The 72,089-nt window shown below is 31.3% G+C and overlaps 4 protein-coding genes and 1 pseudogene across 5 annotated transcripts; 4 read left to right on the top strand and 1 right to left on the bottom strand.

Moving 5' to 3' along the window:
* The first annotated feature begins 28,578 nt into the window (after positions 1 to 28,578).
* On the top strand, positions 28,579 to 30,922 carry LOC133702769 (uncharacterized). Its single transcript, XM_062127089.1, has 4 exons — positions 28,579 to 30,103; positions 30,192 to 30,296; positions 30,565 to 30,657; positions 30,753 to 30,922. Exons 1-4 carry the CDS (start codon positions 28,579 to 28,581, stop codon positions 30,920 to 30,922), a joined length of 1,893 nt encoding a protein of 630 aa, XP_061983073.1.
* Positions 30,923 to 43,933: 13,011 nt separating this feature from the next.
* Positions 43,934 to 48,337, top strand: LOC133702672 (probable aminotransferase TAT2). The gene is made up of 7 exons (XM_062126994.1): positions 43,934 to 44,459; positions 45,351 to 45,690; positions 45,802 to 46,020; positions 46,428 to 46,487; positions 47,122 to 47,277; positions 47,371 to 47,464; positions 48,016 to 48,337. Exons 1-7 carry the CDS (start codon positions 44,203 to 44,205, stop codon positions 48,141 to 48,143), a joined length of 1,254 nt encoding a protein of 417 aa, XP_061982978.1. The 5' UTR covers positions 43,934 to 44,202; the 3' UTR covers positions 48,144 to 48,337.
* A 4,468-nt stretch (positions 48,338 to 52,805) lies between these two features.
* On the top strand, positions 52,806 to 56,237 carry LOC133702637 (D-amino-acid transaminase, chloroplastic-like). 2 transcript variants are annotated; one of them, XM_062126943.1, is made up of 5 exons: positions 52,808 to 53,001; positions 53,140 to 53,210; positions 54,546 to 54,721; positions 54,881 to 55,554; positions 55,896 to 56,237. In XM_062126943.1, the coding sequence occupies exons 2-5, from the start codon at positions 53,145 to 53,147 to the stop codon at positions 55,994 to 55,996; spliced, it is 1,017 nt and encodes a 338-aa protein (XP_061982927.1). In that variant the 5' UTR covers positions 52,808 to 53,001; positions 53,140 to 53,144; the 3' UTR covers positions 55,997 to 56,237. The 2 variants fall into 2 exon arrangements, with proteins under 2 accessions (XP_061982928.1, XP_061982927.1); XM_062126944.1 differs by lacking the exon at positions 54,546 to 54,721 and having other exon boundaries at positions 52,806 to 53,001.
* Positions 56,238 to 61,619: 5,382 nt separating this feature from the next.
* Positions 61,620 to 63,281, bottom strand: LOC133702768 (uncharacterized; annotated as a pseudogene).
* A 5,754-nt stretch (positions 63,282 to 69,035) lies between these two features.
* On the top strand, positions 69,036 to 71,308 carry LOC133702960 (uncharacterized protein At4g28440-like). Its single transcript, XM_062127312.1, has 2 exons — positions 69,036 to 69,475; positions 70,835 to 71,308. Exons 1-2 carry the CDS (start codon positions 69,199 to 69,201, stop codon positions 71,023 to 71,025), a joined length of 468 nt encoding a protein of 155 aa, XP_061983296.1. The 5' UTR covers positions 69,036 to 69,198; the 3' UTR covers positions 71,026 to 71,308.
* Positions 71,309 to 72,089: the final 781 nt, after the last annotated feature.

The following is a 72,089-nucleotide window of genomic DNA, read 5'->3' as shown; positions in this document are numbered from 1 at the left end:
ATTCGAGGTCAAATCTTTTTAAAGAAGGGGAGGATGATACGAACCAAGTCAGGTCTAAATTTGACCTTAAAATGTCTGCTAACTAGTTTTGCGTGATCAGGCATACCTCTCAAATTATACATTGGAATTAGCTAAAATTTTACAGGGAGATACTAGATACATGGAACTATATTTGGTAAATGTTTAGGTCAAATAGAGTTTGGAAATATATTATTTTAGAGGGTCAAAGTTATTAGACAAATCTTGTCAAATATGTCAAACTAGGTATTTGTGTACTGTTTAGGATATATTTGGAGCTACAGGTGAAATTTTTCTAATCTTCACGTTGTTATGGAAACTAGACATCACGAGATTTTCAACCATATTTGGTAGGCTTATTAATTCATCCAGACGAGAGAGAATGATGTGGTTGCATTCAGGATTGAAAATTTGTTAAGAATATGCAGAAATTAGAGATTTGGGTTACATAGAGAAATTTTACCAAGAAAACTCTGTTTTTATTATCCTATTTATTTATTTAATTTTTAATAATTATTTTTAATTTGGATTTTTTCTGGCCTATTAGATATTATTTAGAAGTTTATTTTATTATTGGACTTGTGTTAGTTGATTATTAGTTTAAGCCCATTAACTTGTAACCCAAAAGGGGTCTATTAGGGTTAGTTAGAGAAGATTATATTATGTTTTTTAGCTAGAAATTTCAGCTGCAAGTTAGAGAATAAACGAGTTGTTCTTTTGTTTATTTGTGGCAAAACAACATTTCTTTGTAGAGACAAAGAACATAAACTAACTTATCAAAGATTAACTGGCTTTGTGACGCCATTCACATACTTAGGGTTCTTAGATACAAGGTTATCTATAAGTTTAAGGTACATGGTTTCCTATGGGTCAAAGTTCTATCAAATTTGATTTTTGACTTTCTAGGTTGTTATCTACTTTATTAAGGGTTACTTGACCATGTGATCAAAAGGTTCACATCAGCCAGAGACCAGATCCAATAGCTTATCTAATAATGGTATGGGTAATGAATCCATAAACACATTGGAGACTAAAAGCCCGAGGTGCTTGAAGTAGTCTCTATATAGTGTTTACAAAATGTTGGAAAAAGCTGGATACAAATAGGGTAGTTGTGAAGACGGGTTGACAAATAGGGATTTCTGGAAGTATCACTAAGAAAAAAACCATAGGATCAACCAATACAGAGATTTCCACAATAAGGCGATACAAATATTGACTTGAGGAACTCTTAAAATTGAGAGGGAAACGGGCAGAGAGGTGTCTGTAGCAGATGAACCTAGCATGAATAAGGAAGTCTGTAGGGTCTAATTTACTATTAATGGGTTTCTTAAATTGATTATGTTTAAACCTACAATGGCAAAAAAGGGAAACTATAATTCCTTGTCATATAACTACGAGTATTCCTTCCAAAGCAGGCAACCAGAGCTTATTTTTCAAACAAAAGTCAGAGGCTTAACATCTAGCAGGGGGGAGCTTCACCTCAAAAGAACTTGAGAAACAAAGGAAAGCTAAGAGGAAAGAGGTAGTTGATCCTGTCAGAGGAAGTCAATAAGCCCTTCACTAAGGCAAAAACCAATGAGTACCTGAAGCTAACGAAACATAGTGAATACAATGTCATTGAGTAGCTTAAGAAAACTCTTGCTAAAATATCATTTCTATCATTGATTTTGAGTTCTGAACGACATAGGAAAGCTCTGTAGAAGGTGTTAAACGAGGTGTATATGCCTCAAGATATCAACCAAGAAACTATTGAACACTTGATAGGTAGAATCCAAGCCTCGAATTATATGTACTTCACTAAAGATGAATTAAAATATGATGATATCAGGTATAGTAAACCATTGTACATTATAGTGCGATGCAAAAACATCCTGATATGCAAAATATTGATTGATAATGGCTCGATATTAAATGTGCTGCCAAGACATGTGCTGAGTGAAATTACTGTCGATGAATCACATATGAGGCCAAGTACTATAAAGGTGATGACATATAATGGCTTATAAAGATAAATAATCAGGACCCTGAAAGTAGAGCTATATATGGGGATATAAGTGTTTTTGGTTACATTATATGTGATGTATATTCATCCTTCCTATAATATGTTGTTGGGAAGACCTTAGATCCCCGCGGTGGATGTGATAGCTTCCTTATTACATCATTACTTGAAATACATCATTAATAGGATGCTGGTAACTGTCAAGAGTGAAGAAACAATTTCCATAATAAGGAATATGGTTGTACCATTCATCAAGGTAGAATATTGCAAAGATGAGAATATTCATGCTTTTAAAATCTTAAACATTTAATAGGTTCCTAAGAACACAGTGTTGAGAAGGCCAATGATTTTGGAAGTAGTAAGAATAACAGCTAATTACTTTTTAAAACATGAGATTCCCTTTCAATTTGATCCTAACACTGGAATGTTTGAACAAGTCAATTTGATAAAATTAAAATGTGCTACCTAGAGATTTGGGCTTGGATATAAACCGAACAAGGAGGACTATATGCGATTTTTCCGAGATCAAGACGGAAGCAAGAATGACAAGAATTAAGGGAAAGGAGCTAGAAAAAAAGGAGTTGACAATTCTACCATTGTGAATCACTTTCCTAAGACTTACTCAAATGGAGGATGAGATACTGCCCAATTGTTTGTTCACACTATTAATGAGATAAATGCGAAAGCCTTTATAAGAAAGCTAGCTGATGAGGTGATATGTTAGAATTAGAAAATTGAACATGTTATTGTTATGTTCTTATTTGACCAGGCTTGCTAAGATGTTTTGTTTTGTTGTGTTTTGTTTTATCATTTATGGTTTTGTTGGTAATCTAGCTCATGATGCCACAAGATTTTCCTTTATTAATGAGCCTTATTTTAATAAGATCATACATTTCTTGTGTTCAAAATGTGTCTTATTTCCTTTTTATCTTTCCATGCAAATAAACACTTACACAAACACATCTTATGCTTTTAGAAATTTTGAAAGTGAATCTTTCACTAATTTATAAACCCACTACACTAATAATAATTGATCAAACTTTGATAACATAATTATAATGAGTGATGAAGAATGGAAGGAAAAGGACCTACAAGAGCTTACCAGGTTGGTTGAAAAATTTAAGAAATTCTAGAAACCTGCCAAGAAAGAGTTAGAAGTAATAAATTTGGGTACCAAATAAGAAAAGAAAGAATTAAAGATTAGTACTCTTATTACAACTAAGGAAAAGGATGGTCTGATCTCTTTATTGCAAGAGTATATGGACATTTTTTCCTGGACTTATACATACATGCCTAGTTTGGATACTGACATTGTGGTGCACGAGATTCCCTTGATGGAATAAAGTAAGTTAGTTAAATAGAAAACAAAACAAATGCGCCTGAACATACTACTCAAGATGAAGGCAGAAATTCAAAAGTAGTGGGATGCAAGATTCTTGGATGTAGTCCATTATCCCTAATAGGTGGATAATATAGTTGTAGTTCCCAAGAAATATGGTAGGATTAGGGTATGCATGTATTATAGATATTTGAACAAGATAAGCCCAAATGATGACTTTTCTTTGCCCTATATAGATGTCTTAGTTGACAGCGCTATAAAAAATACAACTTATTTATTCATTGATGAGTTTTTAGGATATAATCATATTACAATGGCTGAGGAAGACTGATAAAACTATCTTTGTCAAATCTTGAGGAACGTTTTGCCACAAGATAATACCATTTGGATTAAAAAATGCTAGGCCATTTGTCAAAGAACAACGGTCACCTTGTTTTATGATATGATACATCGGGAAGTGGATATACTAGCCAAATAAAAGAAATAAATAGGTCATGTGCAAGTATTGAGGAAGTTATTCAAAAGTTTGCAGAAGTTTCAAAGACCAAATCCCATAAAGTGTTCATTTGGGGTAAGAACATGAAAAATATTGGGCTTTTATGGTAAATGATCAAGGAATAAAAGTTGATATAGATAAAATAAATGCAATCTAGTATATGTCGGCATTTAAAACAAAGAAGGAAGTAAGAAGTTTTTTTAGGCGTTTGAATTATATAGCCCGATTCATATCCTAACTTACAATGACCAGCGAGCCAATATTCTTATTACTTAGAAAGAAAAATCTAGGGGTGTGGGATAGTGGTTGCCAATAATCTTTTGATAAAAACAAAAGGTATTTACAGAACCCGCCTCTAAATAGTACCCTCTATGCTTGAAAGACCTTTGATCTTACATTTTTTGGTGACAAAAACAATTATAAGATACGTGTTGGGCCACAATGCGATAGAAAGACTATGTTGTGCTCTGGTGTGGGGTGCAAAACAGCTCAGACAATACATATTGTATGACACAATTTGGTTGATATCAAAAATAGATTCGCTCAAATATATATGTGAAAAGACCTACTTTTCTAGTCGAATAGTAAGGTGGAAAGTGTTATTAGCAAAATATGATATTGTTTACATGACAAGAAAGGTCATAAAAGAAAGCACAATTACTGATAACTTAGTAGATAATGTTGTAGAAGACTATGAGCCATTGAATTTTGATCTTCCTGCTGAGGATGTATTAGAAGTTGATGATGATGGTGAAATGAATGATTGATGAACCATGTATTTTGATGAAGTGGTGCACGTATCAGGAAATAGGGCTGGAACAGTAATAATTCACTAGAAAAGAAATAGTATCATGTTTTTAGTAAGGTTATAGGTTGAATGCACTAATAACACGGTCGAATATAAATCTTACATCATCGGTCTAAAAGCTGCTTTGAAGTTGAAAGTTGAAAAACTTGATGTTTACAAAGACTCAATACTAATTATATGCCAAGTGAAAGAGTAATGACAAACTAAAGATAACAAATTGAGGTCATACTAAGATTACCTCTCAAAGTTGGAAAGTGAGTTCGATGAGATAAAATTCACTTATATAAACAGAGATAAGAATCAGTTTATTGATGCCTTGGCCATCTTATCCTCAATGATACAAATCAATATTGGGGGGTAGGATTCAACCAATAAACATCAAATTCAAAAATTTCCAAGCCCATTGTTGCTCACTTGAAGAGACAACAAATGAAAACCATGATACAATGATATAAAATTATTTATCCAGCACTGAAAATATCCTCATAAAGCCTCCAAGAAGGATGAAAAGACTTTGAGAGGGATAACGATAAATTATTCTTTGGATGGTGAAATCCTATATAAAAGGTCATTCGACATGACTTCACTTAGGTGTTTGAATGAGGAAGAGGTTGAGTAAGCTTTTCATGAGGTCCATAAGAGAATTTATGTCACTCATACTAATAAGCGTACAATGGCAAGACATATATAATGATCTTGATACTTTTAGCTAAATATAGAAAAGGACCGTGTTGAACATGTTAGAAAATGCTACAAATATAAGATATATAGTGATAAAATAAATGCATCTCTGACACCCCTGTTTAATATGACCTCGCCTTGACTTTTTGATATATAGGGATTTGATGCTATAGGACTAATCAACCTAAAAGCCATCAACGAGCATAGATTTATCTTGATGGCATCGACTATTTCACTAAATAGGTATAAGCCAACTTTTAGGCATATGTGACACAAAAGGTGGTCAAGAGTTTCAATGAGAAGAATGTAATTTGTCATTATAGCTTTCATAAAAATTGATAACTGATAATACTTAAAATTTTAATAAAAAGCTGATTGCTGAACTTTGCACCAAGTGAAAGATTAAGAACTTTAATTCTTCTTCTTACTAACATAATATGAATAGTGTCATTAAGGCAACCAATAAAAATCTCAAGAATATTATCTAGAAAATGATAATCACCTACAAAGAGTGGCACGAGATGCTTTTATATAGACTTCACGCGTATTACACCACAGTTAGAACTTCTATGTGTGTAACCCTGTACTCTTTAGTACATGAGATAAAAGTTGTGATGCCTTTAGAAGTAAAGATTCCATCATCAAAGGTTCTAATTAATGGAAAATTGGACTATTCAGAATTGGTAAAACTAAAATTTGAGTAGTTAAATTTGATTAGCGAGAAGAGACTAATAATAAATTGTCATCATCAGTTTTATCGGAGCAAAATGGTTAAAGCATATAATAAAAAATTCAGACTAAGGGTATTCAAAGAAGGAGACCTGACATTGAACAAAATCTTGCTAATATGGGGAGAAGATCAGAGTAAAAGGGCACCAAACTATGAGGGACCATATATGATCAAGAAAGCCTTCTCTGGAGGTGCTTTAATTTTGACCAGGATGGACAAAGATGATGTATCAAAACCTGTAAACTCTGATGTTGTAAAGAAGTACTATGCATAATGTACTTTGTCAATAAATTAATAAAGATCAAAGTTTAGCCATGAATTCTTTGGTGTACGTTTTCTTTTTTATAAGCTCTAAAAAAACTTTGCATAATCTTATAGGCTCAAAAAACATTGTTTTTATGTTTTCACAAAATATTAAAAAGTTTTTGAAAAATCAAAGTTATTAGTACAAATTCAAATGTGAAATTGGTGTTTGAATTTTAACAAACGAGTTTTGAGAATTAAAGTGATCTCCTAGTAAGGTGACCAAACATTTAGAAACTTGAAAAATAAACAAAAAATCAGTCCAATAACTTTGAAGTTGAGCTTCAGTTGGCTAAATAATGATTCATAATTTGATTTTGCATATTAAACTAATCACAATGAAAGAAACAAAAGCTTATTAATCCTAAAAGTATGAGTTTGAAATGAGAAAAATACCATATGATAATCCTTTCACAATACTTAAAAAATATCCTTTACAAGTCCTCATTGAGCCTAGTAAGTTTTTCTTGCAAGTAAACCCTGACTAGGATCACACCCTGCACTAGGAAAAATACGAGGATTTAAAAAGCAATTTGACCACAAGATTATATGAAATGATCTTCAATAATCAATGTAAAGTCCAAGGGTTGCCAATTAAAGATGGGGGTATAAAAAAATTCAAAGATTTAAAAAAATAAGCATGTTGTACAAAAATAAAAGCAATGAGTGTGATTATGATGCTCAAATCAAATAGTCCAAACCCAACACTGGTAGGCATGTCAAAATAATTTTACAAAGTGAACCCTTGAGTCGAAGAGGCCATTGACTAAAAACAAGGCTTAAGAATGAGCATTAGTGATCTTTAGTCTTGATATTTCTTAAACAAGTTCTAAGCTTATAAATATCTTTTTTTTTTCACAACCAAGAGTCAAAGCTCACATTATATGCCTAATAAATTCTTTTATAATCAAAAGCAAGTAATCTGGGTTGGTAAATGATGCTCTCATGCAAAATGAGATCTCTAAAAGACTACAATTATGCTTTATTATTTATACAAATATAATGAATGCTTCAAAGATTTTTTTATTTGAAACTCTCGAGTTAAAATACGAGCCTTTTGACAAAAAAATCATGAAAATAGAAGGTCACTTCATATTTTCACCAATAGAAAAACTCGTAAAAATTCAACCTTTATGAAACCCTACCCGTAAGAATCGCTTGAATTTCTTACAACAAATTTGTTTTAAACTTGCATCAAAATAATTTTTGCATTCGGTAATAGCTTTGAAATTCCCAAGATTTTCTTGTGAAAGCAATATTTTATAATGAATTAAACACTCTTCTGCATAACATCATCCTTGAGAAAACCCAAGCAAGTAAAATGAGATAAAGTACTTTAGGGCATGGTCAAGTTAAGGGCAATTCAAGAAACCTAATAGGGTTGGCTATATAATTTCTTTTTCTACAAGAATATAAAACAAGAAGCAAATTGTTTAAGTCCTCCAATATCTTTTGAAGAAAACCATTGTGAAGCATGTATGGTGAATACTAAGTTGTGGTTATAACATACTCATATAGTTATAGTGATAAGCATGTGAGCTTTGAAAGGTTAAGAGTCCACAGATAATAGGGTATGATAAGATCATTTGACCTATCAAATGAGCATCTCTTTCCCAAAGGATAAGTTTACGAGTTGTGGCTTGAGTAAATAAAATTGAAGGAGCTATAAAAACTTGTTACGAGGATTGAAGTTTTGAGAGATAGAGTCCACGAAGAAAAAGGATCTGTATTTTAAGGTAAAAATATATGCATATTAACCCCAAAGCATTTGAGCCCTATGCATTTTACATAATGCTTTTGGCACTATTTCTTTCTAAGTATGCTTTTGAGCCCTCATCTTTCAAATAGATCTCAATTGTGCCCTATCTTTTTTTACATAGTGTTTTTGGCACTATTTCTTTTTTACTGCACATTGAGCCCTCACCTTCAAGATAACGCACCTTTAAGCCCTATCTCTTTTACATGGTGTTTTACCACTATTTTCTTCTAAAATGCATCTTTGAGCCCTCTACTTCTAGATAACAAGCATTTAAGACCTATCTCTTTTCAAAGTGCTTACGATATCTTTTTCCTTCTAAGTGCACATTTGAGCCCTCATCTTTTAGATAACACGTCTTTTAGTCCTATCCTTTCCCTTCTAAGAGTGCCTTTGAGCCTTCGCCTCCTAAATAACACGTCTTTGAGCCCTATCTTTTTTAAAAAGTTATTCAATAAGTATTGTCTTCTAAGTGCGTCTTTAAGCCCTTATTTTTCAGATAACACACCTTTGAGCCCTATCTATTCCATTTTTAGTACGCATTTGAGCCCTCGCCTTTTAGATAGCATGCCTTTAAGCTCTATCTCTTTTACATAGTGCTTTCATCACTATTTTCTTCTAAGCGCATCTTTGAACTCTTACATTTAAAATAGTACACCTTTGAGCCTTATCTCTTCCTTTATAAGTATGTCTTTGAGTCTTCGTCTTTCAAATAGTGCACCTTTGAACCCTATTTCTTTTACATAGTTTTGGCATTGTTTCCTTTTGAGTACACTTTTAAGCCTTTGTTTCTAACATTTTTGTTAGATCTGTCATTCTCGAAGATATCTTTGAATATCCTATCATTTTGAAAAGAATTAACCACTTCTTGATTTGGTAAATCCACATCGTTCTTTTCTTTTCTTTTATACAAGCTTACTATCTAAAGTCTCTAACGAGACTTTCTGTCATAAGCATTGTAAAGAGAGGGTAATTGTTATAACCTAATATTGAGTTTTCTCAAAAATTATCCTTTTCATTTTAAAAATAAAAATAAAAATAAAAGAAAAATAAAAGAAGACTAATAACTTGATTGACAAACACAAGCTAAAGAGGGATTTAAGTGAAAATTTTAAAACTCAATTGCACCCTTGAAGGACTTGAATGTGAAGAATAATGTGGATTCAAGGTTAACTTGAGTGAATATCAGATGAATTTGCATAAAATTAAGTATGAGGACTTAATTAGACTTTTAATAAGCCAATTTGATTTAATCATAAGCCTAATTAAAGATCTAATTAAGTTTAAGAATTAATTAAGTGCAAGTACTTAATTAGACTTTTGATAGGTAAAATTAATTTTATTAAGGACTTAATTGGTGAAAATTTAAGTTTGGAAGCATGATTAAGAACATTGAAATTTTAAAGACCAAATTCAATTTTTACAAACTCAATCAGAAAAAATTAGAGGCAAAATTGCAAGAAAATCAAAGTTTAAGGGGTCAATTAAGGGCTAAATTGAAGAAATTCAAGACCAAAGATCTCTTTGAAAAAAGCACGTGTATTCTAGGACCAAATTCAATTAAAAATAGAGGTGAAATTGAAGAAATTATAAATTTAAAAGTCAATTGAGGACGGGATTAAACATATTCAGGGCTAAGGACTGAGTTGAAAAAAAAAACTAAAATCATAAGGTCTTTTTAAAATTTTATAGGGGTAAGATTGAGGGTCTAAATGAATAAATTCAAAGATTGAGAATGAAATCAAAATAGAGGGTTTATGTCCTAATTAAATCTAAAGTGACCAAAACGACACTGTTTTATTTAAATGAAACGGTGCGTTCTAAAAACAATGTCGTTTTGGTTAATGCGAGGTCAAAAAAATAAAAGCCAAACGATGCATCGTCTAGCAGTGTTTATTGTCTTTTTTTTTTGGCCCCATAAAAAGCTAGCAAAATACCCTTTCTTGGAGATCCATTTAATGCTCTCTCATTCCTCAAGTAAGACAAAGGTGATGCTCCCCTGGTAGTCCTTACATTGTACCATACCCCATTATAGTTCCCATTGAGTGATCTCTTTATAGTCGTTACAACGCTGATCCAACATCACTGCCTCGACCAACCTTTGACATCCTGGTTTGACAGTACCAGGTTGTTGGGTTGTTATTAGTGGTTGGTATCATGTCCAAGCAGATCACTGGCTAGGATTAAATTTTGGAAGAGATCCCAAACACCTCTTTTACCCCTAAAAATAACGATGACATTCAGGTGAAGAAAAGAGGAAGAAAAAATGAAAGGAAAGGAAAGGAAAGGAAAAAACAAAAAGAAAAAATGGAACATAAAAAACAAGAGAAAACCAACCACAAAACCAGCTTGAAACACGTCTTTCATCCCATATTCTAGCAATAAAATACCTTGATAACACCCTACACTACACCCATAACTCATTCTAGCCAAAAACATCCCTCAAAGACCAACCCACGAGCCATCCTCACCACTATTTCTATCTTCTCCATCAGCCACCGTGGACCACCATCAACCTCCACTAACATCCATTATCCTTATGATGGAAGCACCATCAGCCAACGAATAACACTTCCCTAGGCTAGGTAACATTTTCTCCCTTCCCTTCCCTTCCTTTGAGTGTTGAGCATGAAGATAGAATGTGTATGAAATAATTACCCATTGCTGGAAAGCTTTTTTGCTAGAGAAAATAGTCATTCGATCAGGCTAGTGGTAAAAAATAAAGTTGGGCCTTTTGCCTCAGCCCAGCCCGCGTGGCTTGATGGGTTCCATATAAAAACAAATGGAGCTTTTGGGTTGTTTATCGGCTAAAAAAGATCGATTTGGGTTGAGTCTAAGTTCAACCCTTATGCGTGGGCTTCGACCTAGTAAGCCCAACCTATATGGCTAGGCGAAGCCCAACACAGCCTTAAAGGCGTGTTTGGCACGCTCAATTTTTAGCATAGGAAAATTCGTCTTTTTAGTCCTTAAGACGTGTATGCCAAACACGGCTTTAAGGGATTTTCCATGCCTCTAACTTTTAGATCAGGGCGTGTTTGGCAAACACGCCCTACTGCCATCTTTTTAGGTTTAACTTGTTTTTTTGTTTTAGTGTCTAGCCTAACAAGCCCTAAATAATTTTAAAAAGTTCTGAAAAAATTTAGGGACCATTTTAAAATTGTTTGTGGGTTACTTGCATGTTTTTCCAACAATTTCACTTAATATCGGACTGTAGACTTACACTGTAAAAAAATAATCTAATATTAAAATACTTGTTTTCTCTAAAATTCCAAAAAAATCAAGAAAGTGAGAGGAAAAGGCAGAAAAAATATCAAGAGAAAGAGAAAAGTGGATTGTTCTTTGGATAGGCTGGGAGACTAGTCGATCTGGTTGCATGGGCGACCATGCTGATCCCAATGTTTTTTATATTAATGATTTTTTTTTCATTTATTTTTTTACCATCACAAACAATCTTTCAGTGGGTTGACATAAGCTCCCAGTGTGTTTTATACCTTTCACGCATTATATAATAGTTAAGTTGTTTATATTTTTTCACATACATATTTATATTTCTTCTCTATAAGAATTTTATGATATGTGTTTGCTAAAGAGAACGTAAGAACTAGGACTTACTTTCTGTTAAACGCTACTATAAGATTTTATCTTGTAAAGTAAGATGAATTCAATAAGAACTCACGCAAATATGAAATTAAAACTGGTTTTAGATATTGCATAACATGAGAAAAAACTCAAGTTCTTGAAAGGTAATGAAAACAAGAAGAAAGGTACGCCCATTCCTCCAATACACCAACCCGATGAACTCCACTTGAATATGTTCCAGACAACACATCAGCATGCTATGTAAACATTTGAAACATGTAAGAATATTTGAACTTGTCTAAATAAGATACAAAATTCATTCTACAACTGCAAGTTTGTATTATTCGAATCAAACTGTCGAGTTACATCTTCCACTGAATTTTTGACTTGGCAAGTTAAGACATGGTGTGCAATTTCACAGTTGCCATCATGCAGTGTAATTGCCCTTTCATAGAGCATGTTATTTATTATCCTATTCCATTTATCATCTCCAAAACCAGGAGTTTGATGCCCTAATTTATGCTGACATCGCAAAAATCAATCTGTAACCCACAAATAATTGGTATATTTCTCGCTCTTCTTCCATTTCTAATAGCTTAGCTAATATTTACTCATTGAGATTAGCCATTACCAATTGAGTCCTCTGCTCTTAAACCCACAAATTAAAATGCAAAACCATAATTAACAAATTACAAACTAATATCAAGTCATATGCACACATACCAATGATAATCATGTAAGCAACGAGGACCCCAATATTGTTAAGCATCACAAAAATCTGAAGCACCCTCCTCCCAACGTTATCAGATGCATCGCCCATGACCCAACATAAGACTCCAACTCTCTAGCCTTGTATACCTCAAATGCATCTCAGCAGAAAAGTCAGGGAGCGCAGCGACAAACACTATCAGACCAAGAACAAGGCCGAGTCCTTGACTTTCATGGTTGCTGGCAATGCCATGATCCCAGTACCGATAATGCATGTGCAGTATTTTGTGGAAAGAATGAGTTACAAGGTAATTTTATTTTTACATTAGAGTACATGGGGCTGGCCTGGCTATTGATCAATTTATTGCTTGATTTTTATCAGCACAGTTTCAAATCTAGCTTTTTGGTAGTGATTCATTCTACAGCAAACAGTGAAGTTGGGTATTCTAATCTGGTTTTTGTTCTGATTTCAGTCTTTTTTAAACAGGTTTATTTAGTATATGTCTATAAGACACTTGATTTTTAGTCAAGAAAATAAGTTGCTCACCATCCGGTGCATGGAAATTGCCCTTCGGCATCATGGCTTCAAGTTTGTCAAATGCAGCCAAGAACACTTTATCAGCATCATAAGCAGCTTTCTGAACCAAAACAAATCAAAAGATTCAGCACTTGATGCTACCTTGTTTAGAAGTAAGCTGCTTCTTGAAAGGTTATTCCTGCAGTCCATAATTCTAACTGAACTCATTAAATAGACACTCACACAAGCAGGACCAAAACAAACAGCTCTGAGCATCACATCAGTTAGCATTGTACCAATACACAGAATCAGCAATAAAATTATAACAATTTCAAAGTGCTAGTGCAAACATACCGATCCAATATCTGCAATCGACCATGCACTACGAGTTTTTCAGAGAGACTTCACAAGGACTGATGCAATTTTATTTTTATCATATAAACCTTTGAGTATTCTACCTTGATTATTTACATAAAATGAATCCCTTCTTGGTAGGAGACTTTAATTTTTGTTCTCCGTGAAGAAGTTATTCGTTGTCCAATTGACCGACTACCAAAAGACGCAAGGGCTTCATGGCTATGAAGTTTCTGTTTCCATTTGTTACAAACTGACACCACAATCCACATAATCACATACATTATCCTTGTATTTCCATGCTTCAGTTTCATAATTTTGACCTTGATTCCAAATGCTTAATTCTAAGCTGGAATCATGATGATCGCTGGTACATAAAGACTTGCTTTGCTCTAATAACGCTTCCAAATTACCAAAGTGCTAAGATCCATAGGAGAAGATTCAAGAAATATCTACCAAAATAAAAATCAATATAAAAATGTTTTATAAATATTAAGATAACAACATATTGGATCGATCCGTGTAAACTCGGGTTAACCTATCAATCGCATCTCGGGTCATGAAACCATGATAACTTTATAGAAAGTAAATCAAAACAAATTATAAAACTTAAATTTTAATAAATCCAATGTTAAATGATAAAATTGAAAAAAAAATCAATTTAAAAAAAGACCTAAAAAAATAACTTGAATCAACTTGGTTTAACATGTCAAACCCAAGAAGACCCGGGTCATGAGACGAGGATAACCACAAAGAGAGAATAAAAAAAAGTCTAATTCTCAATCAACCCAGCATTGAATGATAAAATTAAAAAAAAAAGTCAATTAGGAAAAGGAAAAAAAAACTCAAGTTAATCGAGTTAACTCACAAAATCCATAGTCTGAGTCATGAGACTAGAATAAACTCATAAAAAGTAAATTGAAAAAAAATATAAAGTTGAATCCCTAATAAGTTTAATATTAAAGGATGAAATTGAAATTGAAAAAAAAATATTATTCTACTAAATAGTGTTTTGTGATGAGGGTTACAGTAAAAACTCCCCTTTTTTTAGTTTTTTTTTTTTTGTTAATGCTCAATAATTTAATATCTTATTTAAATAGTAATTGTTGATATAATAAAACATTACAAATTGATAATCCAATAAACACTATGATTATTCATAAATTGCAATGTGTTATTTTGTTATCGATACTCTTCCCAAGCAACAAGTATTTTTCTATCCCCACTTGCATCCCTTTGTTATGGTCTTAGCCTTAATTATTAAGAAACTAAAAAGAATTGAGAGTAAAGAAGGAAAGAAAGAATGAATGAAGCCGAAGAAAAAGAAAAAGACTTGTTACAAAAATTTATCATTCATTACTTGCCTCACATGTTTCTAACCTGATCCTATATACAAGGAAATCAACTACCTGTAACTAACAAACTAGGAGGTGTTTGAGAGTGTAGTAGTGGTTGCGGTTCAAAGTTTTTTTTGCTTGGATATGTATCAAAATAATATTTTTTTAAAAAAATAGAATCTATAGAAACATCACACTAACCGATAAGCTACTTAATTGGCCAATAGCAAGATTCCTCCTCCTTAAAGAAATTACAATACTATAGTAGGTGTATTAATACACCTAGACTCACCAAGTAGAGGAAGATGAAATCTTAACCAGCCACAGAGTTGTACACAACAAAGCTACAACAGAGTTACAACCACGTCACATCTACAAACATGCATAACATACCTTCAATTTTCTTTTACATTGTCTTCTTCTCCCTTGTACACATACTGACTAAAGCATTAGAATGCCTTTGTTACACAAGGGATTATTTTACAGGAACAACTCACGTCAGGCCTAGAATGCAACCAAGCCAATTTTTATGTGAAGTTTTTTTTCTCTTAACTTCATCAATGGAGCCATTTATGGGGATTTGAACAAAAAAACCAATTCATTTCCCTTCACCTCTCACCAAAAATGTTTTTCATGGATGATGATGCTAGTGATTGATCTTCTCAAATGGACTACAGCTCCACTAGGTGTCCAACATCTCTCTCATTAGCTGCATGTGCTTAATGATGTTGTCATAGCTATACAACTATGTCTTTGCATTCTTACTCCTTTATAACAACAAGGTCTTATATGTGCATCAAGTTTACAAAGACAACACTAGTTCTTTAAAGAGGTAGGGAAAAATGACATGCTGACGAGTAATTTTGGCACTCCTATACTTAAAAGCTACACACAATGCTCCAAACGATCTAGTCATCATCGATCTCTATCTAAGTCTTCCTCACATACCAAAAAAAAGACTTATACATGAGATGAGATCCATAAATCTATGAGATCTTGAACAGGACCCAATCGAAGAATCTCTATTTTATTATAAAATCATGCATACTTGACTCTTCAAAGACTATCTTTATGTAAAAAGCAATTTAGACAACTACAAGGGACTTACAAACTCTTGGAAGCATATACAAAAATATGAGAAGCATCATTGAGCTTGTCACATAAGACATTAATGCTATGTGCAAATTTCTTCCAATAAAGCTTCATTGATTTGCATGTGCATGGTATAACAGCCTAGAGCTTGTCTCTATTTTCATAATCTCAGCTTCAAACTAATCTCTCTTTTTAGAACAAACGTTTCTACCAAAAAAAGTACCACAAAGCTCTTCATAATCAGACAACGAGAAGATGAAAGCACTATGACTTATCTCCAATGTTTTAATGGAGAGATCCTTAATATGAAAAGAATCCTTGAACCTATAGCCATAACATCTCTAATTAGTGGAGTGTTCAACTATTTCTTATAAGAAATTTTATACACCCTCCTTGACAGAAATCTCCTCAGTGTTAAACATATTTGTGATCATCTAACATTCCTCTAGCTTATGACCACACCTCTTACCATCATACAGACTAGGTGTTAGTTATAATCCAAAGGAAAGAATTTGTATGACATCCTTTTCCCATGAAAAGCAACCCAAACACGAGGAAACCCTAATAAGTTTTGTCTCTTTCACTTTGATAACAAGTATGACACTAAGTGCCACACATAAAAAAAAAAAAAAAGATAGAATGATTGATCATTAGAGGTTACCACCACTAGTTTATATATATATAAAAAAGTAGCTAAAGCTGAGTAACAAAGCTTGTGTACTTGCACTTGACGCGTTACCTGAGATAAAATAATCCCCTAATTATCTCAAAAAAATTATATCTCCATCTTTTGAGTTTTTTCAATAAAATAGTATTATTTCTCCAAGAAAAATCTTTGTGTAGTCTTCATGTCTCCCCTGAAAATCTTTATGAACGAAAGTCTCCTTGACTAATGTCTCCATGAAAAATCTTTATGGTCCATATCTTTAAATCTCCGAGACTCTATATAATATTTTTATATCTCCATGAAGATGACATTCACGGCCACAAAAAGTAACACAAATTCATAAAAAGTAATCTATACAATAAAGTATTTTCTCCCACATTTCAATCTAAAGTTTTCCAAACATGTTTGTTTAGAAAACTTGGGGAGGGGGGGTGTTGGTACAAAAACTAAACAAAAAAATTATAAAAAAGGTTGGGACTAGCATGGTTCTAAGGCTTTGATGGCTAGCACAGTCGCCTAAAGTATTAAACGGCTAGGCCGACTAGTCGCCTGACCTAGCCCAGCGACCAATCAACTTTTCTCTTTCTCTTTTCATATTTTCTCTCTTTTATTTGCCTTTTCCTCACATGTTTTTTCTTAGTATTGACAATTTTACATGTAGCACACACAATTGTTTTGTCCATAAAAGAACGACATGCATCACTAATAGTTTTGTTTATGCCACGTCTACTAACCCATAAAAAAACCAATGAAAATAAATATACCCTGTCACACATCTATGGCAAACTAGCTTCTTTTCTAATCACGTACTAGGCATAGAACCTCTAGAAGTATCACACCAATTGATGAGCTGCTTGATTGGCAAATGACGTACTTCCTCGTCCATAAAGAGATTACAATACTATACTAGGTGTATAAATACACCTAGCCTCACCAAGTAGAGGGAGATGAGATATTGGTCACTCACAAAGCCACACACAACAAAGTTACAACCAAGTTACACTCAGATGCGCACACAACATATTTTTATTGTTCTTTTTACATTATCTTTTTTCTTATGCACATTAGAAAATCTCTTATTTTATAAATGATTATTTTACAAAAACAACTTAAGCCAGTCTAAACAAGGTTAAGCCAGAACATAACTAATCCTATTTTTATTTGAATTTTTTCACGACTTCATCAGTTTGAATACCTCTTCATATAGTACTCTTCATATAGTAGAAGACCAAAATGCTAACATACTTCTTGCAAACATAAAGGCGGGGTTAAGATATAACCTCCTTTCCTAATATGGTAATGACAGTTTGGCAGCCTTCTTAAGCAATCTTTTCAAGTTTTCTATCTTTTTTTTTTTTTAATTTACTCGAGGTTACTTTATGGAAACTAAATCCAAGCCTTTTTTTCTATGTTCTTGTTGTCCAAGTTCCAATCCAAAAGCAGGAGGAGGTTAATTGGACTCATATACAACATTTTAATAAAAACAAAATACTCAAATAAAAGATCAAGTACTGCAAGGAGAAAAAAATAGATAGGCGATGGATGATGATTAGTACAGCACATAAAAAAGACAATGAATTTAACGTGAAATTTACTCTTATAAGAAATAATTAAAGAATGTAAAGTAAATGGAGAGTTGGTCCTCAAGAGAAGCTAGCATAAAAATTTAGGACCAACATTAAAAGATAATATATATATATACACACACCTAGTACTAGCAAACATTTTGCATTCTGATTTAAGATTTTGGCTTTAATAAGCGTCAATAACTAAGTAAAAAAATGTTTAAAAATGTGTTAGCAATAGTTTTTTAAATTATATTTTATAAAAAAACATCAAAATAATATTTTTTACTTTAAAAGAATTATTTTTGATATTATCACATTAAAATAATAAAAAATATAAAAAAATTAATTGAAAACAAAATATATATACATATATATTCCAAATGTGTTCCAATCAGCTCTAAATTATATTTATTTTTGCTGTTGAGTTTGCGGGTCATACTATTAAAAAACAAAAAACAAAAACGACAGCAAAAACATGAAATTTACACTGAAGCAAACACAAAAACAGAAATCAAACACGCCCTCCCGATGTGTGTCAATGTCCCATGAAAGAGGTGACGAGTTGACTTTTCTCAGCATCTTATCTTATGTATAACCATCTCTCTCTTAGTGATTTTGGCCTTGTTTTGTTATAATTACATTAATTTTGTAGTATATTAAATAACAAGTTTTTTAAAAATGAAATATAGTAAAAAAAGAAGAGAGAAATAAAAAACAATTATCTTAATTTAATATTAATATATAATAAAGGGGAAAAAAAGACAGAGTGCTGAAATATCAAGAGATTACGACCTCAAGGATCTGCATGACGACGATATGATGTCAGCCTCTCTCTCTCGCCCGCCGCCCGCCACCTACGGCGCATCGTAGTTCGAGTCACTTTGGCTTTAGCTTTTGGGGCCACAACTTCTGCTCTCTGTATAATAACGTGAGCACTTGGTTAACCCTCTCCCGTGGGCGCAGTACGCCCTCACCCACTCCTTTAATTAATAGAAGTCAGATGCTTACTGCGGTAACTATATGCTGCCAGTCCAATAATTTAATGGTCATATGTTTATCATTCTGTACAGATATGATCTTGCCACGTCTGGCTTGTTCTCATTTATTTGCTTAAGAAGTTACACTGTATTTTCAAAAGCAGATTCATTGCTGATCAATTATTGCCATTAATGATTATAAAAAAAAGCCTCGTTCAGTGGTAAAAATAATTATTAAAAAAGAAGAGAGGGTTTTAGTATAGCACTTCTCATCTGACACTATTAACTAAAATAATATTTTTTCCTTTCTTTAGTTTTTTAATATATATATATATATATATATTAATTTTATTTTTTAATATTAGATATATTAAAGATTAAACTTTATAATATTTTTCAATTAATTTTTTTATCAGGTTATTTTAGACTCATAATCCAAACTAAAAGTTTAACGGATTAACTCGAGCTTTTTTTTTATAATTGAATTTTTCTCTCTCTCAATTTTATACTTCAATATTAAGTTGTTTGTAAATTAGGCTTCATGATTTATTTTAATATGTTTTTTATAAGGTTATTCTCATCTCATAATTAAATCTAGTTGACTCGAGTTGTTTTTTTTGTTTTTTTTTAATCGATTTTTTTTCAATTTCATCTTTCAACACCAGATTGATTAAGAATTAAGCTTCATAATTTATTTTAATCTATTGGGTTATTCTAGTTTCATAACTTGGGTTTCAGATTTAGTAAGTTAACTTAAGTTGACTTGGATTATTTTTTAGTTTTTTTTAAAATAATTTTTTTTAATTTCATTCTTCAACATTTAGTTCTTAAAAATTGAGCTTCGTAGTTTGTTTTGATTTATTTTTTATAGGGTTATTATGATCTCATGACTTATTATGTAGATTGACAGGTTAATTTAGGTTGACTAGAGTTATTTTTTTAGTCTTTTTTCAAATGATTTTTTTATTTTCATCCTTCAACATTGAGTTTCTTAGAAATTGAGCTTCGTAGTTTGTTTTAATTTGTTTTTTATGGGGTTATTATGATCTCATGACTTGGTATATAAATTGATAGATTAATATAAATTGACTCGAATCAATCTAATATGTTATCATCTCAATGTTTATTAAAGAAATCTCATCTTAAATATTTATTTTGAGTCAAACTATATTTCTACTGGTTATTTGGGTTGTCTTTAGACCCTCCAAGGTAATCGAGATACATCAAATTAATTTCCACATAGTTTAAATTTTATTTTTTATTAGGAAAAACATTAGCAATGTCAAGATATTTTTTATATTAAAAAAATTTGATATGACCTACAACGTTTCATAGATGAATTATCTAGTACTAAAAGCTAAAACATAATGGTGCTTGGTATTATAGATACTATAACAATTTTTTTTTGTCTTCATTTTCATTTTTTACAATTGCATCCTTATACGCCCAATTTGATGCTCGATTTATCCAATTTTGATAAGGAATGAAAAATTCAATGATAAAGGATCAAAGTGAAAAATACAGAGAAACATTATGGCCAACCTAAACTTTAGGGGAAAATATCATTTTCGTCCTTCTACATTACATTTTTCTAGAACTTAATTTTAGTTCAAAATTTTATTTTTCTCATTTTTTAGACCATGAATTTCAAAGAAGAGAGAGAAAGTCGTTGGATGCCATTTGAGGAGAGAAAATAATTGGTTAACACTAATTTCGGCCATAAAAAGATTAATTTTGGTGTCAATGGATTTCACTCAATGAAAGGAGTTTGAAGGTGTTTGTTTTTGTCTCTAAACACCCATAAAAAAAAAAGAGATCGACGGGTTGATTTTGGTTTTTTCAAGTGATGTTTAGGTTTTTTAGAGTTTACAATGAGTTTTGTGGATTTTTTTAGTGTTTTGGGGTAAAAATGGTAGGAAAGTGGATGTTTTGGTAAGAAAATCACCTCCCTCAATTTTTCAGCAACCTTTGTGATGGTTGAATTCTAAACAACACAACAACTCATTTGTCTTCTTTTTTTTCTGAAAAATATGGGCTTAATGACAGGTCGTCTGCCCCTTACAAAATTAAAACAAATATAAATCATGTCTAAGGGTGCATGCATGGGCTGAAAGGCATATGTTCTCGGGCTCTTTTCTTATGTGTCTGACCTCTTTTTTAAAAAAAAATCTTTCAATTTTTTTCCAATTTTATCCTTTATTTTTATATATTTAGGTAAAAAAAATTTAAAAATAAAATTATTAAACTCAGTAGAATACATGATCAAAGTCACAAATTTGACGGGCTAGGCCACCAAGCACAGGTCGATCCAATATATTTTTCTCTCCATATTTTTTCAAAAGAAGATTCCATTTTGAAAACATTTTTGAAGCATTTTGTTATTTTGAATTAGTCTTCATGATATGTTTCGTTATAATCTCTGTAGGATTAATTTGTTCTAAGTTGCGTTTTATAAAATTATCATGGTTTCATAATCTGTGATACATGTTTAGTAAGTTAACATAGGTTAACTCAATATCTAGTCATATCAATTTTTAAAAAAATATCATCTTTGTTTTTTATTCTCTTTATTATTTTTTCCAAATTCATTATTTTACTTTTTTTAAAAAAATTATTTTCTAATTTTTTTATCATATATATAGGTAAGAAAATTCTAAAAAAAAAATATTGAAACCGGTGAAGTCCATGATCCTTATTAAGGATTTGCGAGTTAGGCTATAAAATCTAGATCAATTCGATATATTATTGTCTTAATATTATTTTTAAAGCAATTGTTTTTTGCTTTTTTAATTAGTGTTCATGATATCTTAAATTATTTTAAAAAAAAATCTAAAATTTATTATTATTGCACGCCCAAGTTTTATTTGAATCCATTTACTTGTATTTTTTCCTTTAATTTTATTTGCTATGTTCAAAATTAATATTCTAAAAACTTAAAAATTTAAATTAATTAGGAAAATGTATTTCTTTAACAAAAACTCTCTTTGTGAAAATCCAAAAATACACCTTCACACTATTTTAATTTTCTTTTGTATCCAATAGTATTATAGTCATTTTCTGATAGAAAAATAATTATTTATTCCTATTTTATTTGAAAATAACAAATGTTTTTGGTGAAAAGATTTCAATACCTTTAAAAGCTAGCATTAGATATTTTGAATGGCGGGAAAAAAGTCGTTATACTATTTGTTTGAAAAAAAAATATTATTTTTTATATTTTTATATTGTTATGATGTATTTATGCTAAAAATAAATTTTTTAAAATAAAACGTATTATTTTAATGCAATTCCAAGAGAAAAACACTTTGAAAAGTAATTGCTACCACAATATCAAACATCATCTTAAGCCTCCTTTGTTTTTATGGTTAGAAAGAGCTTTTACAAATATTTAAATTTTTTTTACTTTAAATTATTTTGTTTGGTATTTTTAATTTTTTTAATATATTAATATTAAAAATAAATTTTAAAAATAAAAATAATATTATTTCAATATATTTTTAAATGAATATTTAAAAAAACAATCTGTTAAGCCACGACATTTTGAACGAAGTCCTAAGCCAAATTCCAAATATTTGGAGTAGGCAGTGAACATGGGAACATGCATGTGTGCATACAAGACGTGCAAGACGTGGAATGCATATGTGTTGCAGGACGTGGAAGGGGAACATACATGGTACATGCAACGTGGAAAAATGATGAGACTACGTTATTTTAGTGTTATGTTTTATTTTATTAACTTCTGTATTACGTGGGCAGAGTATATTTGCTTACGGTTAGCTTTCTTTGTAATTCAGTTTGTTTGTTATTGGGGCTTGCTTATTTAAGCAGCTAAACCTTTTATTAATGGATATGAAAAAAAATTGCATTCAATTTGTGGTACTTTCTCACCCGAAGAGAAAACAAATTTCATTAGCCCATTACACTTTGTAATTGGGATTTATTATTGGTATCAGAGCCAGGTTTTCAATAGGGACAAACAAGGAACGAATTGAGCATTTGGAGTCTGAACTTGGTTTAGTTCAGGAAGGACTGCTGCGAATGGAGGAGACACTCAATCGACTATCGACTCTGCTAATTCCCAATCACGAAACTAACAACCACGACAATCATCCAAGCAACGAAGGGGGTCGCCAGATCATTTTCGCTAAAACAGCGAAGCTAGAATTTCCATGATTCGCAGGGGATGACCCAACTGAATGGTTCAACCATGTGCATCAGTTTTTCGAGTATCAAGGCACAACAAACGTCCAGAAGGTTTCCATGGCAGCATATCATTTAGAAGAGGAGGCTAACCAATGGTGGCAATGGATTCGAAGGACATTTAAGGACGATGGACACGTGCTTTCATGGGATAAATTTAAGGAAGAGCTCTGAGCTCGTTTTGGACCCTCGGAGAGTGAAGATTTTGACGAGGCTCTTTCGTGTGTCAAATAGCAAGGTAATTTGAGTGATTACCAGCGAGAGTTTGAAAAACTGGGTAACAGGGTCCAAAGATGGACTCAGAAGGCGTTGGTGGGCACATTCATGGGCGGTTTGAAGACAGAAATAGCAGATGGCATCAGAATGTTCAAACCACAATCACTCAAAGAGGCCATTAACTTAGCACGAATGAGAGACGACCAACTCACCAGGCAAAGAAGGGTCATACGACCACCTCCTCCACAAATCACTCGTGTAGCTCCTGCTACACCTACGGGTTCTTTCAAACATTTGTCTTGGGAAGAAATGCAGAGGAAAAGAGCACAAGGCCTCTGTTTCAATTGCAATGAGCGATTTACAGCAGGCCACAGGTGTCAAAAGCCACAGCTGTTATTATTGGAAGGCTACACAGGTAACATGTTGTATGATAACAATATGGAACCACAAATGTTGGAAGATGGACATAGGGGAGATACAGTAGTGGTGCAGGAACCTGAACTTGATCCAGAACCAGAAAAAACATTACATGCGATAACAGGCTATACAACCCCTAAAATTATGCGTGTATCGGCAAAAATGGGGTCACATGAAGTAATGGTCTTAATTGACAGCGGATCGACACACAATTTCATCAGCAATCATTTAGCAAGTACGCTCAGGTTGCCAGTCATACCAACAGAGTCATTTCATGTCTGAGTGGCAAATGGGGAAGGGTTAACATGCCAAGGGCGTTACGACAAGGTGCGGGTGGAGTTACAAGGAACAACATTTTACCTCACTCTTTTTTCTTTGCCCTTAACAGGTCTTGATCTTGTATTGGGAGTTCAATGACTAGAAATGCTAGGATCTGTGGTCTGTAACTGGAAACAATTGACCATGGATTTTGTCTGGGAAAATCAAGACTATAGACTGCAAGGGGTGGATGTGCAAACCATTCAGGCGGCTTCACCAACAGAAATAGCAAAGGAATTTTGTCGAGAACATGCACTCTTCGCTGTGTGTTTCCAGTTAATAGAGGAAACCGCACTACCTGTAATAGCAATTAACAATGATAATCAGAATATGCACTGTTTGTTATAGGAATATGCAGACGTGTTTTAATAACCTTCAAGATTACCACCTACACGTGAGGTAGATCACTGTATTACGTTGAAAGAAGGTACTGAGCCTATTAATGTGTGTCCGTACAGGTATGCTCACTTCTAAAAAACTGAAATTGAGAAACAGGTTCAGGAAATGCTAGATTCGGGCCTCATCCGTCCTAGAACTAGTCCATTCTCGTCACCGGTGTTACTGGTAAAGAAGAAAGATGGCAGTTGGAGATTTTGTACAGATTACCGTTCACTCAATGTTGCTACTATTAAGGATTGTTTTCCTATACCGACAGTGGATGATATATTGGAAGAATTATATGGTGCAGCTTACTTCACCAAATTAGATCTGCGAGCTGGTTATCATCAAGTAAGAGTCAATCCTTCTGATGTTAACAAAACTGCTTTTCGCACTCATAACGGCCATTACGAATATCTCGTAATGCCTTTTGGCCTTTGTAACGCACCCTCAACATTTCAAGCCATCATGAACTCAATATTTCGACCTTACCTTTGCAAGTTTATTTTGGTCTTTTTTGATGATATTTTAGTCTATAGTCCTACTTGGAATGAACATCAGTTGCATGTTAAACAAACATTGGACACTTTGCGCCAACATCAATTCTTTGCCAAAGCTAGCAAATGCGTGTTTGGTCAGCATGAACTAGAATACTTGGGGCATATTGTTACACATCGAGGAGTGAAAGTTGACAGCAATAAGATTGCAGCAATGGTTGCATGGCCACCGCCCACTACTATTTCTGAGCTACGTGGGTTTTTAGGTCTCACCGGATATTACAGAGTTGCCACCCATTACAGATGATGGGGTGGTTGTCCTCGAGCCTCATCAGATTTTGGATACTCGTTGGGTCAAACAAGGCAATAAATTTGAAGTGGACTATTTAGTACAGTGGAAACATCTTCCGGTTGAAGATGCCACCTGAGAGTCATCTCACTCTTTGCAGGAACGATTTCCTTCCATGGACCTTGCGGACAAGAGTCCACTTAATGAGGCGGGTAATGTAAGCCACGACATTCTGAACGAAGTTCTAAGCCAAATTCCAAATATTTGGAGTAGGCGATGAATGTGGGAACATGCATGTGTGCATACAAGACGTGGAATGCATATATGCTGCAGGACGTGGAAGGGGAACATGCATGGTAACAGGCAACGTGAAAAAATGATGAGACTATGTTATTTTAGTATTATGTTTTATTTTATTAACTTCTGTATTACATGGACAGAGTATATTTACTTACAGTTAGCTTTTTTTGTAATTCAGTTTATTTGTTGTTGAGGCTTGCTTATTTCAACAGCTAAACCTTCCATTAATAAAAAAAAAAAAAATTACATTCAACTTGTGATACTTTCACACATGAAAAGAAAACAAATTTTATTAGCACATTACACTTTGTAATTGGATTTATCACAATCACTATTATTTTATTACAGAACAAAATCACACATGTCTTCTGATCATTACAAAGTAATATTTTTTTCACGATATATACATCAATTGATTCCATGCCATATTTTCTGGACAATGGATCACGACGTGATTAGACTTTGATGTGATTGAGCGGTCACAGTTGGATAGACGTGTGAGGTTTGTGCTTCTCTACAAGCCACCCTCGATGAGCATTGAAATGCAATAAAAAGAGCAGTTAATGATTCATCAGACTCATCCTCCAGAGATAGAAGAGAAAGCGACGCCATAAATAATATGAACGATCGGCTTTAGGCTTGTATTTTGGAGAGAATGACAAGCATTAATTTCCAGTAAAATGTGATCCAAAGAAGGATCTCAATAATTTGTTAAAATAAATAAATTCAAAAATTCTTAAAATAATTTTTTATCAGCAAAAACAAAAGCGCTCATGGGACAATATGTCTTCCACCCTTTGCCCCGCCCCTCACACAGTGAAGAAAACTACATTAAAACAATTTGTTTTCTGAAAATGAGAGTGGCCGGACATCAACAGGCACAAAATGAGAGTGACATTCAAGAATATGATGTAATAATAGTGAAATCATTGCTTCCAATACATGTCATCGAAGTCTTGGGAGTAGCTTTCACACGCCGCTCCAAAATAGTTCTCCACCTTCATTAAAAGCGGTCGGTGATCATCGTTCCCCCGACTCTATTTCTTCGTATGACTAGTCTGGCATGGTAATTTGCCATATTCTGCGATTGGCTCAAACGTGTATGGTCTTATCTAGTCCTATCACCATCAATGCAATCTTTCTTCGGCCAATCTACAATATCCCGTGACTCGCACGTTCATTTCCATTATTATAATTTTTTTTAAGTCATCGTTGTTATTTTTTTAAGTATTTTTTATTTAGAAATAAATTAAAATAATATTTTTATATTTTAAAAGAATTATTTTTGATATCAGTGCATAAAATAATCTAAAAATACCAAAAAATATTAATTTGAAGCAAAGAAAAAATTAAAAAAAATTCAATTTTTTTCAAAAACGCTTTTGAAACACAAAAACAAACAGGGTTATATATCCCAGTGTTTTAAGACCCGGACCGGCCCGGCGGGTCGACCCGGGACCCGGGACCCGGGCGACCCGGGTCTGTGGCTGGGCCGGGTCCAAGCAAAAAACAGGCTGGGAATTGGCCCGGCCAGACCCGGTCGACCCGGAGGGTCGACCCGGGAACCGGCCGGCCCGGCCACACCCGGCTGAGACCCGGGTATATTTTTTTTTATATCCTCATGCCCGAAACGACGTCGTTTTGGCCTTTACAATTAAAAAGCCAAAACGACAACAGCAGAGGGACGAAAGCATTGCAATTTACAGAGCACCGAACTGCAGAAGTGAGAAGAAGACCTAATTAATTTCAAGAAATTTTCAAACCCATTTCACTCTCAGTCGCGAAGAAGAGCAGATGAGCAGAAGACTCTTGAATCTTTGATCGCCGTTTCAATTCTGAGCATAAGGTTAGATGAGCTTTTACTGGTTTCTTTCTTCTTTCGCCTTTCGCTATCCTCTATTTCATCTTCTTCCCTCTCGGTTGAACTTGTAGGAGAGTATAACAGTGGCATCGGTTCTTCCCTCTATTGACCCATCAATTCTTCCCATCGATTGACCCAACGATTCTTCCCACAGGTATGTATCTCGTTTTCTCTGTTCTTTTATTTTTCTGCGATTTCAAAGCCTCGGTCGGAGACCTTTACAGTCACCTCCTTTATCTTTATAGTTAGTGGTTCTATCTTAGTTTCTTTCCATTTTCGTTTTAGATTATTATTTTGTGTTTTCGACACTACTGGATTGTGAAAACTGAAATGTGAATATTTCGTTTTTAAATTTTTGTAGCTGTGAATATTCTGCAAGTAGCTGTGAATATTGTTGTTAATTTTTGGCCGTCCCTGTTCGTTTACTTCTGCTTAAGTTGATATTGGTTGATTGTTCGTTTGCTTCAGCTTCAGCTTCTGCTTCTGCTTCTGCTTCCGTGATGTTGATATATTGATTTTATGAATGGTGTTGGCCATTTCAGTTTTCTGTGATGTTGATATAATGGTTGGCCGTTTAACTGAATTTGTGAGAATTAGTTATTAGTTATTGTTGAATTGAACTTGTTGAGTTCTAAGATAAGACAGGATGAAGTATTGTGTGCAGTAGCATGAAATCAGAATTTTGTTATAGAAATGAATTGAAACTTTAATTATGGTAGTAATTAGTAATCTTGTTGAAAGAATTTTCCACTGATATCTTATAAATTATGCCAGGTCCTTAAAATGTCTTCACATGATAGTAGTACTCCAAGTAGTGATCCTTCAACGGCCTAATCATCTCAACCTTCAATTTTCATGTCAAGTGGTAGTAGAGGAAGAACAGATTTGGCATGGGGTCATTGTAGAGAAGCTCCTGAACTTAGTGTTGGATGTAAAAAAACTAAATTAGTATGTTTATATTGTGCTAAAGTATTTACGGGTGGTGGCATTAATCGATTTAAGCAACACTTAGCTGGAGCTAAAGGAGAAGTTGAACAATGTCGCAAATGTCCTCCTGATGTTCGACATCAAATGCTTTTGAACCTTAAAGGAAATGTTGAAACAAAAAAAAGAGTTAGAGAAATGCAAGCAGATTTCAATCCATTTAATGCACAACAAAGAGAGCATGAAGAGATGATGATTAGGCAATTAGAAGATGATGGTGATGATGATGATGAGGAGGAGGATGATGAGGATGTCAATACTAAAAAACATATGTTACCACCGAAGGTTGCAAAAAAGAAAAAGATTCAAAGCACCAGCACTGTAAAACAATCAACTACAAGTTATGGAAAGCAGAAGAAATCTGCAACATTAGGGACATATTTCATGCCGAGAACAACTCCTGGTGCTCAAAAGTCTCTTCAGAATTGTTGGCAAAGGAAAGAAGCAGTTGAACGGTGTGATCTTGCTTTAGCGAAATGGATGTTTGATGCATGTGTGCCATTTAATGCTGTTAACTCTGTGTATTATCAGCATGCCATAGATGCTGTAACAACCATGGGTCCTGGTTATAAAGGATCAAATTTGCATGCTATCCGTGGTTATTACTTGGCAAAAGCGGTTGATGAAGTGAAGATTTATGTTGAGAGTTATCGAGAGATTTGGAAGAAGACTGGTTACACATTAATGGCTGATGGATGGACTGATCAGAAGAGGAGGACTTTAATTAACTTCTTAGTATATTGTCCTAAAGGAACAGTTTTTTTGAAAACCGTGGATGTATCAGATGTCTCAAAGACTGCTAGATTGTTGTATCAGTTGTTTAGAGAGGTTGTTTTATATGTTGGGGTAGAAAACATTGTGCATATGGTGACTGATAATGCTGCAAATTATGTTGCTGCTGGCAGGTTATTGATGGAAGAATTTCCTTCAATATTGTGGTCTCCTTGTGCTGCTCATTGCATCAACCTCATACTCCAGGACATTGGTAAATTGCAGTCAGTTTGTTGTGTTGTTGAGCATGCTTCTGGTATCACAAAGTACATTTATAATCATTATTATCCATTGTATTTGATGAGGAAGTTCACTAGAGGAAAAGAAATACTTCGTCCAGCTCCTACTCGTTTTACCACCAATTTCATTGCATTGCAAAGCATTTTAGCTCATAAAGATGAGTTGAGAGCTATGGTGACATCTAGGGAATGGGTCTCATCTGCTTATGCTAAAGATATCAAAGGAAAAAATTTTGTTGACAGTGTGCTAGACTCTTTATTTTGGGAAGAATGTGTAATAATTGTGCGAATGAGTGAACCTTTAGTTCGAGTTCTACGATTGGTTGATGGTGATGATAGACCTTCGATGGGATATTTGTATGATGCTATTCATCATGCAAAAGAAGAAATGATGAGGAGATTTCAAAAGAGAAAGCCTAGAGTGAAACCTTTCATAGACATTATCAATAATCGGTGGGATGGACAATTTTATAGAAATCTTTTTGCAGCGGCATTTTGGTTGAATCCTCGATTTCAATATGATGCAAATATAATGGATAAACATATGAGAACCATTTCTGGACTTCTAGATGTTCTTGAGAAGTATGCACATGGAAATCTACCATTGCAAAGTAAGATTACAAGTGAGATGAAGTTTTTTAGGAATGCTGAACATGACTTTGGCCGAGCGTCTGCAATAAATAATCGCACCCTTATGCCTCCAGGTATATAATTTTTATATTTAAAAATATTATTTGACATAGTCTTTCACAATTGACATAGTTTTACATTACTTATTATTTTTTTGTATAGATGAATGGTGGATGACATATGGAACCAGCGCTCCAAATCTACAACAATTGGCTATACGAGTGTTAAGTCAAACTTGTAGTTCTTCGGGATGTGAGAGAAATTGGAGTATGTTTGAACATATTCATTCCAAGAAGAGAAATAGATTGGAGCACCAAAGGCTTAATGACCTTGTTTACGTCCACTGCAATCTAAGATTGAAGCAAAAGTATTTTTCTTTTCTCTAATTCCTTAAATATTATTTTATCTTGTTTAGTAGCATTATTAATACTTATATTGTGTTTACCTTCACTTTTAATATATAGGAATTATTGGAAAGGAAGAAATTATGATCCAATTAATGTTGAGACAATTTTTGACATTGAAAATTGGGTAGTCGAAGATGACCCATCAATCTTAACAACGGAAGAAGTAGAGAGTTTTCACCAAGCTCTATCAACTATGACCATACAAGATACTTTAGATGATGGTAATTAATGATTGATTATTTAGTGATAAATATTATTTAAAATAAAGTATTGTTTAACACATAATATTTATTTGTTAATTATGTTTGAAATGTAGATGTCATAAATGTTAATGAGATTGAAGATGATTGTGATGATGAAGTTTCAAAGGAGCATGTTGATGATTTATTAGGTGTTGACAAGATTGGCTCATTTCCATCGACATTTGATCCAAATTTTGCTGCCATAGACACAGAAGAACTTAATGTGTTCATTCAACAAAAGTGAATGTGTTGTTGATTTAGAATTTATATTGTTGGATGTTTTGTTTAAAATATTTTAGAATTTAATTTATGTTGTTGGATGTTTTGTTTAAAATATTTTAGAATTTTATATTTGGTTTGTGTTTTGGATATTGAATTAAATTTATGTTGTTGGTTTAAAATTTAAATTTGGTTTATGTAAGTGTTGTATTGTAAATTTGTAACTAGTTAGGTGTTTTATATATGTGGTTTTTTTTTTGGGTTGACCCGGGTCAACCCGGGTGACCCATCTGACCCGTGACCCGATCATTGGACCGGGTCGATGACCGGGTCGGGTTTTAAAACTATGATATATCCTGTTTGACATCCATTGTTTTTCACTGTTATGTTGTGTCGTGTTGGGTCGAGTTTATTGTGTTGTTCCATGTTTTGAAACTCATCAATATGACTAGCAAAACTTTGAAGGCTAAAGTTAGCAAAACTTTGGGATTGTGATAACGGTTAGTTTTCAAAGTGTTTTTTACTCGGAAATAAATTAAAATAATATATATTTTTTATTTTTAAATTTTTATTTTTTAATATTAGTACATTAAAATGATTTGAAAATATAAAAAAATATTAATTTGAAAAAAATAAAAAAAATAATTTTTTAAAAGCATTTTTAAAACATAAAAACAAAAAGGCTCAAAGAATAGTGGTTATAGTGTCTTGATATAGCATGTGCCTTAAGAAATTATAGACTAGTTTGATTGGCGAAAAGTCTAGAACGATAGTTCGAAGGGCAAACATAAATTTTGCTTTGATAAATTATAACTTTTTTATTTGAGCATTTAATTAGCGTAATTCTTATCAATTCAAAAAATTTAGCCTGTCAAAGGCTAAATGAGCCTGTTTTAAAGATCAAGATCTATTTTGAATACCTATTTTTAGGTTTTTTTATGATCTGGATCTTTAAACCACCTTTGATTGTTTAGATTTTATGTTTTTTTTATTTAAACCATGATTATCTAGAGCAGAGTATTTAAACTCTTGCTTTGGGATTTGAAATTTAGTTATCAATTCCAAGAATACTCAAACTTTTCAGTTTTCCTGATAGTCTATTACCATGTTTTATTTTTAGTTTTATTTTTATGTGAATAAACCTTGCTCCTTCACTATATGATGCATCAAGTGGCATTAGAGCAAGATTAACATGACTAATGGATCGTAGTGATAAAACCTATCCTAATGATATTGATCAAGGGATACAAGCCATTAGGGACACTGAGAAGGATCTTCAAAAGTCTTAAAAGATATAGACAATAACACCTAGAGGTCTAAAATAAAGGTTTGGTCAAGTAGAGAGGACATTCAAGGATATAACAAATTGATTTAATTGGATGTTTGCAAATCATGTTAACATAGATGAGACCAATGTTGGGGTAATAGAAGGATATTTGTCTCGCAATGCACCTGGCATTAGATATGTACCTACATAATCGATCCCTCTTGTGGAGAATTTTAGTAGATAAGCAATTAGAGGTGAATATGTTATGGATAAGGTGGCGAAGATGGAGAGAGACGTGATATATTTAACTATTATTATAATAATTTTTATTTAAAAATTGACATAGTCCCTTTTAATAATGATTTGGGAATAAAAGATTTCATAAAGTAGCTTGTTAATTGCAATATGGTGATGAAGTATGTAAGGATTTTAGAAGAAGAGATGGTATAAATGGATGCAATTAGACTAAAAATAGAGGCTTTTCTTGGTGAATTAGGGTTTAAGATGATTTGGTCATACAAAGTAGACCACATCTCGCATCCTAGTTTTGAATAAGACAATTGTTGAGGGACCAGTTTTTACCCTTGACTTTTAATTATTACATGTTTTATAAATATCAAAAGCGTACTCAGGATCAAATACATTGTTTACTTTATGCATGTCATAGAGAATAACTATTTACTAGAGGCTAATGTCTAGATAATTATTAAGTATTTGGATGGTTTGACACCTTTTATTAGAGATAAAAATAAGCATATAGATACATTGCAAACTTTTGATGCGCAAAACATAACATTGAAAGTAGAGATATTGATATAGTGATAGTTGGTATTGCTGCTGAGATGTTAAATAACTATATGCTAAAAGTATTATATACCAAGTGAGCTATTAGTAATAGATTATTTTATTTAATTATTGATAATGATAGTTGTAAGAATATAATTCAGATAATATATATATATAAATTAATCTTAACCATTAAATCTCATTGAAAACCATTAAAATTGGGTGGACTAAGGTTGTTGAACTAGGGTGACTGAGAGATGTAAAGTTTTATTTTTTATTAGGAAATATAAGGATGAAACCAATTATGATGTATTAGATATAGATGTATATAATGTATAATTTTAGTTGGAATTGAAAGTATGATATAGTTGCTAAGCATATAGATAGATAGAATTTGTATATTTTTTATATAAAAAAATATGTTAATTATATGTTAATGCCATTGAAGGGAAAATTCAAATCAAAGCTTTTAAAGTAGAGGGGGATACTTTCTTGACTATAACCTATTTAAATAAGGAATTAGTTGTTGATGTAAAGGAGACAAAAAAAAACTCATATATTAATTGTAATGTAACTGATGGTCGAAAAAAAAAAGCAAGTATTTAATATTTTTGAGATAGTAAAACCTCTATTAATAGAATTCAAAGAAATCATGCTAGATCAGTTAACTAATGAGACATACAATATCATATTGATTTGGTGCTTAGAGGTAGTTTATCATACTTTCCATATGATATAATGAGCCCTTAAAACAGGAAAACAATTAGGGAGAAGGTGAAAGAGTTATTGAAAAAAGGAGATTTTTAAAAAAATGACAGAATTTGGTAAAAACTTTAGGAGAATGACATGTGTTTGAAAAGTATTTGGAAAATAGCACAGTTTAAACACAACCGTGTTTTTCAATATTGAATTTGTAGACAATTGTTATTAGAAATAACAATTGAGCACAACTGCATTTTCTAATACCAATTCTATACACAACCACTATTGAGAATAACGGTTATGTAATGATGTTTTCTTTTTTGTAAAATAATTAATATTATCAAAAGTCAACTCAAAATTTTAAAAGATCGAATGGCCAAAGAGATAAGATGATATGGCAGGAGAGAGAAATGATGAAAGATAAAAAAAGAAAAAGAAAAAATGGGTCACCGGGGGCATTGAGGATCCATTTTTGACACACGCGGTATTGTTAGAAAGATCTTAACGAAACAATTCTAACTACATCTTGAAAGACCACTAAACGAGGTCGTAATTAACTTTAAATTAACCCCGAACAAAACACTTAAAAAAATCCATGTTTGGTGGTCTTTCAAGGTGTGATTAGAGTCTTCTCGTTGAGATTTTTTTAATTACCAAGTGTGTTGAAAACAGAGCTATGGTGTGTCCCCGGTGACCTATTTTTTCTTGGCTATTAGATCTTAATTTTCATTTCTTGGCCATTGGATCTTCATAAAAATCTAGATTTACTTCTATAGTTGTTAATTACTGTGATTGAGAAATGACTTTTGAAATAACCGTTATTTTTAATAGCAGTTGTGTTCAAACTGTGCTATTTTTCAAATATTTTTTTAGCATGTGTTATTTTTTCAAAACTTTTATTACACTGTGTTAGAATTATAAAATACCAAAAAAAGAGCAAATTTGAAAAAGTATAATTTCATGTACAATTTCAACATTGCTAACACCCAAGAAAAATGGAAATTGGTGAATATATGTCGATATTCATGCTATACATAAGATCATGATAGACTAATGATTTTTTTTTAATCATTATTTAAATGATATGTTGGATTAAATGCATAGGTCTTAGTTATTTTTCAAGATTTAACTATGTAGTTAGCACCATCATATTTGTATTCGATCAAGGGATGAATATAAATCAATTGTCAAGAAGAAATATAGGTTATTTGAGTGATTACTGATGTTGTTTGGCTTTTCTAACACATCCAACACATTCTTATAACTAATGGACTAGGTTTGATGTTCTTTCATTAATGATGTTATTTAGCCTTTCTAATGCTCCCAGCACATTCTTATAACTAATGACCTTGGTTTGATGTTCTTTCATTAATAAGTTGGTGATTGTATACTTTAATGATATTTTGATTTATAATCAAACAAAAAAAGAACACATCATTCATTTGAGACATGTGTTGGATGTGCTAATATAGAATAAGTTGTATATGAATTTAAATAAGCTTATTTTTATGATTGATATATTGTATTTTCTAGGATATATTGTTAGTGTGGAGGGCATCAATGTTGATAAGGAGAAGGTTAGAGTAATTTATGATTGGTCAATCTCTAAAAATATAAGTGAAACACTAGGTTTTGATGGTAGATAACTTTTTATAAGAGGTTTATTAATATTTTTAGTAGCATAATTGACTAAATTACTAAGTGTATGAAGAAAGCAAATCTTAACTAGGGTGAGAGGCTAAAAAGAGTTGTGCTTTATTTAAAAATAATTTTAGCACTACTCAAGTGCTAGTTATTCTTGACTTTGACAAGTTGTTTGAAGTGGAATGTGATGTGTGTAAAGTTAGCATTGAAGTTATTTTATATTGAGAGAAAAACGCTAATTGCATATTTACTATGAGTGATACAAAATTGAAATGGTCAACTTATGATAAGGATTTTTTTATTTGTTTATTCAAACTATTAGATATTGAAAGCCATACCTTATCAACAAAAATTTCATATGATTAATGGTAGAGTATGCCTTTAATTGATGTAGATGCATGTATTTATTTAGATCATGAGTCATGAAAGTTCTTGAATAGTCATAGACAAAATGATAAAAACATGTATAGTAGATGAATATCTTCTTGCAAAGATTTCCAATAAAGATTCCCAATAAAGATGGTGTAAAAACTAAAGGTTTAGAATGATGTTACTAATTCTTTAAATAAAATAGTTGTATTATCAGTGACTTTGTAGGGTAATATCATTTTCTTTGACTATTTAAGGGAATTGCATGTGTAAGATGAAAAGCTTCAAGATATTTGAAGTAGTGTTAAAAAAAACAGTCTGCTGATGAATGTCATATACATGAGAGATTTCTAATACGTGAAAATTAGATGTGTATCATACACTCTTCATTATAAGAGAAAGTGATTAAATATTTGTATATTGGTGGTTTGGTAGGACATTAAGGTTGATTAAAGATCCTTGATGTTGTTATTAACATGTATTTTTAGCCATCTTTGAAAAGGGATATGGGTAAATGTACAACATTGTTACATTTGTCAGACTTTCATAGGATAAACTCATAATATAGGTATATAAATACCCTTAGCTATTCTTAAAAATATTTAGGAAGACTTGCCTATAGATTTTGTTTTAAGACTATCCTATACCTAACAAGGACTCAATTATACTTTTATTATTGTTGATTGATTTTTTAAGATGGATTATTTTATTCTATGCAAGAAAACTTTGGATGCTATAAATATTGTCATACTATTGTTATAGAAGTTGTGAGATTGCTTGGAGTATCAAAGTGTGTCACTTCTGACATGGATAATAAATTCTTTAGCTTCTTTTAGGGGATTTTATAGAGGATTTATGATTCTTCTCTAAACTTTAGCAATACAATGCATTTGTAGACAGATAAGCAAACTAAGTCTACCTAAAAATTTAAGCAATATGAATAAAAGTATATGTGAGACAAAGTCTACTAACAAAAATTTAAGCAAAATGATTAGAAGTATATGTGAAAACAAAAACAAACTACGATATATTCTTGGCACAAGATGAGTTCACTTATAATAGTGGCAACATAGTGCACATATAAGTCTCTATTTGAGTTTGTGTGCATGCAAAGTCCAAGACACGTTTTAGATTTAACTTTTATTGTAAGGTTCTAGGTTACAGTTTTATTGTAGAAAAATTATTGAGTAAATACAAACTACTAAGATAAAAGGTTAGGATGAAGTTCAAGAAGAAAAATGCCAAGTAAAAAGCCATTGTAGATAAACACCATAAGAGCAAAATGTTTAATAAAGGTGATGTCATGATGCTATTTTTTTATAAAGAGACGTTTCAATTGGAACTTACATGTAGCTTTAATCAAATAAATATTACCCTTATTAAATTTTGAAGAAAATCAATGACAATGCTTATATGTTTAACTTGACTCATAGTATAAGTATTTTTAAAATCTTTAATGTGTCAAATATTTATTATTATTATAAAGTAGATGCTCAATTGTATCCAAAACTTTGTTTTCACTCAAGTTCGAGTCTTTTGTATGTAGAGGAGACGACATGGAGAATATGATTGAAGAGTTCATGAACTAGCTTAATAGATAAAATTCTAAAAAGGTAGCTTGGAAAGGCAAACATGCACTATTAATTTAATAGACTATAAATTTTGATCAAAGTGTTCTATTATCACAAATAGTTTCCAAAAGATTATTCAAATTCTTAAATAGTGAAAAAATATCCAAAGCTATCTAAGAATATTTTAATGTCAAACTTACTTTGAAGACCTATTTTTATGTTTTTTTATGATTCAAATCTTTAGCAATACTCCATATTGATCATATTTTGAGAATTTAACTTTCCTAATTATCTTCTCCTTTTATTCTAGTATTACTTTTGGATTATATGTTATTTTATTTTATTTTATGCTTAGCTCATGATTGACTAAGACAAACTATTTAAACTCATGTTTTTGGATATAGAACTCAATTATTAGTTCTAGAAATATTTAAACTTCTATGTTTTATATAATCTATTATTTTGTTTGTTTTTTAGAGTTTCTTTTTAATCAATCTCATTACTTAGCTATATGTCATGTTGTGTGTCAAATACAGAGGAATTATAATTTAAATATAGGTATTTAGGGTTTCTATTTTTTTGTTTAATATATTTATTATTTTGTAGACTTGGGACCAAGTATTATTTTCTAGATTATTTCTAATGAGATAGTGACATAATATTAGAACCTTTTCCCTAAGAATAATCATCAAGGGCTCAAAAAAATCAAAATTGTTTTGATAAGTTTGATTCTTGATGTTTGATTAAAATGGTTGATTGTTTTTCATGGAAATTGGTTTAGTGTTTAATTTGTTTTTCATCGATTAGTATTTTAATTATTAAGGATTACTTTTATTTAGTTTGTGAACCAATATGAATGTACTAAATGTTCAATATGATGACCTTTACATTTTGATTTAAACTAGTCATTGCACCTTTAATTGTGAAAGTTAATCTGTATTTTAGAAAGGTACTTTAAATATTATAGAGATTTCTATATGCAATTTAGAATGGTTAATTCACTTTTGTTTTAGAGATTCTTGTATATAATTGAGTTGCATTTGTATTGTATTTTCTTAACGCTAAAAGAGTTATGGAATGAATCATTTAAATTTTTTTTGTATAATATTAAAAAATAAAAGGTTTTAGATATATGGATATGACTTTTCTAAAAGCTACATAAACACTAAACAAAGTAGTTTTTGTAAGAAAGTTATTATTAAAGATCGTATTTTGTTAATCTAGTTGTTTATACCTCATTATACGGTGTTTTTTTCTATAATTTGTTTGTTTGTAATTTCTTTAATTTGATTATTGTGATATTTTGAATCATAATATATATAACTCGTGCTAATACACATAATTTTTTATATGATGACCTATGCTAATTAATGTGATTAACTCTAAAAATGTTATTCTTGATTTATGGGTGTGTGCATGCAATTAATAACTTTACACGTGTGAGAAAAGTGGTATTAGATCTCACACCAATGCAAAATGATTTGCTTAAACTTCAATGCATTTAACATCAAATTTCTATGTTTATAATTTGAATTTTTTTGTTACTTTTACTAAATATATTTTATACGACACTTATTCAATCCGAGAGAGTATGTACTTTCTGATGCTCATAAGAGTGAACTATAAAGTTGTTATTTTAATGGTGTTAGAAAGTAGTGAGTGAAGTGTATGGTGTCAAGAGTGTTTGTGTAAATGATTTAATATGTTTTCTAAAATATTTCTCTTAATATTTTTTTCTTTGAAAAAAATTACATTAATATTTTTTATATATTTTTTGAGATAATTTTAATATACAAATATAAAAAAAAAATATTTTTAATATATTTTCAATTAAAACATACTTTTATAAAAACACCATGTATTTTATTACCAAACAGATACTTACTGGACATGCTATATATATATATATATATATATATATATATATATATATATATATATATATATATATATATATATTTTAACTCTTAGAGATTGGTCTAAAAAATGCAATATATAATTAATTCTTTTGGGCTAGATTAATACCGTTTCACTTTGCCTCTTTATTTTCTTAAAAAAACAAGCATTTTCAAGAGTTTTGCTAGTCATATTAAAAAAAAACTATTTTCAAGATTTTTACTAGCCATATTAAACTTTATCATGTTTTTTTGTTATTAACACCCTCTATTGTTATTTTTTTTATTTTCCAATCTTAAAAAAACATTTCAAAACATTTTTTTCAAAAAAAGATAAAAAAGATTTATGATATAATAAGCGTTTGACCTCATTTTTATTTATTTTTTTAGATGTTTTTAAAAGTATTTTTAATTTGAAAAAAATATTAAATTGATGTTTTTTAAAGATTTTGATGGACTAATATCTTTAATTCACTTTTAAATAAAAAATTATTTTAAAAAATATCCTACATCACAGTCTTAAACACGATACTAAAAAATTTAATTAAAAAATTAATAGCAACACCAAAAATATTGGGTCACATGATGGGAATCCTCATGTTGCCCATCACGCCCAACTCTTAACCAAAAGCAATTTTTTGTGTCTTAATTTGGATCACCAATTATGCATATTATACTTTTTAAAAAATTTATCTGAAGCAAAATTTTTATTCTTTTATCTTATTTGGCTAACAACTAGTATCATCTTCATTGTTGACGGGGCTGGATTCCAAGCACAATTAATAGAGGTTTTTTTTTTTTACCCTTTCTTTTCTAGTCCATTTAATTTTCTTATTCATATTTATTTACACCATTGTCATATTAAATAAAAATTACTCATAGTTTAAGTTTATGTATTATTTTATATTATAATAGTGATTATTTTTAAAAATAGTTTTATTTAGAAATATATTAAAATCATATTTTATTATATTTTTTAATAAAATGATTTAAAAATATTTAAAACAATTTTTTTTATATGAAATACCATTTCAACGACATCACAAAACGTTAAGAATGCACGTGAAGAGAACTATAGATGTAGTGGATTCACCAAATCCACGCTCATCCATTGTTTAATTTTCCTTTTGCATTGGAAAACACAAAGGAAAAGGCAATGAAAAAAGAAAGAAAAAATTGAAAAGACAAATATATCGACAACTATAGATGTGGTGTTCATTTTGCCTTCTCCTATATTTCGAATAAAATGAAAGATGGGGCAGTTTGCGTCATTCGTAGTTTTCAGATTTCTTTATAAAATTTATAAAAAATTACTTTATTTTTCCTTCGAAATTCTACAACCAATAATATTTTTAAATAAAAACAAGAAATCTTTCTCTTTCTATTTTTGAATTTCTTGAAAAAGAAACAATAAATCACAGCAATTGTTAGTACTAATAACATCTAACAATACTATTGATTAAAAACAAAAAGATGAAAAGACTTTTTTTTTTACTTCCTCTTATGTCAAGAAAGAAAACAAAATATTTCCTTGTCTTTACAACTACAAGCATTAACTATCTAATAATAGTGTTTTGTGTTTTCTTATTTTTTTATAATTTATTAAGCAAGTTTTAAATCCAAAACAAACATAAAGAATTGAAGAATTATGGTATCAATGTCCTCAATCTCACATAACACAACATCGATACTGTCATAATCTATTTTTAAGTTTTCCCCTCAAATTTATCATTCTCCTTTTATTAATAATACTAATAATAACAAAAGACTAGCAACTTCACAAAAGCAGGCTAAGAAGGGTTTCAAATATATAAATGAATTAAGCTGGAGTTTTGGACAAAATTAAGAGTTCAATCATATCCTAATGTACCCAAGACTAAAGAGACAATGCAGATTCAATGTTAAATTAAATTATTATTGGATGAATTTGTATAAAAAATAAGTCTAGAGACTTAATTAGATTTTTAATAGGTCAATTTGATTTAATTATGGGCCAAATTAAAGGTTTAATTATGTTTAAAAATTAATTTAGATCAAATTAAAATATTTAATTAGGTGCAAGGACGTAATTATATTTTAATGGGTTACATTAAATTTATCAGGGACTTGATTTGTGAAAAATTAAGTTTAGAAGCCCAATTTGAACTTAATCAAGAAGATTGGAATTTTAGAGTATTAAACTTAATTTTTACGAAGTCAATTAATTGAAATCAACTATAAAATTGCAAGGAAATCAAAGTTTAAGGTCAATTAAAGGTCAAATTGAAGAAATTCACAACCAAAAACCTTTTTGAAAAAGACGCTAAACTTTGAGAACTCAATTTGGTTGAAAACAGTGGTGAAATTGAAGAAAATTGCAAATGGTAAGGCGCTGAACTTTAGGGTTGATATTTGAGTTTGACAAGAGTAAAATCACATAAAATTAAAAGTTTGAAGCCAATTAGGATGCAATTAAAAGAAATCAAAAGACAAAGGACAAAATTGAATTTTAGTCAAATCTCAAATAAAAACCCTGAGGGTGTCAAAATGACACCGTTTCATTTAAATGAAACGGTATGTTTTGACCAAAATAAGTTGTTTTGGTATAAAACGATGTCGTTTCGACCAATACAACAAAAAAGAGTCTTAGACGACTTGTCGTCTGATCAATGTTCATCATCTTCAACATTTTGTACTCGAAAAGTTGCTTAGATAACTACTTTTCAAATGCATTTAATACCTTATTTCTTCACCAAATAAGACAAACAAGACATCCTCTCATGACCCGACACTGTACTACACCCCAACATGATTTCTATCGGTTGGTCGCTTCTTAACTGCCACAACGCCGCCCCAAAAAGGTTGATTTGATCAGCCTTTATAGTCAAATTTTGTAGCTTGTGATGATGACTTTTGGCCAATAGTTGGGAATAATGTAGGTTAACCATGACACATTTTTTTAATTAAGTTATCACAATCCCATGACATGAATCACGAGTTTAGCATGTTAACCCGGTTGACTTAATTTTTTCTTTTTCTTAATTTGTTTTTCATTTTTATCCTTTAATATTGAGTTAATTGGAAATTAGATTTCATGACTTGTTTTGTTTGCTTTATATTATGTTATTTCGGCTTCATAACTTGGGAATAATACTTAAAGGGTTAACCCAAGTAGACTCAAGTCTATTTTTGTATTATATTTTTAATTGATTATATTTTTTTTAATTTAATTATTCAACAATGAGCTGATTAGAAATTGAGCTTTATGATCCATTTTTATTTACTTTTTATGGGGATATTTTGGTCTTTTGATTAAGGTCACTAGTTTTCGTATTTTAACCATAGTTAAATCGAGTGGTTTTTTTATTTTTTTCTACGAGGTCATCTCAATCTCATGACCCGGGTCATAGGATCTTCAACATTGGATTTTCTCTTTATTGGGCTGTTCCCGTCTTATGATCCAAGTCACGGGTTTAACGAGTAAACCCATTTGACTCAGTTTATTATTTTCTTTTTTTATTGATTTTTTTTCCTGATTCATCATTTAATATTATGTTTGATTGAGAATTAGGCTCCATGATTTATTTGGGTTATCTTTTTATTAGGTTATCTCGACATCATACTCGAGAATAGTGCTTAAGGAGTTAACTTAAGTTGACTTGATTTATTTTTTTGTATCATTTTTTTAATTAAATGTTTACAGATTGCATCATTAAACATTGGATCTAACAAGGATGATTTTTTCAAAAAGCTTTATAATTTGTTTTTATTTGCTCTCTATGGGGTTATTTTAGTCTCATGATTAAAATCGCAAATTTGATAGGTTAACATGTGTTAAATCAAGTCATTTTTTTTTCTTTCTATAAGATTATCCCGGTCTGATGACTTGGATCATGAGTTTGATGGATTGACTCTAATCGTTTTCAATGTGTTTTTTAATTGATTTCTTTTTTAATAAATTATTTTTTATTTGGTTATCTCAATCTTATAACCCGGATTGTGAGTTTGACTAGTTAACTTGCATTGCTTTTTTAAGTCCTTTTTTAATTAATTTTTTTTAATTTTATTTTTCAACATTGGTTCGATTGAGAATTAAGTTTTAAATTTTATTTTGATTTATTTTATATAAGATTATTATAATCTCAAGATCTGAGTTGTGTATTTGACATGTTGACCTGAGTTAATTTAAGTCAATCTAATATATTGTTATTTTAATATTAAAAAAGATACCATCTTGAATTTTTTTAATAAAATTATATTTTTATGAGTTGTTTAAATTGTTTTTAGACTTGCTGATTCAATATCGGATAGTACAAGGTCAATTTAAACAATTTAAAGATGATATCTCATATAATAAACAATTTAAACAATTTATCTGCTGAAAAAAATAACAACATTTGAATATATTATTTTATGTTAAAGAAAAATTTAATCCAACTGGTAGTATAGTATAGGTGAATAATCTAGTTAGTGCAACGAGCATGATAATAATTCCCTACATAGGTCACAATTGCAATGCCCATCAAGAAACACCGACAGTCCATTATAACGATATCTCATACCATATTATAGGATGTAATTGCATATTAAATTTATTTTGACCCCCTTTTTTTTAATATTGCAATTTTAATAGGGTACCTAAAAGTTGCTCCTCGTACTTCTAACTCAAATATTATAGATTTTGTCCACAATTAATATTGTTTCGCATCACATAACGACTAGTATAACGGGAGTTTAAAAACATTGCTATGGATAACTACATCATTAAGATAAGTTCATCCGAAAACTGATTAATTAAATTCATTGTTTTGTCGAAATTGCTGAGTGTTTCGTGTTTTCTTGGCTTTGTATCAAAGCTCTGTCCAGATCAGCAGCCAAATTTGTTCTCATGCAAAGACAGGCTGGTTCAGGAACCACTTCAATGTGTGGTCTTAAGCAAGCACTCACTTTGACTGCCTACCCGTTCTATCTTCAAACACATTTTCTCTCGTTCGACTGTTTGGTAAATTAAAGAGAACCGAAAACCCAGTTTCCAATCCATAAAAGAAGCAAGGTTCAATCAGAGCAGGGACCTGAAAAATAAATTTAAAGCATGGAGGATGGGGCAGTGAATGGTTATGAAATGGATACACCTAAAAACATTACCATCAAAGGAATTCTAAGTCTGCTAATGGAAAGCATTGATAATAATAATCATAGTAGGAGTGTGATTTCACTGGGCATGGGCGACCCTACTGCTCATTCTTGCTTTCACACCACACATGTTGCTCAAGAAGCTGTTGTTGATGCTCTTCAATCTGACAAGTTCAATGGTTATGCACCTACTGTAGGCCTTCCTCAAACAAGAAGGTAATTTACGAATTTCCTTTCATTGTTTTTTTGGCTCTTCTATTGAATGTATTTGTTGCATAAAATTCATGATATGGAGTTTTACTTTTAATTTCTGGATTTGTAGAGTGCCAGCCAATTTAATTTTAATCAGTGCGGCCAATTTTGGTTCCCTGATGTGGGATGAAAAACGTTTAAGCTACATCCTTTTTCTTTCTTTCACTAGGAATGAGTAGCTTGTTGTTTATCGGTATATTATTATTTTGTAAAATCTGGTTTTTGTGGATTGCTAGCTAAATTAACTTTAATTCTGGAGACCAATCTTCATTGCTTGCATGTATTCCAGTTTTATGAATTTACTTGGCAAGAAACAGCTGTTTCTGCTTCTTCTTTGTTGAAATAATTTATTATAGCTGTAATTCCTTTTGCTTACAATTGTTATACCTATGGTGGCTTCCTCTCTGACTTGTTTCAATTCCTTTATTCTCATGCTTTCAAATGAAATTAATTAAAAGGAATGATCTGGGTATCTTTAATTAGCTTAATTTCTTATTGCTGTTGCAGCTGAAAATAATCCAGAAATACTATCTGGGCTTGATTCATTTAGTACTAATTACCTTTCTGCTACAGTTTCTGTTGAAATAATCTAGAAGTAACCACTTGATATTGATTCTTCTGGCTTTAAATGTTTTTCTTTCTCTTCCAGTTTGAAGAAATGAAAAAGACGCACATCTTAGACACTAAAGCAATCTAAAAGTACCAATTTGCATTATGTTCAGCCTGTTTACTCTTACTTGGTTGCAGTAGAAAGCACCTGAAAGTACATACCTCCATGTTCAACTTTGAGAGTCTGCAAGCAACCATAGAGCTTATCAGTTTCTACTTGATTATAATATGCTTACTCTTCTGTAGGGCGATTGCTGAATACCTATCTCGTGATCTTCCTTACAAGTTATCATCTGATGATGTTTTTATAACATCCGGTTGCACTCAAGCTATTGATGTTGCTTTGGCGATGCTTGCTCGCCCTGGTGCAAATATCTTGCTTCCAAGGCCAGGCTTCCCAATTTATGAACTTTGTGCAGCTTTCAGGCATCTTGAAGTTCGGCATTTTGATCTTCTCCCAGAGAAAGGCTGGGAGGTTGATCTTGATGCTGTCGAAGCCCTTGCAGATCAGAACACTGTTGCATTGGTTATTATAAATCCTGGGAATCCTTGCGGCAATGTATACTCTTACCAACATTTGAAAAAGGTTAGCAGTTAAGTGTTTCGATTCAAGTTGAAGCATCTTGCAGTGGATACCACCAAAAGGTCATGATTTTGATCTGATGTAATGTCTTGTTTGCTTGTATATTGGATTTAGATTGCAGAAACTGCTGAAAAGCTCAAAACTCTTGTTATTGCTGATGAAGTGTATGGACACCTTGCCTTTGGTCGTAATCCATTTGTGCCAATGGGAGTTTTTGGATCCATTGTTCCTGTTCTTACCCTTGGTTCTCTTTCAAAGAGGTGGATTGTACCTGGATGGCGACTTGGTTGGTTTGTGACAAGTGATCCATCTGGCATGTTTAGAAATCCCAAGGTTGACTCCCTGATCTCCTATATTTGTGTGCTCTGGCATCGCATTGCTGTACCAGTGTTTGTATAAGTTCCCCAATTATGGATTCCGTTGCCTACAAGTGTTTGCATTGGCAAGATTTGTCTCTTCCAAAGAGATTCAATGCTGCTTTTCGAGTTCTTGACAACTTCAAGCATAGAAAAATTGAGTTGCATTATCTCTCTCTCAATTCACTTTTTCTCAGTCAACAAATATTTGGTTTTGATGTGCTTAATCTGGATATCTTTGTTTATAGCAGTATACAACACTTTTGTAATGTAAAAATATTGCCTAATTCATTGTGGAATTTTCACATCATGGTTGAATATTTGGAATGTAACATGACTTGAATTTTACTCAGCCAAGTTGCTAAACATTCTCTTTCCTTTTAGGTTGTTGAACGTATTAAGAAGTACTTCGACATTTTGGGAGGACCTGCAACCTTCATCCAGGTTAGTACATGGGAATGCATGATTGAATACTACTCCCAATCTTCTTAAGAAAAAAAGAATTACCAACTTTTGGTTAGGTTTAATTTTGGTTTGATTGCATCTGGATGATGAAATTTGCAGTCTCTGCTGTTGAAAGCTTTAAATAGGAAGATTCTTCTAGCTTTTCACATAGATTTGTTGAAAAGCAATTGAAAATACGTAAAACTCATTTATAATATTAAATTCATGAGAAAGGAGGTCAGGTAGGCGTGGAGGGACATTGATCTACGTTTCTTAACTACTGCTAATCTTAGAAATGATTAAATCACTGTAAATTCATGAGAAAGGAGGTCAGGTAGGCGTGGAGGGACATTGATCTACGTTTCTTAACTACTGCTAATCTTAGAAATGATTAAATCACTGTGGCAAACTTGAGTTAAGAGTGTTAGGCATTGCAGCATGTTATTGATCAAGCTATTGCTTGTTTGTTGCTCCACCTCAACAAATAGCAATCCAGAGCTCAAAAAAGTTTAGTGTGCATAGACTATATAGACTACTTCCAGAGTTAATATTGTAAATCTGCAACCAAATTTTAGATATAGCAAGAGTAGTCTGCTTATTTTGTTCTCTTGTCAATAATGTTTTGGTTTGTTAGGCAGCAGTTCCTGGCATTCTTGAGCTAACTGATGAGGTTTTCTTCAAGAGAACTATCAACATACTGAAGCAGTCCTCAGATATATGTTGTGATAGGATAAAGGAGATCCCTTGCATTTCTTGCCCATACAAGCCAGAGGGATCGATGGCTTTGATGGTAAGGAAAGAGCACAATTTACAACTCTAAATGTATTCCAAATAGTGGAAATATAAATGGAGTTGCACTAATCAAACTGGCTATGAAATGCAGATGAAATTAAATCTTTCACTACTAGAAGATATCAGTGACGATATTGACTTCTGCTTCAAACTGGCCAGAGAGGAATTTGTCATCATTCTTCCAGGTAAGAAATGAACAATTAAACATATAGATTATTTCTTAATGGCTCATTTCTTAATAATTATAAAAAATAATCAAATTCTGCCCAGAAGCTTCTAGTTCCTGAAAAAGATTTTATCAGGCAAGAAGGAATTGATTCTAATACCACAAAAAGAGATTGAGTTCACGTTTAAGTGTTTTACTAATAGCATTTACTACTACTGATAAAGCATAGCTCAACATATAGGAGTCCGCCGTGTATAGGTAGGTGTTAGGCAACTTAAACAAGTAGATTGTTATAATTTGTGTTGATAATCTTTCTCCAAACCTCTCTTTTATCAGGATTAGTTTGCAATTTTTGTGGTTTAAAAACCAGTAGTCCTGCCAGAAGCTGGTTCTGACTTGCTTCCAAGTTGATGTTAGTGTCATGATATACATCATTGCATTGACCAAGCTGCAAATGACAAATTCATAGACAAAATCATAGAAAACCTGATGAATCAGCCATTTTATTTTCCCAGTTTTTAGAGGGTGACAAACAGCCATTAATAATCAAGAAAGATGTTACTTTTGCAGGAACTGCTGTGGGGCTAAAGAATTGGCTCCGTATCACTTTTGCCGTTGATCCAGTATCCCTAGAAGAAGCTTTAGGGAGAGTGAAATCGTTCTGTCTAAGGCATAGCAAACAGTTTGAAAGATACTAGCGTTCAGAGTCAACCAAATTATAGGACATTTGCCTGCAATTTATAGGTTTCTTTTCATGGTGAAGCTGTTGTAAATTTAGATGACCATATTTTTACAGATCCCCAGCAAAGCTTGTAGTCATCAAGACTACGTTGTTAATAAACATACAACATACTATTCTGATCCATATATGTACAGACATGTTGGCAACTTACAGTACCTGTCCTTCACAAGACCTGACATTTCTTTCTCTGTTTACAAAGTCAGCAAGTTCATGTACAATCCTTGGGACACTCACTGGCAGGCTGTTGAGAGGAGAGGATCAGTGGCCTTATTCATGTTTTGTTGGACAATGAGCTTGTAACGAAAGCTCTTTACAAGGAGGAAGAACAATAACTTTTCTGTGCGTTCCCTAGATACTTGAAGGCTTTCAATGTCCATTCTTGTGGGAAAGCACAATAACTTTGTTCTTCCACAAAAAAACAAATGTTAGGCGTCCATCTAGAGAACAAAAGGTAAATGACTTGACATTTTGTTTTTAGCTCCAAGTATGCATATTATAGTGCCAAATGCTGTCATAGAGTCCGTTTGACATTATTATAATAGACATGGTTTTTTCAATTGAATTTAATTTCAAAGGTTACATCAATTTTTATATTTATAATTTTTTAAAGGTATTAATTTGAATTTTAAGTTTAAAAAATAGCAAAAACAATTCAGAGGGGGGCCCTTTTATTTGCTACAGGGATTCAAAATAGAAGAAGTATTCTTCCAAAATACCTCTATTTCTTTTCTCTTAAAAACCCTACAACTTCTCTTTATTATCTCTTTCTTTTCTTCAACAAAAGCTTTGGTTTTTTGGCTCAAGAAAATTGTCTTCATCATATTATTCCATGATATTATTGTTTTGTGGGGGAATTCCCAGTTTGTCTCTGCAATGATGGTTGAAAATAAAGAGAGAAAAGAAATAGAAAAAAAAAAGCGAAGCCATGAAAATCAAATACAGTTTTTTTTATATTATTAATTACACGTGTCTTAACTAATCTTATATCCTTGAAATTAACATGTATCATCTTTTTGACTTTTATTGAGTGGAGTAGAGTGAATAAAGAGATTTATTATTATTATTATTATGAATAAAAAAAATGTTTTTTAGGAAAATTATATCGTTAATCTATCATATCATGGATTTACAAATATATGTTTCTTTGCTAAGTGGCATTAAAATATAATATTTTTTATAAATATATATATTTTTAATGGCTGATCGCTTATTTAAAAGTAGATGAAATAGTTTTATTGTGTGAGAATTACATGAAAATTAGAATGAGAATATCTTTATTACTAAAAGAAATATGATGTTGTTGTTGTTGTTAATAATAATAATAATAATAATAATTTGTTCCTAATATTTTTACATCATGCATGTTAATGTTACATGTTGTATTTATTATATCATGCATCATGATTTATCATAAAATAATTTATGGATTCTATTTTCACATTAACGAAAATAAATTTTTTTTTTTGCAACAAAAATAAATGATTTCTAAATTAAAAACAAAATAGTCAAGATTGCTAATTTAATTTAATTCCACATGTATTCCAAATAGTATAATTGAATTTAATTATATGGTTTAATATTTTAATATAAATATAAGAATTATAATAGGTTATCAATTGAATTCAAATCAGATGTGAAATTGAATGCAATTCCACAACTGATTTGATTCCAAACATGTAGTAAAAGACGTGGGAAAATATTATTTCCATGCCATTGTAACTTCTCTCATGATTTTCTATGGACTATAATAATAATATTTTTTTTAGTTTAGTGATCAAACTTTTTTCTCATTAATTACATTATTCTATGATCAAATTAAAAGCCCATTGCTTCTATTTTGTTAAGGAGTGGTAGAATTGAAAGACAAGGAACTATTATGAAAAATACAAAGAAAATAGATGGTTGTTTCAAAATTGACTAAAAAACTTACTTTATTTCTCTTAGTCTGAAACATACCTACTTTATATCCCTTTAATGTTTTGAAAGTTCACTTTTGATCCAATTTATTTTTTATTTTTTAGTTCCTAATTTGAGGTGTAAGAGAGGAAAACATTGAATTCCAGTGGTAGAGAAAGAGAAAGACAAAATGTTGATTAACAACAATTCTAACCACCACAATAATCAATTTTGGTGTCTACGCATTTTATTTAATAAGAAGAGTTCTTCTAAGATATTATTTCACCCTATAAGTGCTTGAAAAATCATATTTGACCTTGAAAATTTTTTGGGTTTCTAGTTAAGTTGTTTTTGGATCGTTTTTTGGGTTATTTAAAGGCATAAATAGGTTTATTTATGTCTCTATGGTGTTTTTGGATTTAAAAAAATGCTAAAATGGATTTTTTTTGTGTAAAACAACAATGCACTGACTTTTTAACAACCTTTAGTCGCCAAAATTTGAGCAAAGCAAGTGACATGTTACCTACTCTTTTTTTTTAAATAAAGGTAGATGAAAAGTCATCTACTCTATAAAAAAATTATATATATATTAAATAATTATTATCGAATAGCTTGATGCTTATCATTACCTACTATAAAGATAATATGCGATTTTAGCCTTTGAATATATTTTTTTCCTTTTATGGGATTTGGCTCTTTCTATCAGCAATTCTTGATTAATTATGTATCAAACTCCTTATGAGAGTAGATTATAACAGATATTCAAGGGAGTTTGATTCTTATGTAAAATTCTAATTAGAAAGCTAAAATGGATAGTCGTTCTCATCTATAAAAGAAGATTAATGATAGAGCATATTAACCTCTATCATTTGTTAAAGAAATCCAAAACAAATATCTTAGATATTAGCTGTGAACAAACCCAAGACATTATGTTTTGATTAAGCTAAACCTTAGTGCACCTCAACTATAACAAAAACACTAAAAATGAGTTAATCATATTCACTTAAAGATTTTGAGTTATCTATTATAGCATCAAAGTAAGTCTAATTGCATTTCTAAAGATTTTGTAACCTCGTTAGAAATCATTGCATGCTCAAGGTGCTCAAACTCTCCTATATTTTCTTAGAATCACATGTGCATTCCTTACTATCAAAGAAATTCAGCAAATTGTTACAACCACTATAATTTACACTTTTTAGTGACTATGTATTGTGACTTACTCCTTGATTATTGGAGGTGCGTTTATTTACATATAACTGAAGAGCATCTTCATCTCCATACCACTGTCAACTAGGTAGGCACATACCGTCAAGCTTGTTCGACCTTTTCCTACCTATAATGTTCAAAGGAAAAACAATAAAACAAAGAAAGGAACATGATTAAGATCATGTTTGGCACTAAAATGCCTTTTAACATTGTGGTCCAATCATGTTTTTGAGAAGTTTTAAAATTTTTTAGTTTCAAGTTAGTTATTTTTTTGTGTTTTTGGATTGTTTTGATATCATGATATTAGAAATAATTTTTGTAAAAATAATATTATTTTGATTAATTTCAAAGTTAAAAATACTTTGAAAAACAACCTCTATCGTATTTCTAAACAGACCCTAATAAGATCACTGCAATGTAGGTCCAATGGCTCTTTGAAATGGTCATGGTAGTTTGATCCAGTTTCTTATACACGTTGAAAGCAGGTTGTACTCAGATAATTTTATATTCTCTATCATAATAGATTTGTTTTCATCCATGGACTCAGAACTTTGCTTGTGTGCCATGCTTCATGTTTTTATTTGGCTATAATGAGAGGTAGCTGGATTGTTGACAACTACCCAAGCTGTCGGAAATATTGGTGTCGGAAGGGAAATCAAAATTGGTTGTGTAAGTTCTTGAAAGAGTATTAAAATAAAATTCATGAATTGATGGTGATAAATTAAACTCCTATATCAAGAGAAAAATTAATATGAATCATGTTTTAATAAATTTTCATATTTAAGTTATAGATTGGAATTTTTATTTAAATAATGATACATTTACGGATTATGATGATGATTATATTAAGAATACTTGATGTATATTGTTGTGGTTAGCAGAGTTGTGTGGACAATATTTTTTTATCATATGTTTTCAATTCTGAACAAGAGATTAAATGGTTTGATTTTCAGATCTGGGATTTAGAATAACAAAATTTCCAAGGCACTTTTTGATTTTCTAGTTTTAATGCCAAAAAACCAATTTTAATTGAACCGAAGGAGTTTGGTTTTTAAACTAATTTCCAGCTTGATCCATTATATTCTCGAGAATTAGAATCTCCCAATTTAATTGGATATTTTAATCCAAACGGACCAAACTATATGGTGAACACCCGTAAGTGAACATTTGTAGCCTTCACATTCATTATGGACCCACCAATTATTGAGCCAATGCTTACATAGTCAAACCTAATCAGCAACATCTTCCATACAAGAAAAGATTCCAAATGTAACCATATAGCTGATTTAATAATAAAAATTTACTATTAAAAGGTTTGTTTTTTTTTTATATTAAGTTGAAGTTTTATGATTATTAATATGATGATTGTTAAAATTTTAAATAATTATTAATTTTAAAATTTATAAAATTAATCAAAATAAATTAATTAAAATATATGTAAGAGATGAACGTTAAAAAAAAAAAAAAAAAACTTCCAAACGAGACCAAACAAAAGCTGAGCCATAATTCTGTCTGACATCTCGTACACTTTCCAAACACTGCAAGACAAACTGCAAAAGTTAATAGAAAAATGGATTCCACCCACCACCTCCTACGACACCCTTATTTTAAAGTAATCGGCACTGCAGCATTCACTATAAACACGGCTCATATCGTCTCAGTGATTATCTCTTGTTGACACTTATTTTTCACTGCCTTCTTTGCTTCTTCACGTACGGCACATCAATCTGGCAACTTCTTTACCTTCCATAATTCCTTTTTTGTATTAATAATTCTGGCCTTCAATTGGTGTTTTCTGATGAATTCTTGAGCTTATTCGGTGTTTTTGTGTTTTCTTGATTGTTTCGAAGGTGCGATGGCTTCCTTGGAGGTTGAAAATGGAAGTGGTATCAAGGTTCACGTGTTTTCATCATCCTCAGAGGTTGAAAACTCTACTCCCCATATTTTATTTACATATATACTTGATCTTTATTTTATGTTTGGGTATGTTTTTCTCTAGCCTGGTGGTTTTTTGTTGATCTTATATAACAATTAGCAATGGATTGTTTTCTTCTGTTTGAATGATTTTTCATGGAGTATCGCATAGACACCTTCTTTTTAGTTTTCTTTCTGAATAAGTGATGAAGTAGCATAAAAGCATGTCCACTGAGTGCAAAAACATTTCTTTGTTCCATGATTAGATGATTATGGAGTATTATTTATAATGCTTTGGTGTTCCTATGATCTGGAGATAAAAAAAATGAAAAGACAGAAAAATTCCGACCGGTGAAGAATGCATTTTTGGCATTTGTTGATTTTTGCGTGAACTCTCAAACTGGTCTATAGTGCGTAAGACAGTATTGCTCTAGATTAACAGCCCCATCTAAACAAGTGCTCACGGATCTTGTTTTATTAGCTGTTGCACGCGTTTAGAGGGGGCAAAAAGGTGAATGTAGCTTGTCATTTACCTACGGATTATACAGAGTCCCAAGAGCAATCCAGAAATTCCTTTAGCTTCTGGGTGTAGCTTTCATGCTCCTTGCCCCTCAGTCCTTATCTGCCCAAATTGCAGAGTACTAAAAGAGTGGATCCGTTTTCCGTCTGACCTTTTCCCTGTGAAAGATCCAGTTCATAGGAAAAAGTACATGTTCAAGTCCTCTTATCAAGTGCTATAGTGCTTTCTGGTTTGTAATAATTATCATAATACGGCATGCTATGAAACTTGCTAAAAAACAAATTAGCTTGCTTGCCGATCTAACATCTAGTGGCAGGCAAATAATTGACTAAACCAAGATTTTAAACAATTCTGAGGGATATCCTGGCAAATTACAATGAGAAAATGGACTTTATTATGCCTTTGTATGAGATACTGATATATATCCTATCTAATATTAGCAACTAGCAAGTCGTCCCAGGATAAATTTTCGGGACTCCCATGATAAAAGAGTGGCAAGAATCCTTATTGTTGTTGAGTTCATCAACTGACAATCAAAAGTTTGGCCATATGCATATCAGGATGTCAACATATTGAAAAGGTTAACTTTATCCCAATAAAATAGATTTTCCATAGGATTATGGCCAGTCGTGCTCTTACTAGCAGAGATTTTGTTTTATTATGCTGGTACAAGAAAGATTGCAACTGCAAAAATAATACATATGACAGCCTTCACTCGAAAGCAATCGCTTTAAGTGGCATATCTGTATTATTCATTCTCCTCCTTCAATTTATTACCATTCACTCAAATTCCCTTTTCATTCTAATTATTGTATCGATCAGTTGCTTGAAAGCCTGCATGAGAAGTGGGGTTCAGTGAAAAAGCAACCATACCCAGCAATGTATTCCAGTGTATATGGCGGAATTATTCTCGACCCAGCAATGATGGTAATACCCATGGATGATCACATGGTTCATAGAGGGCATGGTGTGTTTGATACGGCTATCATTCTTGATGGGTATGCATAATGCCTTTGTATTCTTTAACATCCATATGCATGTCATAGACTGCTCTCTGCAATAACTTGCAATTCTAGGATTCTAACTTATGCTTCCTAGTTTGCTCCTTTCGAGAATGCATTTGGGGTTAGGATCATTAAACAATTTGTTTAATGCAGGCATCTGTATGAGCTGGATGTTCATTTAGACCGCTTTTTAAGATCAGCATCAAAAGCAAGGATAGCCTCTCCCTTCCCTTGTTCAACTCTTCGAAGCATTCTTATTCAATTGGCTGCGGCATCTAAATGCAAGAAAGGAACTCTAAGATACTGGCTAAGTGCAGGTCCTGGAAACTTCTTACTCTCGCCTGCAGGTTGTCCAACTTCTGCATTCTATGCTGTAGTCATTGATGAGGACTTCTCTCAGCGCAAAGAAGGGGTTAAAGTGATAACATCCACAATCCCTATGAAGTCACCTATGTTTGCAACAATGAAGAATGTGAACTACCTCCCGAATGTGCTATCAGTAATGGAAGCTGAAGATCAGGGAGCATTTGCCTCCATCTGGATTGATGAGGAAGGCTATATTGCAGAGGGTCCAAATGTGAATGTGGCTTTCATAAGTCAAGATAAGGAGCTTATCTTGCCTATTTTCGACAAAATCCTGAGCGGACGCACTGCATTGAGGCTTCTTCAGCTAGCGCCTAAATTGATCGAGCAAGGGCGATTAAAATGTGTTAAAACTGGAAATCTTACTGTGGAGGAAGCCAAAGGGGCTGCTGAAATGATGTATGTCGGAAGCACACTTCCTATATTGCCAATTGTCATGTGGGATGAGCAACCTATAGGAGACGGTAACACAACTATTCTCTTTACTTTTCTTTTTTTATTTTTGGTTAGTGGAGGCCTTTTATTTGGATGCTCTTTATTCACAACATATTATATTATATTTTCACCAGGAGTGTCCTGCCTCTTAAAGGTGTGCCTGGAAATACTAAACTATCCATATCATTAGTGCATCGAGTACATACTTATGCTGCAATCATTGTTTAAGGCTGCCCTACCTATATATCCATAATTACTCGAGTGATTAATCTATATATATATATATAGATTAATCACTCGAGTAATTATGGATTAGATTCTTAACTATGACTACGTTCTTACAGAACTTTTTCTTTCTTTGTGGGAACAGGGAAGGTGGGAGAGCTGACAATGGCACTCTCTGATCTTCTATGGGATGACATGGTTGCTGGCCCTGCTACCCTGAGGATTCCTGTTCCTTACGAGGAGTGAACCTCATAAAGATCAATCAGTGAGGCCGGAGAAAGGATTTAAGATTCTTGGCTCTCATTGCTTATAGTCGCATGGCTCAGAAATTGTTTGCTTTGTTTAATCATGGTTCATGTTATGTTGAATAAAATTTTCAAGTTTGCTTCGTCTTTCTTTTGTTTTACTTGGAGTATTTTGTGGCCAAGTTCTTGTGATGCACTCTTTTGTCTTTGTCTATATATATAATGGTAGCATTTACCAAGAATGCATCATAAGTACAATGAAAATTAAAACTAGTATGAATTTAATGAGAATCTTAAATATAAAATATAAATATCGTTGTCATTGATGATAAATTATATTATTATCATTCAATACTTACTTTAAAATTAAAACCAGTTTTATCATGTTTGAACTCGGCTTTAACATCCATGCTACTGGCTCTTGATTTCCCAGCCCAGTGGTGGTCTATATTAGCTCTCTGATCTGATCCGCATGCTGTGCAGTTGCTGTATGCCTTCTCTGCTGCCGATCTTGCTTTTTATTCTCTGTGTTTTCTCTGAACCTAGTTGTTTTATCTTTGTTTTTAGCTTGTAAAAAAAGAAAGGAGTCTCAATTGATATAGCATCAATGATGCCACCCACTATCTCCACAGATGATGCCAGAAGTTATGTGTTGTTGCAGAACAACTCCCAGCTCTTCTCTACTTCTCACAAGAATGAAAACAAATTTCCCTATCCCACCCAACCCATAGAATGATGTCTTGTCAATCATTAATCGACAAGCATCCATGACTGCCTTTCCTTTCTAAGAAAAAACCCAGTCTTGATATTTTATCTAAGACAATAGTTGGACACAGCTCTACCAGCAAGCTCTCTCTGTATGAGAATAGGAGAACTCAGAAGGGTAAGGTTGTGATTCTTGGCATGGATTTTGCAAGAGATGTTAAAATATTGAGGGTGCATGTGGGGAATCTTGCTTGCTTTGAAAATATGCCATTTTCACACCATTCAAAAAGCATCTTTCTAGATTTGCTGGGTGTACTCTACCTCAGTTAAGATTTTATTAATATTTTATTAATTAGTTTTATATAAAATAAATTTATAATTTTCGATTGATTTATTAAAAAATTCTGAAAATTTACGTGGAGCGCTTGGTTTAAAATTTCAGAATTTTTAGAGAAATTCAAAAATTTAATAAAAAATCATAATTTAACCAGTTTTACGTTATTAGATGTAATTTTCAATCCGATCATTAGATTGAGTTGAAATTTTACGAGAGATCTTAAAATGTATTGAATAAAATCTTTTTAAAATTTTAGAATGAATAGAGTTTAGTAGTGCTAACAAAAAAAAGACCACCAAATAAAAACAAAACGACTCATTAAGGATAAAATGGTTATTTGCCATTAAAAAATAAAACAAATCAATTTTTTCTTTTTTTATATGTTGCCAACTCGGCAGAAGCAAAATAGTAAAAGAAAGAAAAGAAAAGACGAGAGAGAAAGAGAGAAAAGTAAGGGAAAAACATTAAAAAAAATCCAAGGAAAAAAATAAAAAAAGTGAAAAGATAACCTTGTAAACTTAGAAAGTCCAACTTATAAAACACTACCCTAAGAAAAAATCAAGTGAAGAAAGGAGAAATTGAGAGAGGGGAAAAATTTAATTATTTTGTTTTTCAATTAACATGAGATTGTTATTTTATCCCGGTTGAGGGGTTGTTACAATATCGATTCAGATTCGATTATAAATGAATTATATTCCATAAAATATCAAAGAATAATTTATTTTTACTTTCACTTTAATTTTATTTACTTTCAAATTTATTTTTTAATATTTTAGATAATGTATTTAAATTAAAACTTTACAGTTAACTTTAAAAACTCATATACATAAATTAATAATTTATCTTAAAAAATTATATATTTTTTTAATAGTTTAGGACAGGAAAAATTCCTTGCTGCACCTTGTTCGCAATTATCGGGCATCTGTAGGGCTCACGTTTATTTCTAGTCACCATCTATGTGAGACTTTACTGTGAAATGCACCATATTTGCAGGCCACTGATCGTCGCTAGCTAGCCCGACAACAACTTCCTCGGACATATTCATCTTCTTGTCATGGCAGTTTTTGGTCGCAACATGGCTATTATTTACAGTCTACTGGACACTTAACTTTGAACTCTTTAATCTTTACTGCCATTCCTGTCAGCATTCTTCTCTCTCTGCATGAACAAGAAAATAAATGGACAGAACTAGAAATAAAAATGGCGGCCATGTATAGAAAACCTTGTGCTGAAATTAAACTAAGTTGGTATTAGTCTTCAATCCTTGAGGCTTGGGGATTTGATCCGTGTTGGTTTCCACCTTGGCATATCATGACTTGTTATTGGTCTTGTTAAAGTTGGTTTCCTAGTGAATGTAGGATTTGTAATTGGCTGGTTAGAGCTTCCATAAATATAAGAGTTTGATATTGTTCTATGTGTGTGGTGATTGAAATTAAAAAAAAATAAAAAAAAACTCTAGTGTCGTGTGTTGTTAGAAAAAATTGATGAGTTGCAGCATGGGTTTTAAACAAATAAGTGATTTTTGAATCAATAAAATAAATTCTTGTGAATTTGGATATTTAATTCTCTTGCATGGTAAAGGAGCTTCGAAATTGGTGTAGAAACAATTTTGAGTAACCAAAAATTAAACAAATATAAGGATACAAATATTTAATTTTATTAAAATTTATGATCAGGTATAATCTTTATTTAAAATATTTTTATAAAAAATAAATAATTTTCTGATTTTTTTTAAATTTTGATTTATAACGACTTGATTTATTTATAAAATCAAACCAATATTTATACTTTGTAAAAACATAAATTTAGATGTGTATTGTGAAGTAAGATTTGGTGATTTGATATTTTAAAAAGTATATTTTATTTATCTTCAAAATATTACTAAAGAATTTTTATAATACGTTTAGCCTTGGTCAAACAAAGCTTTTTTGCTTAAAGAGCTAATTTTAAAGAAAATTTTGTATACTCTAAAAGAATTATATTTTCTTGTAGAATGATATTTTTATTTATAAAGATAAACAGGGACACTCATGTTATGCGCCAATACCTCATAACATTATTATTTTGTGATATTATTCAATAATTTTGATTGTATGTGTTACCTTCAACTCATATATAGTTTATGTAGTCATACGTACAACAAGACATATAAGAAAACAAAACAAATTATACAAAATGTTTGATCATCTCCTTTCATTAGATGATAAAAATAATTTCTTAATTGTCTTTATTTGTTCAATCTTTTTTATTTTTATCCGTTTATTGATTATGAAATAATTAAGAATATTTATATTGATTACCTTAACATAACTAAAAAGTACAAGGTCAGTTTAACTGTTTATATGAGCCATAAATCAAGTAAATATATTATTTTAACTATTTGACAACATGATTGTTTTGTTACGATCATGAGTTTAAGTCTTAGAATTGCTAATATTTTCAGCTAAAATATATAATAAATAGTCACATAATCTTTTTTTAAAAAAAAAGTAAAAGAAAAAAAGAGGCGACGGATGACAGATGGTCTATCCCTTTATAAAATTAAAAATAATAAAGACTCAAGTGCACATATCTGCCCCTAGCCAACACACATTAGCTTTTTGTTTTTTAATAGGCTCGTGACTTTATTTTAGTGGGTTTTTTTCCTTTTCAATGCCATCTTTTTATATTTGATTTTTATTGAATTTTATTATTTAGTATTGGGTTGATTGTAAATCAATTTTTGTATCTTTTATCATATAAAAAAATAAAAAATTAATTTAACCTGGTGGAATCTATAACTCGAGTCAAAGGTTTAACTAAGGTGAATCTTTTCCTAATTAAAGAATTAGTTTGGAAGTTTTTAAATTTAAACTATTATACCATGATTAATGACGATACCAAAAAAAAAATTTAATGATTTAAATATTAACTTTTTATATATCAAAAATTTTTAATTAATGACAATACCAAAAAAATTTAACTGTTTAGATATTAACTTTTTATATATCAAAATTTTTTAATCTAACCTGCAGTGAAAACTCGCAATAAACTAGTAGTAAACTAAAGGGAATATCTAACCTATAAGCTAAAAAATACTAATTAAACAAACACTTAATATAACCCAAAAGAATTTATGAATCCTTATTATCGTGAATGAATAATTTTTCAAATATTTTCTTCAACTCCTCTTCTAATGCTCTGTTACTACTAGCGGGAGGTTTGTATTGGAATGGATTAGAAAGGTAACTAGCAGCAGTCTCCAGTTATCCTAGATTCGTATACACACAATCCAAGACCTCATATACTTTGCTAAGAAATTAGGCCGCGCCTCGGCCCATATAAACATACAGTACAGAAAGTTTATTTATTTATTTATTTTTGGCCCATAAACTGATTGAAGGATTCCATAAATAAAATAAAATAAGGATCAAAATCTGTAAATGCAGTACACAATTGATTATAGTATTCAACTAACTGACTCGATTCAACCCCAAAAAACAATAAATTTAATAAGATTGGCCCAATTCTGAAATGTGCACTTATTTCTATTATTATTAGAAAATATAGATTATATTAAGAAGGTTTACGTATGGTACTTCATTAATAGTGAAGCATTTTAAAAAGAAATTGATTTTTTTTAATTGAATATTAATAGCACTTGGCCTGCTATTTTTTTCAATTTTATCTTTTAATATTTAATTAATTTTAAATTAGTTTTTGTTTTTATTATCTTATAATTAAATTAAAAAAATATAAATGAGCTAGTGAGTCTATCACCTGAGTCATGAATTTGATGGGTTAACCCAAATTAATTTAATATGTTCTCATCTTAATATTTTAAAAACAATATTATCTTAAGATATTTTTTACAAATCAATTGTATTTGAACTCACGCAATTTTCTTTTTGTCATTTTTATATTATTCACGCCAATGCCTCGTATTTGTATTTTCATTTGTCTGTTACTTGTGAGTACTTAAATAACAATTCTAGTGCAACTTCATATATTTTAGAATGTAGTTGATACAAGATTATTTTATTCAATAATATGTTTCCATCATATTTTTCCTTAAATGCAATCACACTTCACATTTTATTCAATACTATGTTTTAGTAAATTGTTTTGGCATTGCAAGAAGAAACAACAGAACTTGAAATGAAGACTATTCACCAAATTCATTGTTTAGTCTATTATGAAGGTAGCTAGATACTACATTGACTGTACGGAAATAACAAGGTAAAATACACAGTAAGTAGACAGAATTGTTATTTTTAATTTTTGGATAAATACACAATAATAACACAAATGGATTATAAAGAGAGAAGAAAAATCCATTTATTTTGAATCAATATTACAATTAGGGTTAGGGTAATCATATATATCAAGTCATATCCATGGCGACACAAACATGGAATGAACAAAAGGAATGTTTCTAGCCAGGAATCAATGAGCAGTGTTTACTTATCAGAGCTAAAAAGTCATATAGTATAGCTAAACTACCAAGAAGAGACCTTAGCTTAGAACCCTAAAAAGTCATATAGTATAGCTAAATCTCACCGTTTCAGATTCTGAATGATACAAGGTTTAATTAAGGAAATGGTTAGAATTTCAAGGTAACAAGGAAACTTGCCTTGAGCTGTTTAGCAACATCTTTGGAAGAGGATCCAGAAACTTCAGTCCATTTTCTTGAGAACCATGCACATGCAAATAACATGAACACTAGACAAAAAAGTGCCCGCATGGGACTGGCTGCCATATCAGCTAAGCTGCAAAACAATATTACAGGAAAATGTTCATAAGAATGTCATTAGCATAAATACATTTTAAATGCAAAAGTAGATTTATAAAAAGGTCCTAGTTACCTTGATGGTGCGGTGATATACTATGCAAGACCACCAACAGGAATATAATGGCTGGCCGGATACTGGGATTCACTCCAGCTACCGAGAAGATTCATCAAAACAATATTTCCACCAAATCTCGTGTACAGTAACTGTAAAATCAAATAAAATAAAATAAAATCAGATTCCCTCAAAATAAGAATAAAAAATAAACCAAATATACTCTTGAGATTAAACCAGGAAACTCAACCACATCGGTACCTGAGAGAGAAAATAGATGTTTGATATGAATGCCGAGAGTAGAATGATGGGCATGTTGGAGGTATAGAACAGCTTGATCGGATACGTGCCTCGCTGCCTAAAGCGGCTGTTAAGGTTATTACTCGTCACAGTCAAAGGCACACCGAATCCTTGTAAGTAGATGGCAAGTACAGAAATAAAGGCTGTGGAGAGCAGATTTGTAACATTAGGAAGATTTGTTCGGAAAAGGGCTTTTCGGAGAGCTAGCGTCTTGTTTCTCTGTTTTAGCAGTCCATGGGACAAGGCAGGGATAGCACCTTCAAATTCAGGTCCATAAACAGTGTTTATAGTGGTGGGACTAAATGATTTCCATATGACATTTTCACTGCAGGATATCATCAGAAAACAGTTTTAAACAATGAGCATGTGAAGGTTTGCAGAAATATAGCCATTACCTTCCGAAACATTAGGCAGCATGTATTTACTTGAGACCAAACTAGAAAACTTATAATAACTTACCACATATGGGTTGCCGTAAAGAGGGAAATTCCAGAGCCTAGGCCATATCCAATCTGGAGAAGTTCATCTAAGCACATCATTAAGATACTGGCAAAGCAGAGTTGTGCAATGATGAGGATAGAATTTCCCACTCCAAGTAGTCCTAGAGGACCATACATTCCCATGAAAAGGTTTGCAGCAGCTTGACCAATAGCTATCAAAATGCTCAAGAACTTTTCTGCAGCCTTTCTGCGAGTGCATAGGAATGATGTCAAACACACATGCAACAGAAATTATAAAGTCCTAACGAAACTGAGCATATGAAAACTAAGAGCTTACAGAAGTGCGCGATCTTCACGAACATCTTTGTTTACTTTAATCAACTTTGAACCAGCTAAAAACTGCATCACCATCCCAGAAGTCACAAGAGGACCTATTCCGAGCTCCATGACAGTCCCACGGCTTGAAGCAAGAATAGCACGCTTCCAGTGCATTGGATCTGCACCTGTTGTGGAGTGTATGCCGTAGAGTGGAAGCTGGCTGCAGGCCAAGAAAATAACGAGAGAGATCCCAGTGTACATGGCCTTCACCCTGAAAGGAACCATATTGACAGGACGCTGCACTTCCGGTATAAACGGAAGGAATGGTTTGACTAGTTTTAGAGCACTAAATCCACTCCCCATAACTTTACAAAACCGAACCTATTTAACCTGCAGATTCAACCAAAAGCAGTTTCATTAAATTAGTCATTAGTAATAAATCAAACTTGACATGTTTCTTAAGCTCAGAACAATCATCCGATTAGCGAAAACTACTGCTGTCCTACATAAGCCATGCAAGTTAACTTCGTTATAGTACCAGACAAACTTGAATTTGGTAGAGATGACTAACCAGAAGAATTTTTATTTCTAAACAGTAATCGAGAGTTGTTCTCTTGAAAATATGCAAGGTTTTGTTGTGCTAGTTTGTCACAAGACAAAAACTCTTAGTCATCCTCTATATATTTATATTTATAGCTGTAGATAGAGGCCAAACCAATTCCAACATTGGCGCGGATTGAGAGTTTGACTTGAAGTTGGATATGCTTGTGATACATGGATTAACTACTGTCTGTAATCCTATGAATCCAAGTAATCCTTGTTTTTCGAGAATGAAAAGAAATCCTATTTCTAATCAACTACTGTCTGTAAAATTTAATTTTTCTTTAAAAAAAGAAGAAGCTTTAATCCAATTAATTTTGATTGGCTATTGGGTCAAGGAAGAGTTTTTGGGCAAAAATCAAATTAATCTTGCACTTATATATTAAATCTCAATTAAATCCTTAGAATATTTTGTTTTCCGATTGGTTCTTTAAATAAGGGTTTATGATCATTAGATAAAATTATATTTTAGATGCAAAATATTTTACACAAAAAGAATTCAATTTGATCTTGTTCTATTGATCTTATAAATTAATCAATTTCTTTGTTCAAATTTTAAATATAGATTAAAGCTAGATCATAAAAAATTAAAGCACACTATGAGAAAAGTATTTGCTTACAAGGCTGCTTTAATGGTAAACTAAAAGGAACGTTTCACCTATAATTAAGCATAAAAATGCTAATTAAACAAACCCAAAAGAATTTATTAATCTTGTTGTGGATGAATGATTTTTCAAATATTTTCAGCTCTTGTACGCCTCCTCTTTGTGCTACAACAATTACTATAATTTCCTATAATATAGTGTTTGATTTTGTTCAAGTAATTTATTTTTAAAATATTTTTTATTTAAAAATATATTAAAATAATATTTTTTATTTTTTAAAATTTATTTTTGACCTCAACAAATCAAAACTATATAAAAATAATAAAAATAATCAATTTTTTTATCAAACATACTTTCAGCTGCGTTGCCAGGCCAAATTGGTTCACTTCTAGCCGGGAGGCTTGAATTGAAATGGATTCGTAGACACACAATCCAAGACCTGAGAAACTTTGCTAAGAAATTAGACCGAGCCACGGCCCATATAAAAATAGGGTGCAATAGTTCTTTAGGCCCTATCAACATACACACCAATATATATACACTATAAAAAGTTTATTTATTTATTTTTAGCCCATAAAGATATTTGCAAAAACTAATTGAAGTATTCTATAAATAAAATAAAATAAAATAACAATCAAAAAAGCTGTAAATGAAGTACAAAATTAATTATTAATATATACTAAATTACTCGCACTACGCTACAGATTGGGTTAAATTTTTCTTAAATAAAAAAAAAGATGTAGTTAATGATTTTTTTTCTAATGAAAAAAAAAATCATACGAGGGTTTATCCAGTATAACACATTTGACTTTATGGGTTAAAAGTAACTAATACAACCCATAAAAAATATAGTTTCACTAGAATAAGTTTCTAACTGATATCTTTTTTAATATTAAAATAAAAACATATTGAATACTTGAGTCAAGTCGAGATAATATGTAAAATCTGTGACCCTGGTTATACGAATATAATAACCTCATAAAAAGCAAATCAAAATAAATTATGAAAGATAATTTCCAATCAACTCAATATTGAAAGATGAAATTAAAAAAAAATAAACTAAAAAATGACCTAAAAAAGTGACCCAAGTTAACCTGTCAAACTCGTAACCTGGGTCATAAAATCAAAATAACCTCATGGAAAACAAATTGAAACAAATTATAAATTTTAATCCTCAATCAGTCCAATGTTGAAGGACGAGCCTAAATAAAAAAATCATTTAAAAAAAATAATTTAAGTTAATCCGTCAAACTCATGACCCAGATCATCAGACCAGGATAATTTCATAGAAAAAACTAAAAAAAATAGTCTGATTTAACCCGGGTTAACCTGTTAAATCCGTAACTTTGGTCATAAGACTAAGATAAACTCATGTAGAGCAAATAAAAAAAATTATGAAGATCAATTTCTAATCGCCCTTGTCGGATTCAATATTGAACGATAAAATTTATAAATATTCTAATTTAAAAAAGGATAAAAAAAAATGAGTCAAGCAACTCAGGTTAACCCGTTAAACATTATTACTAGGTCATGAGGCCAGAATAACATAATAAAAAACAAACCTAAAAAAATCATGAATCATAATTTTCAATAAAACACAATATTAAATAATGATATTAGGAAAAAACCAATTAAAAAAAAAGAAAAATAATTAAGTCAATTAGGTTAACCATCCAAACCCGCGACTCGGGTCACGAGACAGGGACAACCCAATAAAAAAATCAATGTTGAAGGATTTGTGACCCGAATAATGAGACTGGAATAACCTCTTAGAAAGTAAACAAAAAAACAACCCACTTTAACTGGGGTTAAAATGCCAGCGACCTTAATCGTAAGACCAAGATATCTTCTATGGAAAGAAAATAAAAACGATTATGAAGATAAATTCCTATATGAACTAATGTTGAATGATGAAATTGAAAAAAAAAATCAATTAAAAAATAACATAAAAAAACAATTCGAGTCAACTCGGGTTAACTTGTTAAGCACTATTTCCGAGACATAAGACTAAAATAACATGATAAAAAGTAAACAAAACAAATCATAAAGTCTAATTCTCAATCAACACAATATTAAATAATGAAATTGAAAAAAAAAAGTCAATTAAAAAAAGAAGAATAAAACTTGAGTCAAACGAGTTAACTTGCCAAACCAAATTAACCCGCCAAACCCGCAATCCATGTCATGAGAGTATAATAACTCAATAAAAAAACAAATATAATATTAAAGAAAAAAACTAAAAAAAAATAATAATTGAAAAAAAAAATCAAAGAAAACAATTTAAATAATGCTTTTTAAGGAGGGGTACACTAAAACCCCTCATCTTTTTGTTTGTAGTTAATTTTAAATATAAAATTTGTTTGTAGTTAATTTTAAATATAAAATAAATGTGTTTTAAAAATAATTCTGGAATGAATTTATATATTTTTAGAATAAAAAATAAAAAAAATATTATTTTTATTCTTGTTGTTTTTAATCTTGTATCCCTATACATTAACGGAAAAAAAAACTAAAAAAGGTGAAGAAATCATTGTGCACATAAACTTAATACACTATGGATGAGAATAGTTTAATTATTATTTTGCCCTTTTAAAAAAACTTATTTGACATAGCCTCTAGAATACAATTATAATTGCACAGGGACTAATTGGTCATTATTATTTTGATCAGGGTCTAGGATGTCTTTTTTTAAATTATTAATGACCGAGATAACTTTGAAATACAAAAAACAAAATGCTTTGATGTAGAGGCAATTTTGTCCTTTCGTTTAAAAAAAAACCCATTAAATTTATTTTGTTACCCCTTAAAACAAATATATTTTAACTAGGGTCTAAAGGTTTAGTTTTCCTTTTCTTTTGTTTATTTTGTAATTATCGGATCAAGACAGGGAAGGGTTATCTTTTACTTTGAAAATGAATAATAAATTTACTTAGTTACCCTTTTAGTAAAAAAAAAAATTAAACTAAGGTATAAGAGTTTATTCATCTTTTTATTTCGGTCTTCTTATAGTTACGAGGTCATGACAAGAGCAATTTGGTATTTTTAAAATAATATTTAAAGAAGAAAGTTTGCTGACATGTTATGTTCACATGCCAACGTGTTAAGCCACCCTACATGCTTCAAATGGTACGTGCAGAGGATTTAAGTGGTGAAAATTACCCATTTGAGATGACATTAGAAAGATCATGATGTTTTCTTCCAAATGAGGTGGTGTGTATGGTGGTCTGGTGGGTGGTTTGGCTCCGACGATGTTTTCTTTATTTCTTATCTTTTTACCTTGGAAAACGTGCTATCCAATTAAAAAATTCATGTTGTCCCCTTATTTTGTCTTGGTATTTGATTCAGTCCTCTTGATTTTGATTGTATAGTTTTTATCTTATTTTTTTTTGTAAACTTTAAAATTATTTCTATTTCACCCTTGATTGAAGTATTATTTTTCTTCTTATTTTTTTTGGTTTCATGTTTAATCCTTTTTCTTTTAGTTTTGGGTTTTTTTTGTCAAATGTTTAATGTTTTTTCAATTTTACCCTTGAATCAATTAATGTTAATTTTTCCCTAAATGTTTTTAACATTCGGTCCTCATTCTTTTATATTACTATTTTTTTGGGCCTTTTATCAAAATTATTTTTTTTAAATTTCATCCTTTAACATTGAAATGTAATTTTCCTCTTATTTTGTTTTGATTTCAGATTTGATCCTTATTCTTTTGATTTTAGGTTTTTGTTTTGAGCTCTTTTGTGAAAAGTCTAATTTTTTTTTCAATTTCACCCTTGAATTAATAAATGTTATATACTTCCCTAGTTTTTTATTTAGCATTTAGTCCTCATTCTTTTATACTACTTTTTTAAGCCTTTTATAAAATTGATTTTTTTTTTATTTTCATTCTGTAACATTGAAATGTTATTTTTCCTCTTATTTTGTTTTAGTTTCAGATTTGATCATATTTCTTTTGATTTTAGATTTTTAACTTGATTTCTTTTGTAAGATGTTTGTTTGTTTAGCATTTGGTCATTATTCTTTTATATTATTATTTTTTAGGGATTTTTATTAATTTTTTTTCAATTTCATCCACTGATATCGAGTTGGTTGTGAATTGAGAGTCATAGTTATCACTTATAAGGCTGCACCAGGCTCACAATTGAGGTGATGGGTTTAAAAAATTGACTCGCGTGATATTGGTCTTTTTAATCCTTCAATGCTTTGTATTTGTTCTTTTTTTTTTTTAAGTTTCTTTAAAAATTATCATGGTTTTATGCATGGGTTGCATGCCAACAAGCATATTTATGCTTGCTTGGGTCATTTTTTCCCATTGAATTTTTTATTTTCTTTTATGACGCTCTCATTTAGATTGTCATATGTTTTTATATATATATTTTTAATTTTTTTTTATCATAATCACTCTTTTTTATACATATAATATTGTGGGGTAAAATAAACTTATTTGATCGGGTCTATCACCTAAATCCCGGCTTTTTCTTGCTTTTTTAAACCATGTTTGTGATGTTTGTGGTTTCTTGATTTTTTTTTAGTGCCAAGCTTTTTTTTCTAGCACACCACATAGCGCCGATCATGGACTTGTTATTAACTAAATCCAAAAGAATATAATTAATAAGAATGTTCTAATTTTACATGTACATGTATTTTTATTTCTATTATTTTTGCTGCTGCTGCTGTTGTTGTTTTATATTGTGATATATGATATTTTTTAAAATATTTTTATTTAAAAATATATTAAAATAAAATTTTATTTTTAATATTAACATATCAAAATTATTAAAAATACTAAAAGAAATATTAAAATATTTTTTGAAGTTAAAATCACTTTCAAAACTCTGAAATATAGTTTGAATCCCTTGCCTGCTATTACTATCTATATTATTCATGCTAACGCCTAGTATTTGACTATTTGTATTGCATTTCTTCCACAGCACTCAAAAAATCACCATTTATTTAAAACTCTCTTCTTTTTGCCTTTTTCCTGGCTGTCCGACAGAATAATAATTTAAAATAAAAATCCATTTTGGATCAATATTACAGTTAGGGTTAGGGAAATCATATCATATCAAATCAAATCAATGGCGACACAAACACCGATTGAGCAACAGGAGAGTAGCAGTGCGAGTGCGAGTGCGGGTGCAAAACCGGGACTTAGAAAGCCTGTGTTCATCAAAGTGGACCAGCTTAAGCCTGGAACTGGAGGCCACACATTGACTGTCAAGGTCCTTAATTTCAATACTGTCCCTCAAAAGGACCGCCGATCGGTCTCTCTGCATGTTCGTCAGACACGAATAGCTGAATGTCTTATTGGGGACGAGACTGGTACCATCATTTTCACCGCAAGAAACGATCAAGGTCTTTTCATCTTTATTGGAGATTCAACGTTTCATGTTTCGCTTGAATTGAATTTTATGTATCTATCAGTGAATTATACGTCTTGATGCAAAATATTTATGGGTTCTCTTCCTTTGTTTAAGACTTTTAGGATTCTTGATGAATTTAAAGTGAAATGATCTCTTACAATTGATGGTTGGATTTTGCTTGTGTTGATTTTGATTCTGTCTGAGATTGGTGGAATTATTTTTTGGCCTTAGCTTCAAAATGTCATTACAATTTACATTTGCAGTTTAGATTATGATGATGGAAGATTCCCTAAAGTATGATGATAATCACTATATGTACCAAAGTCCTGGTTTAACAATTATGATTCATTGTGACTCCATGAAGCTGAATGATGACAACTGGGTCTGGATGGGAAACTCTAGTTAAGGGGTCAATTGTGCATATAATAATATCTTCCATTTTGACCCGTGCTAATAAAAAATCCCTGTTCCCTAATGGTAGATACTGAATTACTAGCTAGTCTATAGAATCTTGATGGATAGTGGTTTTCTCTTCATTCAACTGCCTACATAACTAGAAATAATAAAAGTATTCAGACCTTCAAAAATATAAGTCTGATTGTGCACATGTGATCATTTTGTGAGTATGGTTATTGATTTTGTGGAACAGAAGTGGATGAGTGCTACATTTGTTTTTTTCACTAGAGGGGGCTATTTTTTTACTTGGTGAGCCTAATGTTCTACTTGAGAGGTGTTATTCTTCACATGATTGGCTACTGTTTATATGTTGCACTGGTTCTGCCCTATGAATAAGTTGAACATATTTGAAGGACTGGTTTATAGTTTGACTGGTTTGTATCATGCAATATCAATGCGTCTTTGAGCTGTTGTTTCTTGTTGTTGGGTTTCGTCAAACTAGTTCCATCCTCTCTCTCTCTCTCTCTCTCTATTTAGGGAGGTGCGGCTTTTAATATATGAGCCTTGTTTTCCAAATACTTAAAACTATAGTCTGAGTTTTAAATGATTTTTGTTTATAGTTTGAGCTTGTTGATTGGAGAGGAATATCATATTTTGCTTTCCCAGATTTTGGCAGTGCAACAAACTTCATTTTATCGAGATAGTTCATGTGGGATGTTTAATAACCAGATGCACCCTGCTCAGGGGATTTATATTGCTGATCCTGATTATAATGTTTTAAACTCTCAATATAATATTCATCATTGTCCTCGAATTCAAATGGTTTTGGAAATTGTGGAGCAAGCAGTATAGACCAATAATTTAGATCCTCTGCGATTTAAGGTTTATTTGTTTTAGCGTTATAAATGCCCCCCTTACTGCATTATTGTTATAACAACGCTTTTTTTTTTCTCAGTTGATCTGATGAAGCCAGGGACAACTGTTATCCTCCGCAATGCAAAGATTGACATGTTTAAGGGGTCTATGAGGCTAGCAGTTGACAAATGGGGTCGTGTTGAAGTCACTGAGCCTGCAGAATTTGAAGTCAAGGAAGACAACAATCTCTCTCTTGTTGAATATGAGCTTGTGAATGTTGCAGAAGAGTGATGGGAATCTATTGGCCAATATTTTGTGATACAGAGTAGTTTAAGAAATCTCAAAATTGTGGTTGCACTTATTCTAATTTCGGGCAATCTTCTTATGTGGTTACGGTTTATTTTGTGGATGGTATATGTAGCTTGGGTTGGTTCGTAGACATAACAAAAGCCAAAGCAATGCTTTCTTTTCCTTAAAAATGACCTCAATGAAGTAGGTTTTTGCCAGTTGTTGTCAGGTGCATAACTTGGAATGTAAACGAGTGTTAATGATATCTTTTATGGTTTTTGAGATTTGACCTCCATGTTTGGAAACTTTTGCTGTAATGATCTGTTATTGACTGCACATCCTTACAGAATGTAGTTTTGTGCTCTAGTTTAGCAGTGTTTGCGTATCGTTGCCAGCCCCCCTACCATCTATGTCTTGCTGCTTAAATAACGGCCCAGACAAATATTTTTTTCTTCACAGATATCTTCTGTTTTGTTGCTAGAAGCACAGGTGCTTCTATGATCATTAACGACTTGTTTATTTTTATATTTTAAAAATATTTTTAAAAAAATTTAAATTTTTTATTTTTTTTCTTTAAATTTATAATTATTTTAGTGTTTTTATATCATTTTGATATGTTGATAACAAAATTAATTTTAAAAAAATAAAAAAAAATTATTTTAATATATTTATGAGAAAAAACACTTTGAAAAGCTGCTATCACATTCTTAAACACGCTCTAAATCATGAACTTGTGCTATGTTTATTAGCTGAGTCAAATTTTTCTTAAACATGAAAAAACTATTTAGATATTGCTATTTTTTAGTGGAAAAAAAAATTAAACTACACAGGGGTTGACTTGATATGTCTTGATTGACTTTGCGGGTTTAAAAGCAACTTGGATGACTTATAAAAACATAGTTTGATTAAATTTTTTTTCAAGATGATATCTTTTTTTTAATATTAAGATAACATGTTGGATTGATTTGGATTAACCCGAGTTAACATGTTAAATTCATGACTTGAGTTATGAGATTACGATAACCCAATAGAAAACAAATCAAAATAAATTTTAAAGTTAAATTCTC

Source organism: Populus nigra, chromosome 9 (assembly GCF_951802175.1).
Source record: "Populus nigra chromosome 9, ddPopNigr1.1, whole genome shotgun sequence".
Taxonomy (NCBI): domain Eukaryota; kingdom Viridiplantae; phylum Streptophyta; class Magnoliopsida; order Malpighiales; family Salicaceae; genus Populus; species Populus nigra.
The sequence above is the reverse complement of the archived record's forward strand: the minus strand, read 5'-3'. Positions and strand labels throughout refer to the sequence as shown.

Bases quoted from the DNA above. Each gene is read 5' to 3' on its own strand.
- LOC133702769 (XM_062127089.1), top strand. From the start codon at position 28,579: ATGATGATTAGGCAATTAGAAGATGATGGTGATGATGATGATGAGGAG. The intron at 30,297-30,564 runs GTATGTTTGAAC...AAAATTGGGTAG, and splicing joins GGGATGTGAGAGAAATTGGA to TCGAAGATGACCCATCAATC. The intron at 30,658-30,752 runs GTAATTAATGAT...TTTGAAATGTAG, and splicing joins ACAAGATACTTTAGATGATG to ATGTCATAAATGTTAATGAG.
- LOC133702672 (XM_062126994.1), top strand. From the start codon at position 44,203: ATGGAGGATGGGGCAGTGAATGGTTATGAAATGGATACACCTAAAAAC. The intron at 44,460-45,350 runs GTAATTTACGAA...ACTCTTCTGTAG, and splicing joins GGCCTTCCTCAAACAAGAAG to GGCGATTGCTGAATACCTAT. The intron at 47,278-47,370 runs GTAAGGAAAGAG...TATGAAATGCAG, and splicing joins AGGGATCGATGGCTTTGATG to ATGAAATTAAATCTTTCACT.
- LOC133702637 (XM_062126943.1), top strand. From the start codon at position 53,145: ATGGCTTCCTTGGAGGTTGAAAATGGAAGTGGTATCAAGGTTCACGTG. The intron at 53,211-54,545 runs GTTGAAAACTCT...TGTATCGATCAG, and splicing joins TGTTTTCATCATCCTCAGAG to TTGCTTGAAAGCCTGCATGA. The intron at 55,555-55,895 runs GTAACACAACTA...TTGTGGGAACAG, and splicing joins TGAGCAACCTATAGGAGACG to GGAAGGTGGGAGAGCTGACA.
- LOC133702960 (XM_062127312.1), top strand. From the start codon at position 69,199: ATGGCGACACAAACACCGATTGAGCAACAGGAGAGTAGCAGTGCGAGT. The intron at 69,476-70,834 runs GTCTTTTCATCT...TTTTTTTCTCAG, and splicing joins CACCGCAAGAAACGATCAAG to TTGATCTGATGAAGCCAGGG.